Source organism: Brachycentrus maculatus, unplaced genomic scaffold, assembly GCF_059751285.1.
Source record: "Brachycentrus maculatus isolate JH-2025_06_01 unplaced genomic scaffold, ASM5975128v1 h1tg000483l, whole genome shotgun sequence".
Lineage (NCBI taxonomy): Eukaryota > Metazoa > Arthropoda > Insecta > Trichoptera > Brachycentridae > Brachycentrus > Brachycentrus maculatus.
The window spans coordinates 52,977-125,065 of NW_028281230.1; the positions used below are offsets into that span (position 1 = coordinate 52,977).

At 31.3% G+C, this 72,089-nt stretch overlaps 2 protein-coding genes across 4 annotated transcripts; one reads left to right on the forward strand and one right to left on the reverse strand.

The window, feature by feature from the left end:
- Nucleotides 1–11,710: 11,710 nt before the first annotated feature.
- Nucleotides 11,711–27,596, reverse strand: LOC148302055 (uncharacterized). Of its 2 annotated transcripts, XM_088272218.1 has the most exons (3): nucleotides 27,551–27,596; nucleotides 25,634–26,594; nucleotides 11,711–15,566 (listed from the first exon to the last, which is right to left on the reverse strand). In XM_088272218.1, the coding sequence occupies exons 2-3, from the start codon at nucleotides 26,328–26,330 to the stop codon at nucleotides 15,412–15,414; spliced, it is 852 nt and encodes a 283-aa protein (XP_088128344.1). In that variant the 5' UTR covers nucleotides 26,331–26,594; nucleotides 27,551–27,596; the 3' UTR covers nucleotides 11,711–15,411. The 2 variants fall into 2 exon arrangements, with proteins under 2 accessions (XP_088128344.1, XP_088128343.1); XM_088272217.1 differs by lacking the exon at nucleotides 27,551–27,596 and having other exon boundaries at nucleotides 25,634–26,608.
- Nucleotides 27,597–31,944: 4,348 nt separating this feature from the next.
- On the forward strand, nucleotides 31,945–42,242 carry LOC148302056 (uncharacterized). Of its 2 annotated transcripts, none has more exons than XM_088272206.1 (5): nucleotides 31,945–32,690; nucleotides 36,755–36,905; nucleotides 37,840–38,274; nucleotides 38,747–38,866; nucleotides 40,412–42,242. In XM_088272206.1, the coding sequence occupies exons 1-5, from the start codon at nucleotides 32,261–32,263 to the stop codon at nucleotides 40,500–40,502; spliced, it is 1,227 nt and encodes a 408-aa protein (XP_088128332.1). In that variant the 5' UTR covers nucleotides 31,945–32,260; the 3' UTR covers nucleotides 40,503–42,242. The 2 variants fall into 2 exon arrangements, with proteins under 2 accessions (XP_088128332.1, XP_088128333.1); XM_088272207.1 differs by having other exon boundaries at nucleotides 41,323–42,242.
- Nucleotides 42,243–72,089: the final 29,847 nt, after the last annotated feature.

Here is a 72,089-nt window from a genome sequence, read left to right on the forward strand (position 1 = left end):
TATTCTCCCAAGATCTCAATAAAAAAATAAGGGTGCATCTTGTGGGGTCCTGTCTCGCAACATGTCCCGCCCATTGCCACTTGAGTCTTGCAACGCAATCCATTATATCCGCTATTTCGGTTCTGTTCCTGATTTTATCTCTCATGCTTAAACCAAGCATGGATCTTTCCATGGATCACTGTGTGCATTTGAGCTTCTCTGCGTGTCAAAGTTATAGTAACCGCTATATTCTTGGATATGTATATATTTTATGGGATACAGTTACCGCAATCGAAGGAGCTCAGGATGGAGGATACTGCAAATGAGAGAGAAGAAATGTAAGAGGATTAGTATGTAGGTAAATGAGAATAACAGCAATGGATAGGATACTTGGGAGTTACATACTTGTACTCTTAAAAGTTTGTGTAATTTGAACAGTGATATATTTTTTTTAGAGTTGAGAGTACCTTAGACAAAGAATAAGCATAAACATAAAAAAATCTATTTGGAAGTTTAAAAAAGGTAACTTTTTAGATCAAAAATAAATTCTTAGGAAAACGTATGTTTTGCTTGGTCTAACTTTGTCAGTCAGTTTGTATAAATTATATAGAAACATCATTTCATGTAAACATCGTTCTCCTGACATTTCTGTCCAATTTTCAGAAATTATTTTATTTTACGTCTCACCGTCTTTTGCCATTTAACAGGTATTAAGTTTTTGTATTTTGTATTTTTTTGTTGTATGTTAAATTGTACATTTTCAATAATAAGAATGAATTTAAGAAAAAAAAAATCACTTCCAGAACATTAGACCGCTCCCGAATGCAAAGATTACATTTCAAATGACATTAATAGTAACTACGGTAAGCATAAAGAATGCTCTCTTATAAAATTTGTGCAAACTTAGATACAATTGCTAGCCAAGGAGCGAGGATATTATATAATTATTCTTTTGTAATATGTTTATAGGAAAAATTATGAACACCATGTATGAAATCTATAAATTTACATATTATACTTGCAATAATTAACAACGCTAGTTATAAATGCCAATTGGCCAGCAGCAATATTCTTGATACACTTTTAGCTTAGTACATATGTATTTTGTGAAGAAATTGTTGTTATATAGATGTCTATATGAAAAACTACAACGACACAAACAAAACCTTGTTTGACTCGACAATCAATTGTAACTCGTTCACTTTTACGGCATTCCCGCCTTGTTCATATTCAATTGGTAATATATTGCCATTGCCATGCATAGACTTAGTTGCATGAATTTACTTTCTAAAGATCGCTTAATAAGCTATTGTTTATGATCTGAGACGGAAAAGTGGGTTGACATTTTTTTTTCATAGATACTTAATATCACCCTCTACCGGCGCGCATACCTAATACGGGAAAAAGCTTAGTTCCATATATGTATCAACAAACATTTAACTTCTGTGTTAAAAATATAATCTCAAGTCATTTCACTGATGTTACATTTTACTGCAGCTTGTACTGAACACAAAACTCACCGTCTCTTTTTACATCTTTTATAACTGTAATGTCAATCAAGAACTTAATTACTTATTTTCTAAGAATAATTGTCAAAAACTTAGTTACCCTTAGAAACATGTGAGAATCCAACAATTCCTACCTTTTGTACCAATGCATATAGCCACTAGAATTAATAACAATAGCCGAAGTTTAGTTGCAGTAAAATAATCATTTGATATAATTTTGTAACCACTGTTTTGTGTCAGTTTATTATAACAATTTATTGTAACGGTGAAGATGACATTATCCTCAATCACAATATGTGTTTTCCACTATAGTAAAAATTCAAAACAAAAAATAGCATGTCTTATAATCAAATCAAATGTGATTTGTGAAGAATTCAAATTGAAATCATAAGTTATGATAGTTTGTAAAATAATTTAAATAATTATTTGCCATATTGAAATTAAAATGTCATTATCTCGGAAGCATAGTGAAAGGAGTTGGAACCTTGTCATTCTAGGAGTATGGTGTAACACACACTGCGCCTGTAACCGTTAATAATTTTTCTTCAAATAAATATAACAACAGATTCCTCTTAATCCTTTATCCGCACCAAATGGTGCAAAGAACGTTGCATTAGAATAGAAATCTTAATTAGATGAATTTTGCTAGTTATGTGATCAATCTTACCATTATAGAGTAAGATATTTTAAATGTTACAATGAAAAACATGTGATATTGTGTTGATCCCACCAGAAATGGAACGGGGACCTTGTGCAAAGTATTCAATGAGCAATAACTATAATCATGAGTCGGGTCATTATCGGGCCGGTTAACTCAAAAGTGGTTTTAAACAAAGTATATTGAACTTAGGCAAAAAATTTTATCTTGTAGATAAATATAATCATGGAATACACCAATCTTTTACTTGTATGAAGAAAAAAAACCTTTTTTTTCATTTAGCTGCTATATTAATTGCATAATCTTTATCGTATATTACACAAAGACTAAGTCTTATGATTTATTTATCACCTCAGTTTAACATGTTAATTCTCTCAACTTTGGCCCCATTCGGGATCAAATCCAGGACATTATATGTAGTACCCAAACGTGTTAAACATTGACCTACAGACATACGCTGCCACAATTTTGCAATAAAAATATTGTAATATTTCAATATGCAAAATTTTCATTTGGAAACAAAAACGCTTTTCATGTTTTATTCACATTCCAATTATTTAATTAAATTTGTACTTACTCTATTATTTATATTATATGTGAAGGTCCTTACCAAAACGTTACATTTCCATTATAAATGATTTTCAGTAATCAGCAATTCTAGCTTGTAAAATTGTTACGTTTTGGTACGATTTAATGATTCCATATTGGTTTAACATAGGATTGGTCATGTTTTGTCGCAACTTTAATTATGATTTCGATAGAATACAGTAAACAGAAGATTTTTTGTGCAATATTGGAAATGTAACTTTTTGGTGTCCTCTGCATATAGAATTATCACTATTTACTATCATCGTCTCGTCTCACCAAGGGAAATCGCAGTATAGTATTTTCAAAGATATTTATATTACCGCAAACTCTATATTTATGAATTTATTTTTAAATTTAGATCCAATTTTTTTTAACCCTTATCTGCACACAGATAGAGCACCGCAATATTACAAAAAGTTGTTCAGTCCAGTGCTTCAGGTACTAGTCCAAGCTATTAGAGCAAAAAAATCATGTTCATTTTGATCCCTCTGGGAATCAAATGCAGGACCTCCGGCATGGTATCCAAATGCAATGTGTCAAAATAAATGTGAGTGATTTTCCTCTAATATTTATTTAATATTATCCTGGACTGGTACATGAAGCGAAGGGCTGATCACATTTATTTCATGTATTTAACAATCGAGATAAGACTACTTCTATACAATCCAGTGCCCTATTCACCATTGGTGTGGATAAGGGTAAGAAGTAGAAAGTTAATACTGTCAAAATATTGAGATTTTTTTATTTTATCTTATTTTATTAATATGTAATTTGCATACACAGAGTTTATCGTAAAATAAATAAGTAACTATGCTAAAATGCCTCTAAAAAATATATATGTATATAAAATTAATTATGGCGTTGATATCATTTCTGGGTCGTTTTGATGCGTTTCATTAGCACTTCTTGACTTATGTTTCAGATTGCATTGTAGGATCCATCATCTGAGCGTGAAATCCTAATGACAATGGTCATAATAACCCAGAAAAACTATCAGTATCTGATTGGTCGTAAAAATCCTAGAAATTCATAATTAACAATTCATTGTAACTTATACACCAAAGTGTGCAATTTTTTTTTGTGTTGTAAGAAAAATTATCAAGATATTTATTTACATTAATTTTATACCCTGTCAAATAATGTTTGCCTCATCGAATATTAATCATTATTTTTAAAAGACTTGCTAAATACTGATAACCATTATCGTGTTTGCCATTTAAAAAAAAATATTAAACCCCCTTTTTTTAAGTGTTTTTTAACGAAAGCAGTACCTTTCAGTCTGCAATATTTGAGTATGTCAAATCTATCTCAACATATACTAATAAATTTGATAAAAAATATATATTCATATATAAATATTAAAAAACTTCATCTGTGTTGAAATTAATTAGAAAATTAAGTATTTAGCAGGGATTAAATTATTTTAAAAATGTTTTTTTTTCTGTATCAAAGTGAGAGAATTATGTGTTCATTTTTTACTTCAGAAGAAAATTCAGTACAGCAATTCAAGAAATGCCTGAGACGTTACTATCTATCCTACCTTTCTTACCTTAACAACACCTTCCTTGGTTCCTCTACCTCCCGCCTCAACTCCTTACTTAATCCTACTCCCTTTGTCTTCCTTATTTTCATCAATTTACAGTTTAATAAATATATAATATTGTCATTATATCATTACACTATAACCCATTTTTATTTTTTTTTATTTTACTTATGTGCAAGCAGTATCTGCCCATTCATTTCAAACAGCCGTATAAGATACAAACCTTGACCAGTATCACTAGTCTGTTTTCAATTGGTTAGAAGATATTGCCTCTCAGTAACAATCCCACCAACGTATGTTCATTCTATATGAGAAGTTTCATAAATATGTTCATTATATTAGCAATGGAAACGCCAATACCATCATCCTGATAGCTCCCAAATTTAAAATGTAAAATCCTTCAATCCTCTTACTGATTGCATGAATATTTTGTCTTTATCTAATATATATGCGTATTATTGAAAAACAGTAATATATAAAACTTAAATTATATAAAACAAATTTTAATTTATAAATTCAGTCACATTACTCCACTAGTTCACCGAGGTCGCTGGTTACGCTTTCCCAAAAGGGTGAGAAAAAGCTCTTAACCTTTTGGGAAATGGGAATGTTCATTCTTCCACTTTAACTAAAAAAAACTATCAGCCAAAAACCAAGTATGCCATTCCAAACCAAGTATGAATTTTAAAAGAATAATTTTGAATTTTGCAAACCTATACAACCTATAAAAGCGGTGGGCAATTTTTTCGGTCCGATAATCTCGATTTTACACCAACTATTCCATCATATGCCTTTGTAGATCGTAAATATTGAAAATGGCACCCCTGATGTGTGTGTCGTATTTTGACTTCTTCCATTGACGCGATTGATCACCCAAGTGCCTGCGATCGACTATTGCCCATCCATCTGTGATTTACTTTAATTTTTTTGGCTATCAATTGATATCCCTTTCAATTGGTCAGCCGTCACGATGACAGTTTTGGTGTTGATTCCAGTAAAATATCAAAACAGTGTTTACTTCTCAGAGTATGGCCGGACATTATACACAATAGCTAATGTCAAAACTAAACTATTCCTAAAGAAGTATGTCAAATTTATTTATCGATATTCAGATTACTTCCCGAGAATTCACTTATAAAGAAGTTTAAGCGTTTTCTAAAGAATAAAATTCATGGATAAGTGTAGATTAAATGAGGCAGTCTTAGCTAAGTGATATAGTATATAATTGTAGTATTTCGCAAAGTGTAAATAAAGTATATTTGACCTTAAAATTCGAACTAGAGTAATGCTTCCAGTACTCGTCTACTTCTACTTGCAATAACTAGGATTAAGTATTCTACTGTGTAAATTTGCCAAAAAAATAATCGCGTTGCACCGTTACAAATGTGTTTTTTATTAGCGTAAAGAACAAGATCTTACGAACAAATACACCGCTCACTCATTAATAAGATTGTTGACGAATTCATATTTTACGAAATTAGTGAATGATATTCCTATGCTATTTAAACTTTGGGATTAATATGTATATAATATGTACTGATTTTCTTGTCTTTTTTATGTTTAAACTATCAAACAATGATTTTGTTTCTGTAAAAAATCTCAGCTTTTAAAATCATTTAAAATAGTCAGTGCTGTTCTCTATCTGTTCCGTTATATTAAAAGTGTATGTATTAGATGATTGCCACGCTTTTCACTTTTAAAAAAAGAAATATTTTCGTTTTTATCAAACTTATTCACAACTTGACACTTCTATTTGATGACTATTTTAATTATGTACAATAATGAATTATTGTTTAAATATTTTTTATTCCTGACTGATATTTTATTTTATTTTTTTATAATTATCATTTATTTGTACTGATACCAACTGTTTCCAAATTGATCATGTTCAAAATTCGACAGTATGCGACAAGAAACTTTTTTTTTTAAATAACAGATTTTTTTTTAAAATAACAGTAAATTGTCGACAGTAAGTGACAAGAAACTTTTTTTTAAAAATAATTTAATATTATCCTCGTTACATTTGTACAGTTGACAGTTTATTTTATTTTTTTATATAAAGATTTTCATATTTTTTGTCAATTGGAACTAAAAAGTGATGGAATATATGCATTTCGAAATTGACAAGTTATGGGTACGTAAGAGAGGCTAGTATAAGTGTGGCAAGTTTTGTAGAGAAAACCTTTTTAGGTGTTTTATTTATACTTTTATACTAACGGAAGTTTTATTGAATAGCCCAATATAATTTATGATTAGCTTAACGCACAATATTCAATGTATTTACTTATCGGCTTATATGTTATTCTACCTCAGCAAAGTAATAAATATCAATGACTTCAATGAATGAGTGCAAAACTTCAAACTCTCCGTGGCTGTGTTTTACTGGGATCAAAACGGGATGTATGGGAATTTCATACAACTATGGTCCTGAGCCTGTGTTCCCAACAGCGCCATGCCTACAAAAAGACCTCATATATTTTAATTTAGAATATCTTTTAATTAACCAATATCTAGTAAATTGATTACTCGTTAAATGTAAGAGCAGATTCAACATTATTGTTATAGTATTGAATTACACTTTTTCCGCTTACTAATGGTAATGTTCAGCGGACCATAGTTGTATGCCTTATAGCATAACTGTGGTCCAAAGATTATAAAGAAAAATGAAACATACAAACTACACATAGATGAATGTCTTTAATTTTAATTTCTGCGTGTAACATTATCAAGAATGAATCTTTGGAAAAGCTTTGTTTTTGACGCGGTAACAAACATAAAAAAATGGAGTGCTTTTGGACCATTATTTTTCTTGTAACCCTTATCCTCACCCAAATGTACATAGGGCACTGCATCTCATCGATGCAGTGTTATCTTGGTGGTTAATTAAATAAATGCATGGTGATCAGTCCCGCGCTTTAAATACCAGTCCGGGGTGATATCAAAAAAATATTATTGAAAAAATCACTTAAATTTATTTTGAACTCTTTGGTAACTGAACCCGGGACTTCCAGAATTTTCTAACCACTACACTACAGAGGCAGATATAATTTAGATTATAGTTGTGTTAAATTATGATATATATATATATATATATATATATATATATATATATATATATATATATATATATATATATATATATATATATATATATATATAAGACGTGGTTTTTGGATTTGTCCCGTTTGTGTCATATTCGACCTCATATGCTTCTGCTCCCAGTGTGAACACAGCCTAGGAAACCCACCAATTGAGAAGTTCTGCACTTAAATAGCATTGATATGTGTAATCACATGACTTTAAATTACGGTGTTATTATATTTTCTTTTGATGTATTAATTTTCGCCAACATTATGTGGAATGTAATGTAACATTAGCCAACTAAAAGTTGTATTACTGCCCGTTGTTGATTACTTGAATAAATAATTAGCTTAGGGAGATATTGGAAATATTTGCAACTTGTCGGAGAAAGGTGTGTCCAGTTGGCGGCTATAATGCCAGTGCGTTTTAGATTGATCTCTCGAAAGAAAAGGTTTAATATGTTAAGGATCCTTGTCTAGTTATACAGAAGCGAATAGCAGATAAGAAAATTGACAATTGAAAAATAAATGTAACTAAATAAGTAGCCCTCTTGTAACTATATGATTTGTCTCTATCGGATGAGATTAATATTTTACTATGCATTATTATTGTAAACGAAGTGATGTCGCGAGAAAAGATGCAAATGAAAGGCGTTATATGGAAATGTTATAAAATAATTTTATTGTAACAAAAGTGAGATACTTAATGATTTTATCATAATGATTATTCAATCAGTATTTTTTTACATACATTTTTCAGTTTCTATATGTATATATTTGTGAATATATATTTTTTTTTACACATTGGACCATTCGATGTCGAAATATTTTTACAATAAAAAATCGAAAATCTTTACCTATTCTTTGTTGTTTATTTGTACCTTTCTTCCCTCCGGCTCAGCGACAACAATTGTGAGAGCCGTATTCAACATTCCTGACAACAGCACTTTGACCTTTTTGATGAAAACTCCAAAGGAGGTAACAGATACAAATCCTCATCCCTCTATAGTCCCATATTTTTAAAATGATAAATAAAACCTGATTTGTTGTTTAAAAACATTCCAACTACAGTAAATTAAAAATATATATATTATTTCTCCACATTTTATATATTTTTGCTTGTTCAAGAAAGGTCACGCTGACAGTGAAATTATTGCTTTTTTTAAATCCTCGCCAATGCAAGACAAAAAACATAACTTAACTTTGAAAATGTCTACTTATCGTTATTGGAAATTTCATTAAACAAAATTGATTTGGTTAAGTATACAGTGAAACCTCTATCTGTTGTTTTTAAAAGGACCCATTGAAATAAACTACTATGAACTGTATGCATGCGGGATTATGAAGTCAATACACAAGGGGATACAATAAATTAAAGTTACCGTCCTCTCGATCTGCATTCCCATTGGTAGGTTAAAATTTTAAGAAGAATACAAATTTTAGATGTAAATAAATATATTTATTAAAGAATACAAAACTGAACAGAACCCAAAAATCTTCAGACCTCTGCTGTATTCATCAACATAGTTAATTATGATTTTAAATCAATGATCTTTTTTATGACAATGGTATGTGAGGAGAATGGAACCATCTAGACCCCTCGCTCCAAGGTAGATGACTTCCGGGCAGACCACCAAAGAGATGGATTGACAGCTGGAAACCAAGATCGCAGGAGGCTAATCCCTCTTAAAAACAGGCCACAAGCCCTACACCGTGCAGAAGAAGAAGATATTATTTATGAAATTTTCATTTTCAAGGTCAAATTTTTGCGCTAACGCTGAATAGGACCATATGGTCTGAACAAAATCAAAATAGTTGAAAACAAATTAGCAATATGTTTTGAATTACCCCCTGATGGGAAAAATAAATACAAAATTTAGATTTTTTAGATGTGTTTATATTTTCAAACATTACATTACAGCAATTAAAATTAACATGTTAAATGCACAACATTTATAGTGGAATATGACAAAATGAGGTAAACACTATAAAATTCAACAGCGAAGTGGCAGAAATAACTTTTTCTTTTATAATTTATCGTCATTACATAGCAAATATTATTAATTGGATAAACTAGCAAGTTAGGTATCCCCTTAGGTTTTTCACAACCATGAATATAAATCATGAATCAGTTGCCGCATTTAATTTCAATTTTACTGGCTTGAACTGGAATTTTTTTTTTTTTTTTAACAAATTAACGCAGCACAAGAATTTTAATTCTAATTTCACGTATTTGTGATAATACCTTATCTAAACAATCAATTGGCGAAAAAAAGGATGACAGCTCAAAATTGAACTATTACCAGCTTATTTGATGAATTCTTAAAATATTACTTTTATGGCAATTTGAATAATATTATCAGTTATGTATAGTATCAGTCAGTTGCTGTATTAGAATATATTATGCATTTCATCATAAAGACGTCAGCACCCTCATTGGCAAAATATTAATTAAAATGGCCTTATGCGTTATCACTAATTGATAATTCAATAAAAGCTCGGTAGCATACAATATCTGCAATTCAATTATCCTCAAAACTCCGAATTGCTGAATTATTTCCTAAATAATTGAAATACAGACTAAATGACTGGTAATCTTCCATTTGCATTGACACTGAAATTACAGTAGTCCATTCTGCTCAATGGCCGTTGGGTAGTTGGGAACAGCTGCTTATTTGGACCAAATCTTAAGAAACGGAAATAAAACAAGGAATGAATGGTAATCAACGTTGTTTAATTAAGACGACATTCTGGTAAATTTAAGATACAAATGGTTCAATGTTTACCTTCCCCATTTCAGCACTGTATATTTTAGCTGATTAGGTAACAAGGAAAAACTTATAAAAAATCGAGTACACTTGATGCGTTTCTGCAGAAACAAATTGCATGACTTCTGTACTTTAAAAAAAATTATTATTGTACTGTCTTTTGAATTAGTGCATAAAATATACACACTTCATTTTTTTTTAAATGGTTTATTAGTTGCAGCCAGTTAATTGGACCAAATATCCCAACTAAGCAAAATCGACTGTACACAAATTTGTTAGACACAAGTATTAACCCATTGCACCACTTATAAAGGTGACATAATTTGTTCATATAACACACTATTTAATTTTGACACATTTTTTTATAACAATAACATTAAGACTAAAAATTACACACAAAATAAAAATGGTAAAACATAAAAGCATAATTTTGTTTGTTTGTTGGTAAGATCGTTATGGCTCATCCCCAGGTAGTTTTGGAAAAGTGTTTTCAGTTCAAAGTTATAAATGTTATTGCCATTCAGTTGTAATGTAAAAAAAATTACTTCAAAGACAAACTGGCCAATCGCCGGCTTTGTGAGTCAGTAACAAATTGACCTTGGCTGGCGATTCGCGGGCTTTGTGTTGCAATGGGTTAATTTAAAAACTTAAGTCACTTTGACTTATGAATGATTCTAGTGATTTAAAAAAAATCTTAATTTACGCTAGGCCAAAAGAAAATAATTTAAATACATCAAACATTATGTGTTAAGGTTACGTAAATAAATACATGAGATCAGTATAGTAACATTTAGTGCAGTCTTCGAGTGATAGCCGATCATAGCCTAAATAATACTTAAATTAACCTAATAAATAAATATTCATCAAGTGATATCGCTCACTCCTTTCAACAACGTCATATATTAAAATTTTCAGTTGTGCATGTTTTCGAATTGCCCAGAAAATGTACTATATATGCAAAAAAACTGTACTATATATGCAGAAAATGTACTATATATGCAAATAGCGGCATATTTTTAACTTAGTATTTACCCGCAACAGAGCAGAAAGTGTTGTTTTTGCATTTTGAAGAAAAGGTATTGTTTAATTATTTTTATAAATATACTAAATATTTTTCAAATGGAGAAAAAACATTAAGATTTTACTTAAAAAGATCTTTTCCACAGTAAAAAGTTCAAAAAGTGGCATGATATTTATTTTTAATGCATTGTATTATATTTTTAACCTTTAAAAACGATCACCTGAAAAACCAAGTTTTTTGATATTTGACGTTGTTGAAAGGAGTGAGCGATATATAGAAATACCTCTTATAGTCCTGTTTCTATATGTCCAGATTTTAATCTGTATTCTACATTCACATTATTCATTGAAATAAATTAATTAGAGAAATATGTATTTACAGAGTTCAAAAAAATTAAACACATTGGTGCAATTTATTACTAGAATTAAATATAAAGAGATTACCTTAATCTTGTGATATTGTTCAAAGGTGTGTATATTATAAGTAAATTATTATAATAACACGTTACGCAAGTAATGCGTAACGTGTTATTATAATAATTTACGTGTTATTATAATAATAGAAGTTGATTTTGTTCTATAAATCGCTCATTTGGTGCAACAATATGTAATTACACTTTTTTTTAAAACAAGTTAAAAATGTCAAAAACTCTAAGAGTGGAGGCAAACCTGAAATTTATGAACAAATACTTGTATTAACAAATAAGTTCATACGAGGCCAAAATATAAGTTAAACGAAAAAAATGATGTTTTCAAGCATCTCCTAGAATGTAAAAACACATTGAGAAAAATTTTACATTCATTTCATACTTTGCAAGAACAAATACTGAATTAACATACCCTATAATATAATTCCCTAAGAAGACACAATGTATTTAGTTTTAATCAAATTTAGGGATTTAAATACATACATATTTTACAAAAAAGAACATCCAATATAAAAAGTAGGAATGAAGACTCGTTAAAGATTTTTGAATGTCATTCTTATGTCTATGATTTCTTAGCCGTAGGAAGTCTTACATATTCCATCAAGTCTCATACAATTCCTTGTGAAGGTAAAACCATCTTTCGTTAACAAAAATACAGTTACAACACATTTAATACATGATGTAACATGGTAATTGTGATCTTTGGTACATAAAAAATAATACACTTGTATACGACAAGTATAATAAAAATATATTTTTGTTTATCCATATAAACACAATTAGTTTAAGAACATCTGTAGTTCTCGAAACTAGTCATGTTTACATGAATAAACTGAAAAATGTGGTCATATTTTAATATTTAAATCATCATGTTATTCCACAAAGTTAATTCCGAATCAATAAATAATCTTTGGTATATGTCAGTTTTAATAAATAAATTCTGTGCTGATAACATTAAGCACGTGACAAAATATTTGTTTTTTTTTTTTAACATAACTTAATTTTAAATGTTCTTTAAATACTATTTTTTTAACAGTAAAATATATTGATTGTTGTATACTTATAATTTGAGTTTGATAACTGATATAATCTCTATATTCTCGATACATATTTTTTAATGAGAAATATTAGTGTATTTATTATTTACACAAATATTTCAATGTCATACTATTTCTGTGAACCTAAGCGTCTCATTATTAGAAATAGTTATCAAATTGTGGTAGAGTGGTTCGAACCGAGAAACTCTGACTTAAGAGTCCCCGACACTAACCACAGGACCACAACCCGACACTCAAAATTAAGAACCCTGTATTAAACACCATGGCGAAGATTTAGAAAGAAATCAATAATATATACACTGATTACTTAATAATAACCGATTAATACATTATTTATCATATAAAATTAATATGATATACTGAACACTGGACCTATAACACAAAACACTCACAGTTCCTTGATACAGTTCATTTAACGGTAATTTCAACCAAGAAGTTGAACTGGAACCAATTTTATTAGAATAATTGTCAGACACCTAATATAGGTTTGAATGATTGCCATACTGCGGGAATGTTCTAACAACTCCCAATTTTTGTGTGAATGCATAGCCGATAACAAATGCCAAAATTTCATTACAATGGACTGACAATTTAAAAATAATTTTCTACGCAAGATAACATTATTTGCAATCACAATAAGAGGATTCTACTGTACCTCATAGATTGTTTGGTTTAAAAAAATAGCAAAAATAATGACTTCAATTTAAAACAGTCAATGTATAGAAATTATGTAGTCCTATGCTGATATTTTACAATTTTGACGGACCTCAGGTCATCTTATTTTGTATATTTTTTTTTACAAAAAAAATTGTGTATCTAGTTTCTTTTTAATCTGCACAATTTATTAGATTGTTCGACATGTGATTAGAAAATTATTTACATTCTGATGTTTTAATAAAGACTTCCAAATAAGATCTAACGGAGATGTCAGAATAGAGCAGTAGATGACTATATTACACTAAGTTTAATATTAACTTTCATACTTTAACAGTAGAAAGTGAGTTTGATTCATTTACATAGATGGCAAATAGTTTTTCTTAACCGTATCTTAAAAAATATGTGGTTAAAAATATTCAAATAAATTATGTTTTAAATATTGAGATAAATTCTATGTTTTTTTTAAAGTGAATATATTAATTATATTTTGAAAATACTTCTTTTACATGGTATTTTAGATCCTTTACGCATTAAGATATACTAAATTGCAAATAGGCATTCATGCGAGATGCGTGACAGTCACCTTTCATGAATACGGGAGATTATTTCTAACAATAAAATAAATAATAAAAGTAGAATATTTCTCATTAAGAGTATAAAATATTACATTTGAATAATGAAATAGATGTATTATTTTAAGGAATTAAGTTTATAAATATTTAGACATTTTTCAGGCCATTAGTTAGGAAAAAATCTTCAGCACATTTTTTATTGTTATAATAAAACATTATATAAGCATTTGATAAAGAGTAAACATAAAAAAATGGAGGTAATATAGGATGTATACACCTCCATTTTTATACATACTATAAATTTATGATTCTTAAGGCAAGAGAAGCATATTGTAATGCCATCTTTGGTTCGTATAATTAATTAGTTAGCTTAATAATGTTTCAGGCAGTCGATACTGCAAAACTTTATAAATAGAACCATTGTTTTTCATTAGTTAGTACCTACTGAAAAATTACAACAAAGAGGTTGTGTTTTACAGATTAAATTAAATAATAATCTCATTTAGTCCTAGTCTATTTTGCTGCTTGAAGGAGAAGTTAAAATAGATCAACACTGACTTGATATTTAATCAACACAGACTTGATTATTTAGTAAAAGACAGCAAAAAAAATAGAATTTTTGATCCTCTTCAAAATCTGTTAACATTTCAAAATCGGATACATTTTAATTTCTTGCTTACTTAACACATTCTAGTCGGGTGGTTTTTTCATTAACCCTGACAATAATTAGTATACTAATTACAGTCGTATACTAGTAACCGCAAACGTTTTTTGATATCTCTCGCGCTCTACCAAAAGTAAGCAAATAGAACGCTTATAAGCGTCTCTCGCTCTCTACCAACAGTATGAAAAAGACAGTTTTAAGCATTTCCGGCAAACAATATGTGATCAATGAAACAAAAATGTTATCGATTTTGATTTACTTTCCCTCACATATCGATATAATTTTTTTTTGGTTATTGTTAAATGTTTTTAACCTTTTAACTGCCATAGCCGTGATGACATGCCTCATTTTCCACGCTTCAATTTACATAATAACAAATACGACACTCACACTTATTTTACCACGCCACCATAGAGTAGTAGTCAGAGTGTTAGTACTGTGCTGGAAGATATGGGTTAGATTCCCAATGGATTCAAAAAAATTAAATCCCAATATTTATTTGATATCGCTGATAACCTGGAATGCAAATTTCTTGCCTAAAAAAAATAAAGCTGCTTCAATATACGCAGTTCCCAATGCACATTGGGTCTGAATAAGGGTAAGAAGAAGACCTATTTTACTTACGTGCAGAGATCACATAGGATAATTATGACCTACCAAGACATGATTTATTTTATTGTAGTTTGAAAAATGCAGTGTCAGGCAACACCACGTTCCCCACCAGCAGTTAGAGATAAATAATTTAAATACTTTAACTTTAACTTTGTTCGATGACGTTTTTGACATTACCGCCGATAGAAAAGGGTCACAATACCTTTACCATGATGTGTGGCTAAGCACGCAATGTCGATCAATGGCAGACAATGTCAATAATCATATTTGTCAGATTCAATGTCTGCGGATAAGTCTGCACCTGCGCCGAGAGGTGTCCGGTGAAGAGTCGTCTTCGCTGTCCACGGATCCTCGACGGCTCTGGTTAGCCGCTTCTATGAGAGCTAGCGCCGGAAAGGACGAACGCCGAGAAAGGGTTGGTGGTCGCGCCCCTGGAAATATTTTTAAATATATATTTACGGCTAATGCCTTCAACAATATTAACAAAAATTTGTACAGTAACAGTTAAGAATACACTAATAAAAATCTTCACTTTCATACAATAGATTTAATACAATACAATATATTATCAAAACAATATGACGAATGTTGTTTATGTGATGACATAAACGATTATTCACCGTATTATTGAAGTGGATATGAAGAAGTATTATGGAAGTCTGGGCATCTACGGGGCTGACGACCGTCATAGGCTGGTTTAAGTGATATGTTAAATAAAATAGGCTGGTTTAAATGATTCAATATATATATATAGAACTTCCAAGAATTTGAATAGTGTGGTTGTCAATAATGGGTAGAATTGGTGAATGTTACATGTGTGTAAAGTGATTACTTAAACCAGCCTATGACGGTTATCAGCCCCGTAAATGCTCAGAATTCCATATTCTCCTTATCTTTGATGAGATGTCAAAAAATAATATGAAAATAACTCCTGTAATTGGAGATAATCCAGATTTTGTGAACAAGTATTTGGAGACACTGAAAATGTTGTAAATAGATTATTTACCGATTAAATGTTCAATTTTAAAATGGATAGATAGTATCACAATGTGACTGTCCAATCAATTAATCATATATTAATTATTTAAAAAAACTGTCAATCAAATGGCTCTTTACTTAATTATTATTTTTTTTAAATGTTACTTGAGCAATAATGAGTGTATTTATTTATTTATTTTTATTTCATCATATATATGCTTACAACTTACAAATTACAGAAATGTTCCCTCACTGAGTTTCCCATGCCCATTTTACAATATTTATTTATAAAATTACAAAATTGTTTATGGCAACCAATAAAAATACGACATGGCCGAATGATGCGATATATTTATGATCTACCGTCAGATCTCACTTCCATTATCAATTTGTGAATAGCTCTTTTACATTTAGTTTCTATTTTTTAATGACATTATGGATAATGAAAGTAGATATTACTTTATTGCATAGTAATCAAAATTCTTTCGACCAAAAGAGGTATGTGTTGGCATGTTTTGTTTGATCTGCTTGTGGTTTGGATCTTATAGTACTTTGACATTTTATAAAGTGTGTTAATTGTGACTTGAGTGCTTTGCTGGGAGGTTTTTTCTTCTGTTATGTGAGAGTAATTCTTAAATGCATATCGCTCACTCCTTTCAAGAACGTCATAAATCAAAAATCGTCAATTTTCAGTTGAGCATGTTTTCTGAATGCCCAAAAAATGTGCTATATCCCAGCAAAAGAGGCATATTTTTAACTTAATATTTACCCGCTACAGGACAGAAAGTGTTATTTTTACATTTTGAAGAAAAGGTATTGTTTAATTATTTTTTTAAATATACTAAATATTTTTCAAATGGAGAAAAAACCTTCAGGTTTTAACTAAAAAGATCTGTTGCACAGTAAAAAGTTCAATGAGTGGCTTGATATTTATTTTTAATAAATTGTATTATATTTTTAAACTTTAAAAACGTTCTCCTGAAAAATCAAGTATTTTGATTTATGACGTTCTTGAAAGGAGTGAGCGATATGTAAAGATTGTTTTACCATATAGTTTGATTGATTGTCATAAAATGTAATTTGTTGAATATTTCATCTGAGGAAGTCCATCTCGGAACTTTTTAAATTATTGATTTTTATCTATCAATTAGATACAATGTTTCTCATTGCGGTAATTCCTAAAGAAAAAAGATTTCAATTTGGCTCTTCCTGCAAACATAAACTGACCATTTATTTTTGTCCTCAAAATGGGACATCTACCAATTCTTACGTAAAAGTATGTATATTCAAGAAAAAACTTATTTTTTCATAATTTTTATGTATTAATAAAAGAAAAGGTATGTTGATAAAGAAAATAAGGAGAATAAATAATATGAATATGAAAAAATTATGTTGTTTTACATTGGGACAGGCTATCTAAAAACGGGACGGTCCCGTTCAAAATGGGATGTATGGTCACTTTATGCATACAGCATGCATGGAGGTGGAAAAAATTGCAATAACGATCAGGTTTCCACAAATACATTATACAAGAATGCATATCATACTTCGTAATAATGTTTAGATAGTTACAAAGCAAATAAGATACGCTCTTAATAATTATATTGCATGATAATAATAATCCCTCATCCACAGTAATAAAGACAAATCCAATATTGAATAGATAAATTGAAATAATAATATATAACTTTTACATAATAAAATAAATAGACATTTTGCCATGTCTATCTTATGGTGCTAAAGTATTCATTAAAAAAATAATGTTAAAAAAGAAAATGTGTTCAGAATAAATGTATTATTACAAACGTATATCCAATATATGGAGTCACCCATGAACCAACCGTCTTTATATAATAATATTGTACGCTCCACTTCATAGAGGAACGGGATATATCGTGAGTGAAATATTGTTATGACATATTACATAACTAGTTCTCGTATATTTTTCTCTGGTGAGTCAGTCGTCAATCCAGAATTAATTTCCCCATTATCCAATCATCCTCCCGCTTTGTGTACCGAGTCTGCTAGGACGATCATTCATTTATTTTGTATCCAATATTCCATTTTTATTACAAGCTTTCATATACGTGTTATTACGTAGTAAAAGCTTGTTGTCATAAAGTCCATTATAAAAAATAAAAACACACATATATATAAATATATAAATATATATATTGTCCGCCTCCGTAGTGTAATGGTCAGCACGCTCGGCAACCGTTCTGGAGGTCCCGGGTTCGATTCCCAGGGGGGTCAAATAAATATTAGTGATTTTTTCACTGTAATATTTATTCAATATTACCCTGGACTGGTACCTGAAGTGGAGGGCTGATCACCTTTCCTTCATGTGTAAACGATCAAGATAACACTGCGTTTATATGACGCAGTGCCTTATGCTCCATTGGGGTGCGGATAAGGGTTTTATTACTATATATATATATATATATATATATATATATATATATATATATATATATATATATATATATGTATATGTATATATATATATTTATATATATATATCCGCCTCCGTAGTATAATGGCCAGCACGCTTGGCTACCATTCTAGAGGTTCAGGGTTCGATTCCTAGGGGGGTCAAATAAATGTAGGTGTTTTTTTCACCTGGTACCTAAGGGGGAGGGCTGATCACCTTTCCTTCGTGTGTTAACGATCAAGATAACACTGCGTTTGAATGAGGAAGAGGGTTTGAAGAATTCTTATTCGCCTATGTTGAGATGGCAAAATGTTAAAACCTTATCTTTAAATTTAAACATATATGTATTTTTACATTGCAGTCGTAAATTTCATAGTTGCTTACATATAGCTGACATACGCTTTTCAATACTTTCATTCAGATATTGTACAGAGGTGTAAAGTTATTTTAAAAATGGCTACATGAATCTGGCAATTAAATTAATGGTTCAAAATTTTACTGCGGGAAATGATCACACCAATATGAATAATTATACTCGACATTAATATCGTGGTGTGTCCCTACTTTCATACAATTTTCTGTTTTAAAAAAAAAAACTTCTTTCATCTCACCATAGATGTCCCTAGTGAAATTCTAGTGATTCAAGCACTATGTTTTGAATTTGAATAATATATATAGAACTTCCAAGAGTTTAAGTAGTGGGGTTGTCAATCATGGGTAGAATTCACCCAATATTTACTGTAACATTTAATGCGATCGAATTTTATGTTTAAAACGCTGTTTTTAACTGAAAAAAAATTTTTTTTCGTAAAACATTTATGGTTTTGAAAAGAAAAGAGTTATGGATATATAAGGAGTCAAAAAAGGATCGAGTATTTTTCAATACTTATGTACATATATTCAACAAAAAAATCAAATTACAATATTCTTAAAAATATATAATAATAATAATAAAACCCTCATTCGCACCCCAATGGTGCATAGGGCACTGCGTCATATAAACGCAGTGTTATCTTGATCGTTTACACATGAAGGAAAGGTGATCAACCCTCTGCTTCAGGTACCAGTCCAGGGTAATATTGAATAAATATTACAGTGAAAAAATCACTCATATTTATTTTACTCCCCCTGGGAATCGAACCCGGGTCCTCCAGAACGGTAGCCGAGCGTGCTAACCATTACACTACGGAGGCGGACAAAATAATACGTAGCATAAAATAATATAGTGTTTTCCTCATAAATTTTATTCGACCAGTGACCGGGTTTCGCCGTAACCGACATCATCAGTCTGGTGATGTCGGTTACAATGTAAATTGTAAATTTGAGTAGAGTGATTGTGAATCATGGGCAGAATGGTGAATATTACACGTGTATAAAGTGATCAATTGAACCAGGCTATGACGGGTCGTAAGCCCTGTAAATATCCAGACTTCCATATTCGTCTTTATCTATTATGAGACGCTAAAATGTAAAAATAATATGAGAAACCCAGATTTGTGAACAAGTATTTTGACACACATAAAATGTTGTGAATCATATTGATATTACAATTCTAATCGTAATAAGAATTTGTTTTATCTGGCCCCTAAGTTTAAAAAAAATCCATCGCACCTTTTTGTCAAAAAAGTTGGTGACCACTGATTTAGACTCGCTGCACACGCGTATAGAGGTTAGTTCAATGTGTGAATGTATGTCGTTACTGATAATTCTATTCTCGCTAGTGTCAGAATCTGATATAATCAATAACACATTATACGCATGTGTGTTTTGTGTGCCTGGGTCATACACACATATCGCTCACTCCTTTCAACAACGTCATATATATCAAAAATCGTCAATTTTCACTTGTGCATGTTTTCGGAGTGCCCAGAAAATGTACTATATCCCAGCAAAAGCGGCATATTTTAAACTTAATATTTACCCGCTACAGGGCAGAAAATGTTGTGTTTGCATTTTGAAGAAAAGGTATTGTTTTTTTTTTTAAATATATCTACGTACTAAATATTTTTCAAATGGAGAAAAAACATTCAGGTTTTACCTAACAAGATCTGTTGCACAGTAAAAAGCTCAATAAGTGGCTTGATATTTATTTTTAATACATTTTATTATATTTTTAAACTTTAAAAACGATCTCTTGAAAAATCATGTTTTTTGATATATGTATGACGTTGTTGAAAGGAGTGATCGATATGTAAATGTATACAGGTATAAAAAATAGAGTAAACCCCCCTATAACTTTAAGATAGGTTCCTATAACGATAATATATTTTTAATATATTTTTTTTTACATTGTAACTAACTGGAATGACTTGACCGAATAAACCAGGAATGGCGGATCTTTTTTAACCCGAGTGCCAAATGATTTCTTTCTTCAATATAATAATACGTCGCGTGCCACATTTCATGGAAATAAAAATGCATAAAATGTTTGTGATGCAAATGCTGTGATGAAAATGCAAAAATGCATCAAATGAACTTCAGATTTTTAATATAAACAAAGCTTTATACACCGAAAACAAAATTAATTACTTATTAAGGGCAAAATAAATTTAATTATAATAAAATTAGAATTTTTTTATACTATTTTTAAAACATTTTGGACTTTTTTTGTATAATCACCTTAATTTTTTTCTCTTCATTCACGTGCCATGCAAAATCGTCTCGCATGCCATAGGTTCGCAATCCCTAGAATATACGGACCTACTACGGGGGACCACCATTATGGTAAAAAAAACTGCTGCATACGTTATAGGGGAAAACCTTATACAAACGTACGTTATAGGGGGGGTTCCTGTACTGTACACTGTACAGTGATGCATACAACTTGAATTCATAATGACAAATCATCACGCTGTTTGTCTGCAGGGGTAGGCAGAGACCATGGAACGCCACATTCTTCTGCCCTGACATACACTCCTAGCTTCCTTCACAACCATACATTTAGTCATATGCATCATACCATGCCCCCCGATTTCGTGAATGTGGAAGAGGCGAATAATGCTTGCAAAGACAGGGTGGTATGGCGTTCTATTCCCTCTGCTTACCCCTTCAGGAAAGCGTCGTGGTGATAGTTCGTTATTATTTAAATAAATAAATAATGTGTTAGGTTGTGGTCCCGTGGTTAGTGTCGCGGACTCTTAAGTCAGAGTTTCTTGGTTCGAACCTACTCTACCACAATTTGATACCTATTTCTAATAATGAGCCGCTTAGGCTCACAGATATAGTATGAAATTGAAATATTTGTGTAAATAAAAAAAAATCACAAATATATCTCTTTAAAAAAACGCGGGCTGCATGCGGCCCGCGGGTCGCGCTTTGGACAGCCCTGGCCTAAAGTATAAAGCAGGTACCTACTTAGTAAGGTCAAAGTTCGACAATGATCCAATAAACGGTCGGGGGATTTCAACACTAACTGCAGCCCGCACACCAGAGAAACGGTACAAGTTATACTTATTTGTTTTGAATATTGAAAGCATTAACTTTGTGGATCATATTGATATATTATTTCGAGAAATAAAAATACTTTGTGTTTTGATCCACTCACATTTTTATCAACCAACTAGTTTCGGCAACAACCTGTTGCCCTCTTCAGGGTTTAATTTAATGTTTAGTCATAAATTTAGTCATAAACGACAGTGATCTGCAGGTTACCATTTCTTCATCGTCTTCAGATTGAAGCAATTTTTAAAAAATGATGTATGTATACATACACATATTTTATGTAACATGAAGTAGTTTCATTTTTGTTTGTGGATTATTATTGGTTTTTGGAGTATGTTTTTATTTTATGTACTAATGTATGTACTTGTTAAGTTTGTATGTATTTTTTATTTAAATTAAATAAAAATATAAAATGCATTTTGAATGATAAACCATGTTACATATTTAACAAATTTGGAACCGATCCCATTGAATTTGTGTGAATTAGAATAATTGATTCCTTATACGGCTTTTCGCTTTGCGGCAGTTTCGTGGAACGTATCTAGGCCGTAAAGCGAGGTATGGGTGTAGTGTTCTTCAAAACATAATTTTTTTCTTCGTAATTATTTACCAATCTAATAAATGCCGACACAATGTTTCAGTTGAAATATTTACATAAGATTTTATTTTATCTTGATATGCTTATTTTTTCCCCGTCATTTCAAGTACAAGTAAATGTTTTCGTCTGGGCGTTTTCATAGTATGAGTTCAGACAGTAATACTGTGTGTATCAAATTATAAGCTAAATAAAAAATTAAAATGATATTATGTGAATATAATCCAGGATTCGGACCTCATGAATATTTTTTTAATTAAAAAGAATCACCCGCGAAGCGTCTATTTTGGATGCTTGTCTGCAGGTAGGATAGTAAGGATAGGGAAGGTAAATGTGAAAAATACGTCACAAACACCCAAACCAATTGAAAATAAATATTTCTTGAATTCATTTTGCAATACTGCAGCTGTCTAGTTCACAAATCGCGCACTCCTTTCAAGAACGTCATAAATCAAAAATCGTCAATTTTCAGTTGTGCATGTTTTCGTGATGCCCAGAAAATGTACTTTATACCAGGAAAAGAGGAATATTTTTAACTTAATATTTACCCGCTACAGGGCAGAAAGTGTTGTTTTTGCATTTTGAAAAAAAGGTATTGTTGAATTATTTTTTTAAATAATCTGAATATTTTTCAAATGGAGAAAAAACCTTTAGGTTTTACCTAAAAAGATCTGTTGCACAGTAAAAAGTTCAATAAGTGGCTTGATATTTATTTTAAATACATTGTGTTATATTTTTAAACTTTAAAAACGTTCTCCTGAAAATTCAAGTTTTTTGATTTATGACGTTCTTGAAAGGAGTGAGCGAAATGTCAAGTATGATTGACGTACGACGCCGTTTCCAAAAATTATAACATCTCTCGATAGGGTTATTAATTTTGCGCCACACTGTACACAGACTGATCGTCACGCATTGGAGGCCTAAAAGTTTTATCGATTTGAGACCATTAAATTCACAAGGGACTCACAAAATTTAACAACGTAGTTCTCAATATTTACTTTTGGCAAATTAGATTTTTCTTTATACTTACAGAATGTATGGTACATACAAGGCATTTTTAAAAATTACAACTGCGTTTAGACGGATGTGTGGAAAATCATTGTATGAGAAAATTAAAAATGAATATTAATTTCTAATGAAAGGAATGTAAGGCTGAACCAGGGATACTTGAAAAGTTCTTAAAGGTGGTAGGTGCATGGACATGCGGAGCGAATGGATGTCGAGAGAATGAAGTATATTTTGAAAAGAAGGATGAAAGTAGACTGAATGCAGTCGAAATGCGATCTCTCAGAAGAATATGCGACAAAACGATGTATGATAGATGTGCGAATAGTGAAATAAGGAAGGAATGCAAAGCTGAGATAAGCATTATCGATAAAATTAAGAAAGGTGTGTTGAGATGGTTTGGACATGTAGAACGAATGAGTGAGGAAAGAACGGTAAAACAAATTTATGAGGTGAATGTAAGTGGAAAAAAGAGCAGAGGAAGACCGAGAAAAACATGGCACGATCAGGTATGCCAAATACTTGAAAGTGGTCAGGTTAGGAGTCGTAACAATCGGCGGGTATGTATGAGGAGATGCATGAACGTGGAAGAGGCGAAGAATGTTTGCAAAGGCAGAGTGGTGTGGCGTTCTATTCTCTCTGCCTACCCCTGCGGGGAAGCGGCGAGATGGTTAGTTAGTTAGTTAGTTAGTATATTTAACAAATGCGAACGGGAGAACAGAACGATGGCGGCAATTTTATTATTAGAGGTCAAGGGATGTTGCATCCCTTGTGTCACTGCGACCATATTAGGTCTATTGTGACCTCCCTCTGTGTCATAGCTCACTCACTCACAAGACCTACGTGAGTCATGTAGCTCACGACCTGTCTTGGTGGTAGGAACTTCACCTTCTCGGACTCCAGTAGTAAATACTTTTTCCAAAACTAAACACAAAAACAAAATTAGTTGTGAAATGGAGTTTTTTACTAAATAAAAAATTAACATCTCAATAAAGATGAAGAAGAATATGGAAGTTTGGACATTTACGGGGCTTACGACCGTCATAAGTTTAAGTTTAAGTGATCACTTTACACACGTGCAACATTCACCAATTCTACCCATGATTGACAAACACACTACTCAAATTCTTCAGAGTTCTATAAGTATATATATGATCCAATTTCGAAACATTTTTATTGAATCACTAGAATTTCACTGGAGACATCTATTGGTGAGATGAAAAGAAGCTTTTTATTGAGCAGAAACTCTTTCATTTGTATGTGAGGTCCGAATCCTGGATTATAATCACATACACGAGAAACTCCAGAAAACATTTCATTTTTATAATTTTAGCTTACAATTTGACCAGTTAATTTATTTGCAACGCAGAGTTTTAAAGTTGTATGGCACAAAGTAAACGATGAATGATAAGGAGCGTGCTATATTACCCTACCACAAAGTTAACAACACTTTTGAAATTATATATTTTATTTGGAAATTTTACAGAACAGTTACCTACATAAATACATTTACATTAATGAGTAACATAAAACGGGTATTTGTTACATTCCAGTTACAAAATTTCACATATTTAATTTTACCTCTTCCAGGTATTTAATATAAATACCGGAAGAGAGACAAAAAAAAACAAAGCTCAAATCCAAGACAAATTATGTGAAAATTGGGACACACCACGATATGAATATCGACTTACTATGTACGCGATCTCAGTGCTGACAATGTCGTATATAAGCAGAAAATGATAATGAATTGTGACTTATTAATTTTTTTACAAAAATGTTAATAATATTAGTATATAACCACTCACTGAGATTTTTATGTCTACCGGTTTCAAGACGTACCCGTCTCTTCGTCAGGACAATCACTACCACAGCATGCAAACAATACCACCCTTCACCACCATAGCACCATTTACATTTGAGTGTCCTGACGAAGAGACGGGTATTATTAACATTTTTTTTTTAAATAAGTAAAAATGACTAACCACAAAGTACATGCCTTAAATATTAATAATATTGAGAATAATAAATTGTTAATATATTTTTACCTAGTAATTTCAATGGAGCCCTCGAAACGGATGTTGGTGGGGAGCTAGGACTCTCATTACCGGTGACCAGGTTCTGCACTCCTGTGCACAGCGACTCCCTCCTCAGCCTCGTGTAGGCTGATCCCAAGGACTCGTACTTGATCTTCCCCAGCCTAGGTCTCGGCGAGGAGAGGTCGGTAACGGAGGAATTCTTCCTGGAATGTTTCATGTTGGCGTACTCTGCTAAGGAGCAACGCCTGGACAACCGCGACTCGGCCTCCTCCTTGGTTTCTTTCTGACCGACTTTGCAGACGTCCAGTAACGCCGCAGCCCCCAGATATAGAAGAAACACCAACATCAAGTCAATCACCAACGACTTGAGCAAATTTACTTCGGACATCCGACCTTTGCTTCTTTCTTTAGCATCTTTGAGACACTCGCAGCCCGCATCTTCCTTGGCGACTTTGGGAGCAGTCAAAAACACGTGCAGGGCATCGCAGACTCCTTCGCGTTCCAACAATCTGTCATGAAAAGAAATAGAACCGCCGTGACCCTTTTCAGAAACATCCTTATCCTTCAAACCCTCACTTACGACACTACTGGAATAATTATACGCGTTAAAAATTGTTATCGACACGCAAATGTACGCGACGATCTTCAACGTGATATCAACTTCGACTCTGCCCAAATTCAATCTGAAAATTCTATACAGTAGCATTTTATTTTGATAAATAATTAGGTTTACGCCAGAAAATGATTACTGGCGATTGCGAAACGCGCGGTATCTGCGTTAGACGTACGCCAATCTTTATCACGCTGTTATCAAAACAATCAAACACGATTGTTCTCATATATCACACGGCTAAAACGCCAGTAAATGTTTGCGTGACAATCACCGGAACGAGAAGTGAATAATTCATTGTGACTTCTCCGAAAAGTTGTTTGTTTTGAGAAACGTTTTGTTATGACGTTTCGATTCGCACTTAAACACAGACTAACTATTTTATATAAAGACCGCCAACTACCTCGATTTTTTATGGCTGGAAGTGATATTCGCCAGCGGCCGGAAGTGACGTAAACGGCTAGAAGTACTAAGCTCCCGGCTGGGCGTGACTTCGCCGCGGCTGAATGTCAAATCCACCCGCCGAAATATTTATCATTCATTTTTCAGGTTAAATGGTATGTATATTGAAATTTGTTGTAAATCATATTTTCAAAATTATAATATTAATATTACAAAGAAGATATTTCACTATCTAAATTTATTTATTTCAGTGTAAACAAAAATAGAAAGGTCACGGCTAAAACGCGACATTTATAAAAAGAGTTCAGGCGATTAATAATGGTTACTCAACTCAGCCTTACAATGGTAAATGGTAATGGTAATAGTGGTTTTGAAATTATTATCTCAAACTATGTATAAATATAAGGCTTTTCAACAAAAACAAAAACGATAGAATTTTCAAATTACTATATTATATTTAAAATTCTAGAAAATACAATATTTTAAAAGGGCGGAAGGAGTGCCCACCACTTTCTGAAGTTATGTTTCTTAACGGGGGTGCCAGCGCCCCTTTGTGGGCGTTTTGGAAGTCTGGCTAGGCGTTTTTAAATTTTTTGCATTTGGGGGGTGCTGCAGAAGTTCAAGGGAGCGTTGTGTTAAGTAAGAAAAACTACACTTTCATACGCAAAATTTAACTTTAACTTTGGCATAATACTCAATATTATGAAGTTCTTCATAGACGGATTTCTATTTTTCTATCGATAATTGTCTATAACCATAGTCTGTCCATATTTATTTGAAATATTTGAACAACTTGTTGGTATCTCGTATTTTTTGTTCCCGTTTTGGTGTTTTTGTTAGTGTATTAGTGTGTCTCGTCATTTTCTGGTCGTTTTTTGAACAATCTGACGTTTACGAGTCGACCCCCCCTGCACTTAAACAGCTGCAGACGACCTCTCGCGACGGCGAGCTAAACTAAACGAAACGGAAACGCGTCTATCGCGAGCAAGAGTGGGTGGCAGGATTAGGTAGGACAGGGGTCTGCAACATGTGGCTCTTTAAAGAATTTCTGTGGCTCTGACAAATTAAAAATAACAATTTTAAAAAAAAAGTTTTATTTTTCATTTTTAGTTCGGTTGAGTAAAGGGGGATGGTTCCGTTTAAGCACACATGAGCCCTCATAAAACTTTTCTCTTTTAAAAATAAAAACATTAAAAACCACCTTTACCCTTATCCACAACCCAATGGTGCATAGGGCACTGAATCATATAAACGCAGTGTTATCTTGATCGTTAATACATGAAGCAAAGGTGATCAAGTGTAATGTTGAAAAAATATTTGAGTGAAAAAATCACAAATTAATTCAAATCTCTTTGACCCCCTCACCTCTGGGAATCGAACCCGGGACCTCCAGAACGGTAGCCGAGCGTGCTGACCATTACACTACGGAGGCGGAAAAACCACACCAGTTTAAAACCACTCTCATGTTCAATATGCGAATAATATGCTCGTTTGATGATGCGAAAATACCTTTTTTATACTATGGACAACCAATCTTATGCTCGGTAATTTGATATACCACCTCTCATGACAATTCCTTATGAACTATGAATGGATCTTTGTCAGACGGGAGGAATATCTAATTTATTATACTCAACCTATAAAGGAATGTATAAGACTCGTTTTGTGTTTATAACAGCCGATACAACATTCATAATTTTCTTTTGGAAAATTTACCTTCGAAAAAACGTTATTTTCGTAAGTTGGCAATGAATGACGTCACAGAAACGATGGAGTTTTTTTAATGTTGGTGTCATACCATACCGATTTTTAACAAAGAAATTCATAATCATAATACACGAGGACATAACAAAATACATGTGGAGCCCATAAACACTACTAAATTTGTAGTAAGGTCCTTAAAATATATTGCCTATACCCAAAATAACCAGCTGCCTGACATATATAAAATAGAACCCATTCCGGGATCCAAAATAAATTATCTGAAAAAATACTTTATGGAAAGATATATATGTAGTGTTTAGTCATATTTTCTTATTTTGTTTTTTCCTTATGTTTTTTATATTTTCTCATTTGTTTATTTTAAATTTGCTTCTTTCCTTATTTTTTTCTCATTTATTTCTTTTAAATATGCTTCTTATGCCTATTTATTATACCTGTTTATTGTTTTTATATTTTGCCATGTATAAGTTTTGCTTATATAAAAAAAAACTTGTTTGTAACTTTATTATTTGTGTTCCAGTCTTGTTAACCAAAATGTCCCAAAATGAGAAATAGATATTACTCATCGGGAGTGTTAAATATATATGACTTATGTAAGTAATATGTTTAGAAAAATAAATAAATAAATAATCTATCACGGATCCTGGTCCCGGAGGTTGCTAACCCCTGAGGTAGGATGTTCTGTCTGCGCACGAGCTTGCGCAGAGCGACACTACCTGGATGACATTTGAACTAAGTGGAGCAGGGCTGCACACACTTCGCAATAATGCGAAATAGCCCCTATTGACCATTGCATATTTCACCCGATGTATTTGAAAATAATAATGGTCAAGGTGAGTATCGATTACTGGTTATATTTATTTTACGATAAGCATAAAAACATTCGATCGATAAATGAGAATAGAAGCTTCGATATACTACTACATTAATAATAATTTGGATAATTTGTATAGCGCCATTTTCGCAAAATACTACCAAGACAGCAAACCCCCCTACAACGTTGAGATAGGTACCGCGTTATCTGAGAGAACTTTATAAGGGGTTAATGTTTACATTTTAACCAGCGGAAATAGCTGAAATGAGTCATTATTTTTTTAATACAATTTAAACCATTTACCCTCTATAACGATCTTTCCTATTACGCGGTACTTATCTTAATGTTAAAGGGGGGGTTACTGTACTACTACTACTATTACTACTACTACTACTACGACCATCACGCCGTTTCCCCGCAGGTATAGGCAGAGAGGATGGAACGCCACACCTCTTCAGTCTTTTCTCCTGACATAAACTCCTTGTTTCTTCACCATCCATACGTCTAGTCATACATGCCTTCCGATTACGCAGACTTTTAACACTACCAGATTTTAGCTTGTGATTGGTCTGATCTTACCAAGTCAAGATCGGCCGTCCTCGTTCTGTTCTCCCGATCACATTCGAAGTTGATAATAGAAGTAGAGGAGGAACGAGAAAAACTTTTTAAAATTCAATTTTTTTTAATTACTTGGGCGTTGTCGATACGTATGAGGAAATGCATGAATGTGTATGGGCGAAGATTGTTTTCAACGACTTTGCTGTGGCGTTCTATTTTCTCTGCCTACCCCTGCGTCATGGTGAAGCGGCATGGTGGTTAGTTAGTTGGTGGTTTATATTTTCGACAGATTTTACATGATAGCAAAGAATTAATCCATATTTGAGGAATATTGAAAGGATGCTGTAGGTACTTTCCCCCACTTTATATATATATATATATATATATATATATATATATATATATATATATATATATATATATATATATATATATATATATATATATATATATATATATATATATATATATATATATTTAATGATTAAATCTTCTAGTAATACTGAAACCTTGGGACATTGCAAAGCTTCAGAATTTTTTGTGATGAATACACCCCATGGGTTTAAAATAAGAAAAATAAAATGAAATCAGCATATTTACAATCGCGAAATAAGTGAATAATCACTTGTCCAAACTTTATCTAGATGAAGACCAAGGAATTCATGGGGGAAGCAGAAAGATAACATGATTCGAAGGCATGGCCTAAGTGACGTTATCCAGGACAGAAGGACATATAACCTGAGGACGAGGAGAGCTGACCCCAGCAGTCTACAAAGACAACAAGCTGGGATGTAGCCAGGATGAAGAAGAGACTTGTCCAAACTTTACCAAGCATTTTTATACATGATACATGCGGAATATGTTTTCTTATGTGAAGTCGTAAGTCTGTCTAGCAGTTTTAGATGGCTTATCTTGGGTTAGTACTTTTCATTGGCGACCAGATCGAGCTAATTAAATTGAAAATGTAATTTGGCATTTTTCCAACATTGTAAAATCCTGCTACTATGTTTGCATTATATAAATGTGTAAATACATAACTTATTCACATTTTTCATCGCACCATTCAATGTCAACGATATCAATTTATGATTTCACGAGTCATGGTATAAATGGGTAAGTACCTAGTACTAATAAATTCAGGGAAGTTCTATTTACAAAGAAAGTTGAATCAAAATATAATTTATATTTGAAGTAATAACTTTGTGATTTTCCATTTTTAAAATTAAAATATAACTTTGTTTTAAAAAATTATAGTGGATTTAAAACAAAGTTATATTTAAATTATAAAGTTGATTCAATTCACGACCACACGTTCATCCGCCTCTATTTATGTCTAGTATTGAGGCCTCTCTTTTGGACTACCAGTTTTCTGATGGATGCCACTATTTTCCAGTGCATACAATCCGAAGCAATGGATGCATATAATACCTTTCGTTTTAAATTAAATTCATGAAAATACGAAACAAAACTTCATACCCTGATACTTTTTCAAGTATAAAAATTTCAAATTGTAGCTTCGTCTTTGAATTTCTGTAAAATTTTGTTTGTCCTGTTGAATTTAACACTTTTGTAGTCCAACGTATATTGCTATACCTTTTTATAGTACCTATTAAAATTTCTGCAGGGCAATAAAAATGCAGATTACTTCGTTTTAATATATTCGTGTAAATTATTACGCTGCCTAACAATGACGGATGGCGCCCTCATCATTGGTATCGATACAAAAACATGGAGGATGTATCTATGATCCTAAATGTTTGTCCGCATTCGTAGTTTAGTTAGTGGTTAGAGCGTGTGACTAAGGTGCTGGAAACCTCTAGTTCTATTACTGATCGCCTTGGTTTAACATAATTAACGATCAAGAAATCACAGTCTCTGAAATCAGTGCCCTATGTACCTATGTACCTATTGGTTACAAATAGTGGTTAAAATAGAGGAACATTCGTATAATGTAAAATTCTGGCAGGAACGTTTAAAATTCATTGAATATGGTAAAATATATTTTAAAAATAGTATGATATTATTAAATTCCCGATGGTTTTATTGAAAAATTTTATAAATACCAACGATTAATGTTATTCAAATACGCATGGAACGTTAAATACACACATTGTTAAATAATCAACTCTCCGTACACTATTCTAAATTTAAATTTCGCATTACGGAAAAAATCAATTGTTTGATATTCGCTTTTTTCGCGATGTGTTAGAAAATTAAACACGCGCTTGTTATTTGAATTCGGCTGTCATGAATGATTTCTTTTTGTTATCGTATACTCGTAGTGATCGTGAAAACTCGCTTAACAATAAATATCGCACCAATCATAAAAGCTTCGAGTAAAAATAACCCTATGGAAAGTGGGACTTGGGCAAGATATTGGGGATATGCCAACAGTTTCAACATGTTTTTCAACGACGAATACAAGATAGTACGAGATAATTTAGTCAGTAGAAACGTTCGCATCAGAATCTGCCGTTTAATATGACAGAAAATTTAAAAAAATAAACACGATGAGATAGTGGTGAAAATAATGGATTATTGCGGTGATAAGAATTGCTCGTGGCATTCCAGAGTGCCTGTCGACATGATGGCCGTGCTGCATTGGAATTATAGGGGCTTCAAAGAGTTCCCGGAAGAGATTATGAAGAATCGAAGTGATGTTATTACCGATGTGTATTTGAAAGAAAATTCTATAACGGAGTTTCCTCGGGATATTTGGCAGTTTAAAATTTTGAAGAATTTGTATCTTAGCGGGAACGACATAAAAGTTTTGCCGAAGGAGATCGGAATGTTGGTGTCGCTGAAGTCGTTAGATTTGAGCGGGAACTTGTTGACGTTTGTGCCGGAAGAAATTTCGCAACTCGAAAATCTAAAATGTTTAATTTTGGACGATAATGTGATTGTTCATCTTCCTTTGAGTATTAACAAGTTGAAGAAATTGAGATACCTTTCTGTTTGTGGTAATTATTTTTGTTTTGTTTTGTCATGAATTTGCTATTATAACTTTGACAGTGATGTTTGTAAATGTAAACAAAAAGTAGATCGCAGTGATTACATTCCTTATTTTTATTTATTTTGATTTTTATAAGACATACTTTTTATTTATTTGCAGTCTGTTTTTTTTTTTACAATCATTACGATTCTTTTGAAATATTATACTCTTTGTTTTTGGTGTATATTTACATTAAAAACCATAAAAAATGTACATGTGGCCTTCTCAGGTGCAACAAGTTTTGTCATCTTTCAGTATTTCATTTCATTAATTAGCTGCTAACGTTTTTCAGTATGTGATTAATACTAAAAATACTTTATTAACGTCTTATCATTCAAAGCCTGTAAAAATCAAAAATATAAACTTATTTTCAATAGAAAGTAATTGAATTATTTGAAGAACTAATTATTCCTATTCAGAATTACCAATAAAACTGTTTTTGTATATTAATACTTCATTCAACGATATGAAGATTTAAATTTAAATTTTTTTTAAAGTTTTTTTTTTTCTCAATTCATGTGTTTACATAAACTATTGTTTTGATGAGATAGTGAGAGAAAGAAAGAAAGAAAAGGCACTGACCCCCCCTCTCCGCCTTTGCTGTCTATAGGATGTGATCAAGGACTAAGTAGTAACTTAGATTTCTTCTTTGTTAGTTACGTGTTTGTTGCGTTTGGGATTATTTCCACGTTTTCATTGAAAAAGACTAAAAAAAATATATTAACCCAAAAAGTCTTTACTTTTAAAGAAAACTATTATTACATATTCTTTGAAACTATTAGTACATATCATATCGTAGTCATATAGGAGAAAGTGACCAAGTGCATTTTTTACAAAAACATGATCATTGACTATTTGATATCTTACTAGCTTAATATTGCTCTAAAGTAATCCTAGAGGATTTTTGGAAGCATAATATATTGACTTGTTAAAAATGACTAACTGCATTGATGTTTATTTTCTAGCCAGGCAAAAGTGACATAAATGGCCCCCATGAACATTTTACGTTTTGTTAGTTTTAGTTAGCTTGGTCACTTTCTCCTGTATGACTACGATATATTAAAATATCACAAATATTTTTTTTGACTCACATGATTTTTTTCAACTTACGCGAAAACCTTTAGAATGAATTAATCACCTAAGTAGAGGACTTACTGTATTGTTATTGAAGTCTGTCAAAAAAGTAAGAGAGATAAAATGGAATAATCTTTTTACATGAATTACCCGGAATACAGAAAAATCATCACAATTGACATTGTTACTTGTTAAAAATAATAATTTATCCAATTTCTATATTAAACCTTGAGTTCTGTAAAGCAGCGGTACAAATGATTGGCTGGTGCATACGGTGGGAACAAAAAGGTTCAATATTATTGCTAATGTACTACCAACATGAAGTTATGCACAAGGGATAATATTCTTTCGGAGTTGAAATTATTCATTAATTGACTCGCCAGTCACTTTGTGGTAAAATGTATCCATTCTTAATTTACGTTTTACTTAGTATATACCACTATTAAAGTCTACGGTGACGCATCGCTCATTCCTTTCAAGAACATCATAAATAAAAAAAACTTGATTTTTCAGGAGAACGTTTTCAAAGTTTAAAAATATAATGCAATGCATTAAAAATAAATATCAAGCCACTTATTAATCTTTTTACTGTGCAACAGATCTTTTGAGATGAAACCTGAAGGTTTTTTCTCCATTTGAAAAATATTTATTTTATTTAAAAAAATAATTAAACAATACCTCTTCTTCAAAATGCAAAAACAACACTTTCTGCCCTGTAGCAAGTAAATATTAAGTTTAAAATATGCCGCTTTGGCTGGGATATAGTACATTTTCTAGGCATTCCGATAACATGCACAACTGAAAATTGACGAATTTTAATTTATGACGTTCCTAAAAGGAGTGAGCGACATGTTTCGATGCATTCCGTATCGTTTTCAAACACCGTATGCGGTTGCATTTTCATACGGTGTTTCAAAATGATGCGGAATGCACTGAAACGCAGATTTCAAGAAATAGTGGTATTTACTAAGTAAAACTTAAATTAATAATTAAAATTATTCATTACAACCATTGTCTAACCATTACGTTACGGATATTTAAACGTTGTGTTTCACTCTTTCTCGCTGCTCGCTGATAGTGTTTGAAGTAGACGTGTATTTACCAGTGCTTACTATTTGTTATTTTATTATTATTTTATATTTCAGACTTTTTGTTTCTCTATTAGTGTATTTTTATATTAGATACTGTATATATGTATTATGTTAAAGGCGTTAGCTGTTCTATATAAAAATAAATAAATATTACGAGGCATCGTTCACACAATACATTGCAGTATTTTTTTCCCCCCAATATATAAAAATACAAATGTATTATTATGTATGTGTTAGATTGAATTTTTCATTTGTCATAATATGGCATAATTCCAAGTACATAGTTATCTTAGCATTGACCTCAACATTGGCAGTGAGCGTATGAGGGCTTGAAAACTGAACTTGGATTGAATGTTACATCTATTTGTGTCATATTATCAATAGGAAATGGAAACGGTTACCTGCATACAATGTTCATTGCAATATCCAGTTTATTTCTTCCTGTTTATGATAGACCATTATAACGGCATTCTGATGTCTTGATCTATATTTTCTAATACTACCACCAGCTACTGGGAATATTTCACATAAGAAATCATTTTTTAAAATGTAATGGAAACCTCTATCTATCGTTCCTCGAATAATCGTTTTCCCGGATGTGTCGTTTATTTCTTCTACCCCGAATTCATTTCATACAAAAATAGATCGCATCAATCATTTCTCTATCACCATTTTACCACATTCATCGTTTGAATTACGCTGCATATTTGATATATTTTGCCTGTTTTTCACATTCTTCTCAATTTTGTTACATTCGATGACAATATTTCAACATGTGGGGTAGAACCTTACAAAAGCTTGTGTGATACAAGGTTGACAGATACAGTAGGAGAGGTCAATATTAATGAAGAAGAGCCTGTGCCTGTACCTTCATTTTCAGAAGCATGCACACTCTTTCATTGAAAACTTTCTTCTACGCACATTCAATAACTGATGCTGAAAAAAATATTATTTGCAAAGCTGAAAATAAACTGTTGACTTACGAAAATAAAACAGTAAAAACAAATGTCGATCGCAGGTTATTTAAAATGCAATAAACTTTAATATTATCTTGGTTCTGTTCAGCTTTGTATTTTTTAAAAAAGAAATACATTTATTTACATCTTAAACTTGTATTCTTCTTAGAATTTTAACCTACCAATGGTTATGCAAATTGGGAGGACGGTATCTTTACTCGATAGTATCTCCTTGTGTATTAACTTCTTAATCCCGCATTCCTAGTTTATTTCAATAGGTGCCTTTAAAAATGATGGGTAGAGGTTTCACTGTACCGTATTACAGCGAGGCATATTTGACAGATTTATCCTTGTCCACCCCCGTGATGTATGAATATATCTTAAAAATGATAGTGGATGTGTATAGTAAATAATAAATAAATAAGGTTAATTCTTAAAAACAATACAAAAGATACAACAATACAATAGACACAATGGAATTGTATAAAATCTGATAGATCTTTATGTCGTATTGCCTGATCAATTTTTATCATACCTTCTTTTGCACATTCTGTTTCCAATTACCTTTCTTTAAAAAAAAATGGACATACCCACACTAAATGAGGGACATCTCGTGATGACGTCTCATCACATTCACAAGTTGAGTTTTGTCTAATTTTAAAATGGGAAAGGTATTCTCGAAATGCTCCATGACCTGTAAAAATTGAGTAAATGCATAGTTTAATTTTTTTTTTTTAATGAAAATTCAAACAGTTTTGTATAGTTTTCTTGTATTATAACATCCTCATGTCAGCTTTTCTTCAACTCTATGCTAAACCCAAAGTAGGAAAAACCCCTTTTTCTTTCTCTCGTGGAGAGTCCTTAGATTGGCTGTTATACATGAATATAAAGAGTTTTTGTTCCTATTCCAGATAACCAGCTAACTTGGCTTCCACAAAGGCCAGTGTCCAATTATTATGCTGCAGAATTTAGATTCTGGAGAAACAAGCCACTACAGCACATTCCCTTCTCTCTCTGGCTTCATATGCTGAGAGATCAGCAGGTTAGAGCACAGAATATCGGGTACGTTAACATATTTTTTTAAAAATAAAATGTGCAGTCTGCTAATTCTATTTTGTTTTGTCAATTTCTTAGTCACTCTTACTTTGCTTCTAGTACCAACCACATTCGCCTCATTAATTTGCCTCATTTGATTAACATACCCAAATCATCTCAACACATCTTTCATAATTTTATCGATAATGTTTATCTCAACCTTGCATTCTTTCCTTATGTGGATCACCATTCGAACATTTATCATACATGGTTTTGCTGCACTGAGATTGCATTTCAACTGCATTAGGTTAACTTTTATCTTTCTTTTGCCAACTTAATGCTTCACTTCCATACAATACATTGTAAATCTTGAAATTTTATCACTGAATCCATGAAAATATCATCTTAACACACTTCGGATGGGAAAGGTATTTCTACCCGTTCGGTCGATTGATGCTTAAGGACGGGAAGGGTATTTTTACCTTCTGCGCCGGCCTCATTTCAAAGTAGAAAAGAAGGAATTAGGTACATATTTAATGTTTTTATATGAATATTATGTACCAATCTCTTTGCGCCTTTACTATATATGCATAATTATCAAATCCCATTGCCAGCGGTCCGCAGGCGTAAAAACACCCGTCCTAAACGAATGAACGTCGAACAAAAGTTTATAGAACGTCGTAATCAACAGCTGCAGTCGACTTGCGGTCGAGCAAGATTTTCATATTCAATCTACAGGTTGACAAACTGCGGCAGCTTGGAGGAGTTGATCCCGTCAACTTTTTTGCAGCTAGTTTCTACTATACACTTAACTAACTAACCGTCACGCTGCTTTTCCGCAGGAGTTAGCAGAAAGAATAGGACGCCACACCACTTTGTGAACATTATTTGCCATTTCTTCATTCATGCATCTCCTCATACATACCCGCATATGTTAACGCATTTGTATGATTTTTTCCAGATGTTTTGGGTATCCTTACGAGTACAAACAAGAAATGCGGAATAAGATTCTAGTGACCAATAACTTTGTGATACCCGATACGGAGATAGTGTTGCCGGAACAGTACTGCGACGTCCAGAAGTACCCCGTCCTGTCGCCGCCCACCCTATACGAGCTGGGCCTGCGCAGGTGCCACACGCTCGTGCACAATGTGGCCGCCGACATACTGAACAACAACCTCGGCCCCATAGAGCCGCACCGCCTGGAGAAGATGGCCGCCGAGGCGCTCAGCCTGCGGGACATGGACGACAACAACAACAGGATAAAGAGCGTGTTCGGGGAAGTGCTGCCCGCCTGCATCAGAGACGAGCTGGCCAACGGACCGACTTCGGTCTGCGAGTTCTACACCTGCAAGTCTCCGCTGTTTCAAAGCACCATACTGGATGTAACCAGCAGGTAAGGAATTATCGACGATATCTCAAATGTTTTTTGCAGATACAGTAAGTACTCTACTTACGCGATTTTGATCTATGTGAATTCATATTTACACAATTTAAAAATTAAAAAGAAAATATTTGTCACGTCATTTACTTACATAACTTCATATTGTGTTGATAGGAAAGTAAGATAGAAACGGCATTGGCTCATGCCGTTTCCATCATTGCCATTTCCTTGTTGCAGTACAACATTTTGATTGTGTCCAAATACTCACAAATCGGGATTATCTCAAAGTATGGGAGTTATTTTTTAAATAATTTTATTCTATAATGAGAAGTTAAAAATTATATGAAAAATAACTCCCATAATTGGAGAAAATCCAGATTTGTGAACAAGTATTTAGACATACTCAAAATGTTGTCAATAAAACTATTTCAACAAGGTTGTTTTATAGAACTTGAGATGTATTATTATGTTATGATATTTTTAGATCAGCTACAACTTCAGAAGGGCCTGTGGACATATTGGTGACTGCTACATTCTGCTCCGGAAAGTGTTGTGAGAAGTGGAGGAAAGCCAATAGAATATCACCATTCAAGTGGACGCAAATGTAAAATGTTTATCTTGTGTACTTTCTAGCTATAATGGTTGAAATTTAATGTTGAAAGTTAATGCGATGATGGAAGTGTGATTTAATATATTATTTAAGATGTTATGCGTATACTTACAGGTTGTTATTACGCACACAATGTCATTTGTATTCCGAAAGGACATATCTTAATTTTGCCTACTTTACATTAATTTGTGTTAAAACCCACTTAATATTTAAAAAACTAATTTCATATCTAAAAATTTTTAGGAAATAGTATGTCTGCCTCCGTAGGTAGTGGTTAGCGCATTTGGCTAAAGTGCTGGTGGTCCCGAATGTGATTCTTAGGGGAGTTTAAATAAATATCGGTGATTTTTCATTGAAATATTTATTTATAACCCTAGTACTGGCCCTGAAGCACATGGTTGATCACTTAACTAACCTTCATGTAATTAGCGATCAAAAAAACACTGTCCATATGAAAGTGTCTTATGCTCCACCTGTGCCTTATGTGCCTTATGCCATTGGGTGTGAATAAGGCTAGAAGAAAAAGTATGTTATGTAGAGCATATAACATACTCCTATAGAATAATCTATTTTGTTTTGTGTTAAACCGTGTTTTATGGGATACAGAACAATTGCAGAATGATGGCTAGGAATATTATTTCAGAAACTTCTAATAGCTTTACCACGTTTTAGATATTTATGGAAAATCTCGTACAATACTTTTTTGCTCCGACACAATAGGAAATTTAGTAAATCAGGTAGATTCTGAGGGATGCAGCATTGATAAATATTTAAAAGTTATGAAATTATCATAAGAAAACATGTGGGAAGGCCTCAGCTTATCTGAAGATCTGGCATTGTTTTTCTCAAATGTAGATCCATTTGCTGAAAGAGACCAGAAAAAAGGAGCTCCAAAATTGCCTGTTTATATAACCTACAAATAGCAAACGTAGAACAAACATTAGGACCAACAGATAAAGCAATACAATAAGGCATATTAATAAGTTTTAAAATATTATTTTATCACTAGTTTAGATAAACATAGGTTGTGTATATCTAAACTAGTGATTAAAGTGGTTTTATGTAGAAAATAGCAGTGAATTCTGAAATGTTGATTGACTGATTTTAGTCTTCGGGGTTCTTAAAAGTTGTACATTTATCACACCAAGACTGAATCAGAAACGCCTTAACTTGTTCAGATCTCTTTATTGGAGTTTTATACAGTAACATATTGTGGGAATACTGTAAAATATTGTTAACTCGAAAATTTGCAATTTCGACTTAATGATGCATATTAATGTTTTTAACGTTCTATAAACTGGCAAAATACAGTAAATGGTTTGAAATGTCATAAATGTGTTTTTAAAAGTAAATTCAACTTAAAGTTTAATATCGGGTATTTTATTCAGGGATTATTCAAACGGGGATTTTAACGTTTTTTGCCAGTATACCCACGATATACTTGTCAGTACTGTATCGTCAATGGCCCGCCTCTCAACAAACTAGTGAGATGTGTACAGTACGTGGGCGATTTGCAGTTACTGAGCTTACATCTTGTAGGTGTTCCGCTTTCCCAAAATCTTCTTTTTCTCTGGTCACCTATGATTATCTTCACAATCAACCACTGACTAAAATTCATCAAATGCATTGAGACAAGGTGATAGCAAGTCATCAATGAGCTGATGGAACTATGTCAGCAGGACAGTTGTGTCGAGCAGTTATGATGCCATCTTGGTGACTATACAGCAACCATTAACCTTTCCCTTACATGTATTTTGTACACCATATGAAAATGTTATTTGAATACGGAGATCGGTGGAAACAGGATCAAACCGCGTGCGCGTGTACACAAAACACGTCACGCACGCACACACTGAGAAACATTTGTGTATTGATGATTCTATCCCTGTTTTTTTCAAATTAATTATTTCCTTCGCTGCCAATAAATAACTTTATTTTAAAATACTTTTATGTAACACGTAATTGTATTATGGAAGAATACAAAAATCCTATGCCCGTATTAATTATATTTTATATCTTTATTATCGTTATTAGAGTCGAAGTGTACTAAATACATATCACTCGTAAGGAAAGGTTTATTTAATAAAAGAAACCTAATTTTTATTCCCCTAATAAAAAGTATTCTTTTTCTTTATTTGGATATGAGTGAAATATATTTCTTAGACTTACAAAATCTGTGTAAATGCTGGGATGCTCTCTAATGGTGGGGGCTGACCAGAGTCATTTCGTCGTAACGTAACACGTTACGATGCGAGCATTCGTATGGTCAGTATAGCGAGCCGAGCGCTCCATCCATTGTCGGAGCGCTCGCTGCGAGCGATGTTACAATGTTACTTTACGACAAAATGCTCTGGTCAGTCCCTACCATAATAACTCTACTTTCTAACGATTTTTTTTATAAGTTTTGAGATATGTAAGTGAATTTGTATTCCGTCTATCTGTTCCAGCAGTTATGTACATGTATAAGAAGCATAGAAGTTATTAATTGGTTTTCTTGGAAGAGCGTGTCAGCAAAATTTGCATGAAGAAATTATAATACCGAATGTTTCACACGGAGTTCATTGTTGAATTGTGATTGTTTTATTAAAAGACTGTACTGCCAAATGTTATATTAAATTTTATAAACAGTTTACTTTGTTAATAATGATATTTTTGCTACTCACACAGAGTGAATTTTGGAGTCTGAATTGATAAGTACTTGATTTATGTCAAATGTAACGGGGCCCAAATCCTGGAGTGGGCCATTATTTGTTCTAGTGGTTTAATTTATTAATATTGTTAATTTTTCTCGATAAGTTTGTTAAATATTATGTATGTTTTGAGGATATGGATACCTTAGGGTTATTATTAAAAAAGTATGCAAAAATCATCGGCTTTTTTTGTTCATAATAATCAAAGACAATACTTACATATTTACAATACACTGGATTATTTTTTTTAAACTAAAGACCCATTTATGACCCTTTTCATATCCTTTGCGAGTCATAGGTTCTCAACATGTCTGTAATATTGTATTGAATATTTTCACAAATATATTTAGTATCAAATGTGATATATCAATCAACATCATCTCATATTCCGCAAATGAGGTAACCAGAGATTGTTGGTGTTGAAAGACTTAATGCTCTGTATGGCATATTTGTATCATATGGCGAGTAGGAACAGTTTGACATATGACGTACGGGATATGGCTTGTTGTTTTCAGGCGATAATATAACGGACACATCACGTACGTTCGTATCAGTAGGGTGGTTAAAAAAACTACATTTGAAATTTAACTTTTTAGAGTTGCTTACAGATATGATATTCAATGATATTTTTTAAATTTATATGGTATAACTATTTTTACAACATATCATCTTAAAATTAATTAAACATGTGATTTATCATTATAATTGATGTATGTATAAATTAATTGAATAAAATATATTTTCAATATTTAAGAAACTGTTTTATTTTTATTTATCTACACTGTATCCTTTCATAACTAATATATATTCAATATTACCCTGGACTGATACCTGAAGCGCAACGGTGATCACTTTGCCTTCATGTAAGTAACAATCAAAATAACACTCCGTTTATATGATGCAGTGCCCTATGCGAATTTCTAAACATCCCAGGTATCTCGGGAAAAATATTGAATTGTGTTAAATGTTGCCAACATAATTATTTAGTGTTTCATATATATTTTTTAGTAAATTAAAAATGTAAATGAAATCACTGATTGTTTGGAATTTTGTAAATTTTTGTAAAAGTAGAGAATGTTTCAACCATTTACATACATATAATTCAATCCTAACATTATTGGCATATTTATGGTTTTATTAATCATGTGTTTTTTTAAACTTTTTTAAAAATTATTTAATGTTCTCAAATAAGAAAATACAATATAATAATTTTTGAAGTTTTAAAAATATATAAAATATATATAAGTTTTATTCTTACATAAAAATTTAAAACTGAGTTTAAAGTAAATTTCAAATGTTTTACAAAAAAATTACAATAAAAATAAACTTTTATTTTTTTTACAAAGATGTAAACAACCTTACATTTACATTTTGACAGTCAAAATAAACTCCAATAAAAAAAATTTTCACGAATTAAATTCATAACTCTGAATCGACCAATATAAAGCAAATACACTAGAGACAATTTAAAGTATTGCGCAGATACGCACGGACATAAACTACCATTGGCGATCTCGTCATGTTTAACGAGGCCAGCTGCGTTTACATTGAGGGTTGCTCTAGAGGGCCCGTAATTTATTAGAGAATATGATTATTCCAGCTGGATGAGTGTTGGATAAAGGGGGTGAGAATGAGCCATGGTGATCGATATAAAACACGACTTAACCACCCTCGCGGGTTATTTTCAGATTTTTTTATAAACAGGCAAAAAAATCACAACGTTTGTTGTCACAAGATATTGTCAGGTATAAAACCTGACAAAACTTCGTCAGTGTATCCGGTACGCATTAAATATTTTTGCAACAGATATCTTTTCTCGTGCGCGTAGGTCATACGGGTTAGCGTGGAATGGTGAAGAAAAACCGCGCGTATCACGTACGTTCGTATGTGTAGGGCGGTTAAAAAGAAATCATTAGTTAATTCGGTTTTCGGATTCAATATATATGTATATATATATATATATATATATATATATATATATATATATATATATATATATATATATATATATATATATATATATATATATATATATATATATATATATATATATATATATATATATATATATATATATATATATATATATATATATATATATATATATATATATATATATATATATATATATATATATATATATATATATATATATATATATATATATATATATTAGAGTGTAAAATCACTAATAATGATAAAATCGTACCTATTTTGAATATAAAACAAAAATATTGGTAAAAATAGTTTACAAATATGTCTAAAATAACGTATTTCTGACCTATTTTTACCAATTTTGACGCACCGGATTTGATCCCTAGGATACTTACATAGATTCCGCTGGATATATGGACTAACAAGACAACAAATTAAAGATAATTAAAATCAAAGGTTATATGTCCGAATACGAAGGCTTCGCAGTTCAGTAGCTAGAGATAGGGGCGTGGATAGAGCGCACGTTGGGAACTGTACCGGAAGCGGGGTCTTGTCGCTCGATCACCGCTTATCGGCTGAAAGAAGACTTCCTTCCGGCCACGGCGGAAAAATGCGCGAGTTTGTTAGTCTGTCGGGAGATATATTTCAGCGGATTAAAAAGGCAAACGAACACGTAAATAATAGACTAAGGCTCAATTATTCGGTTTGCTGTTTGCTAATCAATGGGTTGGTAGCTAACACAAAACGTAACTACAAAACGAGTTTAGAAGAAAAGTAACGTATCTACCAAAGAATAAAATAACAACATTTTGAGTGTGTCCAAATACTTGTTCACAAATCTGAATCATCTCCAATTATAGGAGTTATTTTTCATAAGTATTTGAACACACTAAAAATGTTGTAAATAAATTAACTGATCAAATTATATGTAAGCTGAAGTAATAAAAATGAAAATGACATTTTCTGGTGTTTCTCATGTATGTGATTATAATCCAGGATTCGGAACTCATACTAATAAAAGAGTTTCTGCTTAGTAAATAGCTTATTTTCATCTCACCAATAGATGTCTCTAGTGAAGTTCTAATGATTCAAGAACAGCGTTTCGGAATTGGTTCATATATATAGAACTTCCAAGAACTTGAGTAGTGTGTTTTCAATAATGGGTAGAATTGGTGAATGTTACACGTGTGTAAAGTGGTCACTTAAACCAGCCTATGACGATCGTCAGCCCCGTAAATGCCCAGACTTCCATGTTCTTCTTCATCTTTGATGAGATGTCAAAAAGTAATATGAATAAAATAACAGACCAGTGATGATGTCGGTTACGACGAAACTCAGTTGCTGGTCAAATAAAATTCTTGTGGAAAAAATTACAAAGTTGCTATTTTATTCTTTACAATGCAGTTTCATCAAGAAATGTCAGTGTAAAACTTAAATTGCTAATAGAATTTATAGATTTTTACTTAAATCTAGTATCTACTACTGTCGGTGTTACTGTCTCTTAAGAAATAAATAGCCCTTAACTAAAATTTTCTTTGAACCCAGGTAACATTTGACGTAGTGTACTGTCTGCCTTCGTAGTGTAATGGTCAACACGCTCGGCTACCGTACTAGAGGTCCCAGGTTCGGTTCCCAGGAAAAGGGAGGGTCAAATAAATAAAAGTAATTTTTCACTCTAATATTATTCTGGACTGGTACCTGAAGCGGTGGGCTGATCACCTTTCCTTCATGTGTCAACGATCAAGATAACACTGCGTTTATATGATTCAGTGCCCTATGCACTTTGCGGATAAGGGTTTGAAGAAGAAGAAGATTTGACGCAATTGAATCATTTTCTTAAAACACCATTTTTGTATTACAATTTTTTTTCTTCGAAATAAATGTATGGATTGAAAAAAAAGGGTTACTGAAAGGTAAGGAGTTAAAGAAAATGGTAAAAATATATGTTCTAAAAAATTGACCGTAGAGACACGTCTGATCGCTTTCTGAAATAGAGTACCCCCCTTAATATTGGTGACTGCATTCTGCTAGCTACATTCTACTTTGGAAGTGTTGTGAAAAGTGCAGGAAAGCCAAAAGAAAATGTTTTTATGCCGTACTTTATGTATCTTTTAGTTATTATCCATTTTCGCTATTATCGGGTTTATATTGTATTAGGTTTATATAGAAAAGGCGGCCGGGTCAGGAGTCGAAATAATTGGCGAGTATGTATTAGGAGATGAATGAATGTGGAAGAAGCGAAGAATGTTTGCAATGTCAGAAAGACATGGCGTTCTATTCTCTCTGCCTATGATTAGTTAGTGATAATGATGCCAGTTTTCCCTTGGAGACACGACGTTTTCAAAGCACAGATACGCACACAAAATACTATAACCATTATGATGTCATTGTATTGATTTAGGAATACGCTATGTACAAACAATATGGCGGTTTATCCGACTTTATCAATATTTGTAGAATATAAATATGTTATTGGTGAACCAAATCGGTGAACAAAGTATTGGAATTATTATTATTTAAGTGTTTATCGAGGTTCGGCCAATGGTCGTATTTCCTATTGAATTGGAAATAATATGTTTGAATAGACCAGCGGTCGGGGAACCGGGGTAAATTACCCCAAATGGGATAAAAAAGATTTTTTGGGGTAGTAAGGAAATTTTTATTAACTTTATAAAATAAAACAACTTTGTTTTAACCACTTTTTATTGGTAAACTTTATCCAACCGGTTGTCATCCGGAGTTGACGTATTCGCTGCGCAATGCACAATAAAGCAACATTTAGGAGTATTTTCCCGTTTTTAAAATCATATTTTCATATAGTGTACGGAGTGCGTGGAAGTTTTTGGTATCGTAAGGGAAAGGTAATTAACTATAACCTAACTATGAGTATTTCAGTGTTTTAGAATCTAGTATATAAACCCTTGTGATGATAAGGTTCTTGTCGAAACCGGTTGGATAAAGTGTACCAATAAAAAGTGGTCAAAACAAAGTTGTTTTATTTTATAAAGTTTATAAAATGTGCCACAATGTATCTGCGAAAAACATTCAAGAAAATTTTTATTTGTAAGAAAAGCAAATCTGTCGTCTTTTTGGTAGTCAAAAGATGCGAAGGCTTTAAAAAATTCTCATGAGGAGGCGGCAAAAATGTTGCTGCCATTTGCAACATCCTACCTTTGTAACACTTTTTGGATTTTCTACCCTATGAACATAACAAAGAACAGAAATCGATTAAATGCCGAAGACTGTATTCAAATTGCTCTTATGTATAAAAAAAACATAATTTCGAAGTAATTGTATCATCATCATTTCTCCAAAAACTGAAAAGGAAACCTGAAAACCTGAATTTTAGTTTTATCCAATTTGAGAATTTTTTGTTTGCCTATTACATACTTACTATTTTCATGTAGGTACCTTTTTTATTTTCCGTGTAAATTAATTAAACAAATAATTTTTATTTAAAATATGCATTGATTGTCTTCTTTTCAAAATGAGGGGGGGGGGGGGTAATATCGACTAATACAAAAATATGAAAATATTTTATGGTAATGGTTAAAAAAGTTCCCCGACCGCCGAAATAGACCAAATAATGCTGTTCAGTTCTTTTGACCCCATCGATTACACACAGATGTTAACATTTTAACTACGTACTGAAAGTAATAAATTTTTTTAAATGTAATTTTTACTTAGTAAATGCCACTATTTCATAAAATCTATTGTGACGCATGTTTCGATGCATTTTACGTAAAGTTATGTGAAGCTAAGTCAAAATTTTAGAATAGATCATTCTCATGGTGTGTTATTATTAATATGAAAAAATCACAAGACTATCGGTAACATTCTAATTGAAATCTGTAGAGAAGTAAGGGAGATATTAAGGTTTTAACTTTAGATATTTTAATTAAACGAAAAACGGACACCGCTATACGTCATCGAATTTTACGACATCGAGTGTGTTATGGGGCGTATCCCTTTATGTATCGGCTTTATAGAGCTGTAATAGTGGTAGAGTGGATTCGTTTATGTGACGTCACTCGTTACCAACTTACGAAAACAACGTTTTTACAAAGGCGAATTTTGCAAAAGAAAATGATAGATGATAATGTTGATTACATCGACAGTTATTAACACAAAACGAGTCTTACACAATCCTTTACGGGTTGATTATAGATATTCCTCCCGAGTGATCCTATTGTGCCCTTGGGACGTTGAAGGATGAAGAGGGAGGGGGATCGAAAAATCAATAAAAAATCAACATGCAGCATCGTACACGTGTTAGAAGCGAAACCTACGACATTTTAAGTGTGTCCACATACTTGTTCACAAATCTGGATTATCTCTAATAAGAAGTTATTTTTTACATTATTTTTGACACGTGTGTAAACTGATCACTTAAACCAGCCTATAACGGTCGTAAGCCTTGTAAATGCCCAGATTTCCATATTATTCTTCACCTATGATGAGATGTTAAAAATAATGAAATGAAACTTCATATTTTATAATGTTATCATAATTGTATAAAATAATTTAGCGACCGTCCGATTTTTTTTTGGAAGGATATGGAAGAGCCCTATATCCAGGAGTGGAAGACAGAAAGCTACAGAAGAAGAAGAAGAAGAAGAAGAAGAAGAAGGAAAAGAAGAAGATCTTACCGTTCAGTTGTGTTTGGAAGGATTGTCTTTATCGGAGTTTGTAAGGGTCTTTAAATTCTATGAAAAAACAACATTTATATAAAAATATACCTCGAGTTCTAGCCTTTAAATATTGATCAAAACCCTTTGCAATTTTTTTTAATGAAAATATTAATCTTTCGTCCTAACAACAAAATTTTAATTGCTTTGCAAAATATTTATTTTAATTAAGCCATTCCTGAGTTTCGTAAAAGAAAACATCAAACGAAATTCTTCCAAGGACTCGAATAATATTCTTTATCAAAATGAAATTTCGTTAAATTAACGAGAAATTCCATTTTAACTCTGTAAAGTTTAGAGAGATACCTTGCTCTTAATAAAGTGGCCTGACAGTTTATTGATTTTTTATTAACTGCTAGCAGTATTTGGGCACGCTTTGCTATGACTCAGTCTGGTTAAACGGAAAAGAAAGAAAGGGCATACAAAAACATGCGCTTATTAAAATACAACCATTTGACAAAATTTCATGGTAATCGGTGAATAACTTTAGGGGATTTAAGATCTATATATATATATATATATATATATACACATATATATATATATATATGTATATATATATATATATATATATATATATATATATATATATATATATATATATATATATATATATATATATATATATATATATATATATATATATATATATATATATATATATATTCTTCGAACCCTCATCCACACCCGATGGTGCATAGGCCACTGCATCATATAAACGCAGTGTTATCTTGATCGTCAACATATAAAGGAATGGTGATCAGCCCTCTGCTTCAGGTACCAGTCCAGGGTAATATTGAATAAATATCAGACTGAAAAAAAAAAAATTGTACCTTAACACTTATTAGGGAAAATATTGTTTTTTTTTTATATAACCAAAGGGAGAATTTAATATTGTCGGGTTAATATTTTTTTATAATCTTTTCGTTATGACGTTTGATTTTTAGCAATTTTGTGAATTCGAGCATATTTAGTTTAATATAACATCTACATATAACCTGTTTTATACTTATGTATATCATGTCTAGTCTGTTGAGTACACAGTGTATTCATAAATCACTCTGACTAGAAATAGTCTATAAAACCTGGGATTATTAGCTTTTCTTCTGTGCTACCAGCTATATGAGCAGGGGTAGAAAAACGGTAAATCTCGTACCATAAATGGTACGAATAGTAAAAATCATCAAGTCTGCCCACGTAATTTAGTTAGTGTACCTGATACCGATTGTAAGTCTTTTTCTTTAAATTGATGCGAAAAAATCCGAAAAAGCCTATTTTTCTATATTTTAAAATCTCTCAACTTCAGATGAAATATCTGTCATTTTTTTGTATGATAGAAGTCTGAGTATCCCAGGAGACGGGTACGTCGCGAAACCGGTAGACATAAAAATCTCAGTAAGTGGTTAAATACTAATATTATTACCATTTTTGTAAAACAATAAATAAGTAATATTATTTATTATATCGGAAACTGGGTTATTCACCCTACGAATGAGATGTCAATTTAAATGTATCATTCTTCAAACATTGTATCATTCTTTCCTTTTTTATGAAAGATAATGGAAGTCCGAGCATCCCAGGGATTACGACCTGGCATTAGGCTAGCTTAAGAGATCACTTTATACACTTGCGTTACGTTCACCATTCTGCTCATTATTAAACATTCATATCGTATTAATTTTTGTAACTTGTATATATAGTATAGTGGTCTTGGATCCTTTACATTTGCGGGAAGTATTTTTATTGTTTTTTTGGGAGTATGTCTGATTTTGTACTGATTGTGGCTTGTGTGATCAGTTAGTAGTACTCATGTAGTATCGAAAATCGTGTCTAAATACTTGAGATCGCGTGCACAGACTATGAGAGCGCGCCGCGCAGGCTCGCCAACTTAACTAACGCACTTGCTAGTCTTAAGAATAAAATATTAGGGCAGGTATTCATACTGTCGGTATATGTAGTACTAATATGAATATATTTTTAAAAATAGTTATTTGTAAACATATTACTGTATTTTATAATTTTTTCTAATAAAATACAAGAAACGTTCAATTTGTTTTGTAAAACGTCCAATTTTATTTGTAAGGCGTTAAATTTGGTATGTAGAACCTCCAATTTGAATTGAAAAAGCTGTTTAATAAGATTTATTAATGTGAACAAAATATGTAATAAAGTGTTGTGACTTTTCAACCTTTCAGCACATCCTTACGGAAAAAGATGTTGTAAGTTAAGAAGACTAATTTTGGACATTTTCATAATTATTTTTTTTATCTTCAAAAAAAAAACATTTTAATTTTTGGCAAGACTTTGTTTGTTACCCCTGATTCAGCCACATCCCATAGCCCGTCCAGTCCATACATCACGCGGGAGAAAATTAATAATTTATGGCAGACTTTCAGACTCGCCGTGGAAGAGATTATTACAAGAAACTTTAAGCAGATCCCTAACAAAAGAACGTTATAATAACAACTTGATTTATTTTTAGTTGGTTAATAAGATACTGAAGGAGATATGAAAATGTCTGTGTGGTATGGAAAGTTCCTAAAAATACTTACGTCACAGTTTCAGCGTGAATTAAGTCAATTCCCTATTTTTCAGTGAAAATTAGTTTAAAAATGTTTTTTGGAAACAGTTTTAATTTAGGACCGGTTGGCTTTTCATTATTTGAAAAATTCTTTATATCTTGTTTTAATTTATATATTTTATTTGAAAATCACTGATTCTTAAAGTCTACTTAATTGTATTTTATTATTAAAAACATAAAAATAAATTATGTGTCAATTTTTGCAACATTACTTTGAAATACCATAATGAGGCGAAACAAGTGTCACAAATCTTAATATCTTATTATTAAATATCTTATTTTATATAGCACAATACAAAATTGATCATAAATTAATTCTCACACCAGAAAAATCCAATTCATGATTTTTTTCGCTGCCTGAAATTATTATTAGTGAACCACTTAGCTTACAGATATATAATACTAAGATGATTTGTATTGGATCATGAGTGAACATTATGTCACAACTATTGGATGTTATATGCACATAATTTATTTTCGATAGTGAGATAAATCACTTAAAAATAATAATTAAAATGATTTTTCGTCTTTCTCTAATTATACAAGGATATGTTATACAAGGGTTGTCCACGAGGACGTTATAAAAAATATACTTTGTGTGGAAGTTACATGTCAGGGTCCCCTTTAAAGAACTCACCTCCCCGAGAGACGTGCATTCTTTATAGGCAGAAAAGCAGTGCCTACCTTGGATTGCTCTAAAACTCTGTATACTCTAAACATCACTGCCAGCCCGACACACGTATCTCAAACGTGTGTCCATTTTTAGATATAGTCCTGGAACGCTTCATTTGTGATGTTCTCAGCTCCTTCATTGCATTTGCCTCAATCTTAATAATCTCAAATCTTCCTCATTTCAAAGGTCTTTTGAGTTTGGGGAACAAGAACAAGTCAGAAGGAATCATCAATAGATCAAGTGTGTAGGGTGGGTGGGGAAGAACAATGATTGAGTGTTTGACCAAAAACTTGTGAGTTCAGTAACTGGAATGGGCTGAAGCTGATGAAACAACTCATCCATTTCAGATTAGAATCAAATGAAAAATTCTGGCAGGTGCCAACAAGCAAAAAAGATTGAGAATCTGTGGTTCGATCCCCCTTTCTTACAACGAGTAAGTGAGCACATAAAAGTAAAATAATTTTCATTCATAACCGATACAATTTAAGCGAAACAACACAAAAGTTGGAAAAAGATATAGATTTAGCATTTTTACAGGGGATGATTGATGGCCACCCCCAATCTGTATGATTAATGCAAGAAAAACTCACAAAGTATGTTCTGTTTTATTTTTCAATAAAAATGTCGATGGGCTTCAGTACTTAGCGGTGTAATTAATCATAACGGATTATTACCGTTCAATTTCCGCGCGAGAGAAAACTTTTGTCACTGTAACCATAAACCGCTTTAAGTATTTTTAACCTTTTTTAAAAAATTTTTTTTAACTTGGTAGGGGCCTTGTATAACACGGTTATATGGTTCCACAAAAACCCATGTTATACAAGGTTTAAAGTTTATACAAAATTAGGGTTTGCGTTCAAGAAAAAAAATGAAACATAGGTTATATGAATATGTAATTTATTTTTAATAAAACAAACATATTTTTCTGAAACAGTGTTATAAATGCGTGTACAATACATGTGTATACAAAAAATATGCCACAATTTATACATCCGTGTTATACAAAACCGTGTTATACGAGGCCCAAGTGTACTAATATTTTTAAAAATCTATTGTGACACGTGTTTCGATGCACTCCGCATAATTTTCAAACACTGTGTTTGTAACTAAGTAAAACTTAAATTTAAAATGAATAGTTTTTTATCACAAATTGACTGCCGAATCAACGAAGTTATTTTAACCTTATTATAGGTTTCATTTACGACATCTCATCAAAGACGAAGAAAAATCTGGAATCTGAGTATTTACAGACTTTATGACCTGTCATAGGCTGGTTAAGTGATCACTTTACACACGTGCAAAATTAACATGCCCATGATTGACAATCACTTCACTTAAATTTTGAATCTCTAACATATAACATTAATCTCATGACAAGTTGTTTCACTATTTTGCGAACTCGGATGTGATTTTTTTTCTGAAAATAATAATTCACATGCGACTTCGAAGCGCCACCCTGAGAAGTAAACTAACTAACTAACTAACTAACTAACCATCATGCCGCTTCCCCGCAGGGATAGGCAGAGAGAATAGAGCGCCACACCACTCTGTCCTTGCAAACATTCTTCGCCTCTTCCACGTTCATGCATCTCCTCATACATACCCGCCGATTGTTACGACTCCTAACCTGACCACTTTAAAGTATTTGGCATACCTGATCGTGCCATGTTTTTCTCGGTCTTCCTCTGCTTCTTTTCCCGCTAACATTCGCCTCATAAATTTGTTTTACCGTTCTTTCCTCACTCATTCGTTCTACATGTCCAAACCTTAATTTCTCAAATATGTTTAAATGTATGAAAATATGAAAAAATCTATGAAATACAATGCAATTAAAAACATCAACAATAATAATTGACAAAAATGATCTGTATTGCGTGTTTTGGAGTAAAAATCAATAGACGGCGCTGCCATTGTGGTGAAAAGTTGCGTTTAAAAAAATTGCTTTGTCATCTATTACATTTTTATTTAAATAGATATAAGATTTAAGTTTTGTACTGACATTTCTTGGTCGAACTGCATTTTATAGAATAAAATAACTTTATAGTTTTTCCCACATAAAGATTTATATGGATAAATAAAAACGCTTGTATTCGAATTTGACGTTATACCAGCATTTAAAAAAAAATCAGTGAATACCTTTTAAGAGATTTAAGATTTTGATCAAAAGAGTACCTTTTTATTTCTAAATATACGTTTGATCGTTTTATAAATATTTGTACTAAATACCATATACGAATTTTATATGTAAATAAAAAAAAATCGAAAAATCCCTAGAAAAGTTTGAAAGGAATTTGAACCTTACATAATACTAGTCATAGAAAATTTCATACGAGTATAATCATTCCTCACAAAATACAGAGAGTAGGAGATTCCAATATTTTTTGCAGGCTACCCATCATACAGGACTGATCATATAATGATGAAGGGTATATAAAAGTAGAGCCTTTGCTCTTACGGGATAAAACCAGTTCTGTCATTAACCTTATCTACCCTCATGGTGGTAAATTCGGATAATGTCTATCGGGAATCCACAAAACTGCCACGGACATGCAGGGGTTGGTTCAGGGACACTAAACGTGAAAAAGTATTCACTTTAAATTAATTTACTAACCATTAAAATTAATGCAAAATGAATTTCATTCATTTTTTCATTGATTGATTCGGAAGTCACTTCTTTCTATTTTTATTTTTACTTTCACAAGAACTCTGTTTTCGTTATAAATAAACATAAATTATAATTAAAGATTATAAACATAAATTATATTATAAATAAACATTAATTATAATTAGGTTACATTTTAATTATAAAATGGAAATTCCCAAAGTGAGTGCTTCAAATATAAGTAAATTTGTTTGAAAATCACTATAAATATTTTATTACAACTTAATTTTAATGTCTACCGGTTTTGAAGCTAACCGCTTCTTTATCAAGACTGATTAATAAGTTACATTTTAATTATTAAGTGGAAAATAACAAAGTTAGTGCTTCAAATATAAATTATATCATAAACATGAATTATGTTAGAAGAACTGATAATATTCAGAGTTCGCTAACCATTTAATACAATATTTCTCAAAGTGGGCGATAATGCCCCCTTGCGGGCGTTCTAGAAGACTTTTACACGGCATAATAAGCCCAAAAAGACTGATAGAAGAGCTTAAAAGTAAGATACATAGTTATGTTTATTCCTTTCCTCTTTCTTTGATGGGACATTCTGGCGATTTAAAAAAAGTTTAAAATTTTTTGGCCAGACTAAAATAGTTCGGGAACCTGTGATTTAACAAATGGCAATCATTTGTACATATTACAATCATAACGTTGAAATCCTACAAAATGTTTACACAAAAAGTCATAAACTGCAACATTTTGAAAAAAAACAATTCTATTTAACAATATGAGTATGACTAAATCCTTCATCCTTCAAAGTCCGAAGGACATAACCCCGTTAAAACCAAAAGTCCGTTATATAAAAATAGGATAAATAAACAAAGAAAACTTTAAAAAAAATATGAGCCATGTATTTAGATATAAATAAACAATACAAAACACAAACTAAATTCTATTTGTGATTATAATGGCTGGTAAAAAGTATTTACATGCCGACACTTGAGTTTAATAATGTATACCTAATATTAACATGACATTTTGATTTTTTTGAAACATGCAACCGGATTTTTGTCCGTTATATCCAAAGTTTGTTAAATAAAGGTCCATTTTATTGAAGTCAATATCTGTTTTTTCAAGCTCAAATAAAAATATTCAGAATTTGATTAATTCATTCAGTACCCAAATAAAAATGTAAAATAAAGAACATTTTCACTAACCGAAATTTCCTTTTTTCTCTCATCTTTTTCAAAACATTCATTAATCCGTACTAATTATATTTGCTCACTGTACTAATTATATTTGCATTAGTAAAATAAATAAATTTTTGAAAAAGTCTTTCAGTTTGGTCATCCCTTGAGAAGGGTTGATAAAATATCGATAAAACCAAGTCCGAACCAGTGCAGTGGAAATGGTGAGCCTGTCGCGGGGACTACCTCCCGCCCTCCCCCCTAGCTGTGTAGCCTAACCGGAAACAGTCTGTACCGAATACGACACAGGAAGAGGAAGGAGATAGGATACTTCCGGTTGGCGTAAGACGATGGTTTTATTAAGGCTTTTTACCCCAGATAATAAAAAGCGCTTTAAGTGTTTGTAAAAATGTTTTTATCACGCGCGCCTTAGTAAATACGATCCTTATTTATAAATCTGAGAATTGTGCCGTGTTTGGAATTGAATTATATAAGTTTATATCAACAAACATTTGAAAAGAATTACTTTTACAATATTTTGAGTGTGTCCAAATAATTGTTTACAAATCTGAATTATTTCCGCTTGGGAGATATTTTTTGCATTTTGACAACTCAACAATGATTAAAAAGAATATGGAATTCATGGTATTTACAGGGCTTACAACCGTCATATCAAGTATTTGGACAAACTCAAAATGCTGTAAATAAAATAACTGGTCAAATTATAAGCTACATAAAAAAAAATTAATCATGTTTTCAGACGGGTCTCAAGTATTTGAATTTAATCCAGGATTCGGAACATAGATACAAATAAAAATAATTTCTACACAATAAAAGCTTTCCTTATTCCTACATAGATGGCTGTTGTGAACTCACACGTACTGTGTCGCGAATTCGATAAATATACCTAGGGGTTCCAAAAAATTTGAGTAGTGTGGTTGTTAATCATGGGTAGAATTGGTGAATGTTACACGTGTGTAAAGTGGTCACTTAACTAACTCGGGGGTAGTCGTAAGCCCTGTAAATCCCCAGACTTCCATATTCATCTTCATCTGTTTTAAGATATAAAATATATAGAATTACTTTTATTATTTGATTTCTTAAACAACAATATAATTACGTTTTAAAATCACGATATATACATAAAGTATATTAAAATAACGTGAATTGGATTCAAAGCAAATGGTTTTTCCCATAAGACTTGTTATTCCTTAAAAGAAAAGTATTAATTGTCAATCAATAACTAGATTGGTGGTCCTGAGATCGACTCCCAATTTCAATTTTTTCCCTATCGTTAATAATATTTTCGATTTACATTTAAGCTGCCATTATCTTTTTAATATTTGTAAATCCTTATTCTCGACTAGTATTTTAAACTCACTCACTAACTATCATGCAACTTCTCGACAGGAATAGGCAGAGAGGTTATCATTAAAACCATTTTCAATATTAAAAATACTTATTTTATTATTTTAAGCTTTGGATACACATACTGGACATATCCGATGAGGGGCTGTGGAAATAACATTTATTTATTTTAGTGGATATTTCAAATCGCTAAACAATGTTTTGTCGATTCTTTTAGCTTAACGTTTTCATTTCACACTGTATTCCGGAACGTTTGTTTATAAGTGAATTACATATGAAGGTACACATTAACAGGGGTTTTCGACGTAATTCTGGAGTATAAAACCAGTAAACTAAAGATAAGGGCTTTATTTCGTGATAAAGTTTTTGTTGATATTTTACGATTTTTATAGCTGATCTTATCATTATACAGTCACTTAAGCTAGTTTTTGCCGAAGAAACTTAGAAAGTATAAGTTTATTTAGGTATTTTAATATTAAACTAAGTGTAGATAATAATTAATTTTTGCATGTGAAATTTCCTGCAATGCAGTACAGTTATATAATTGCAGTGGGTTGGAAAATGTTGTACACAAATTTCTGGGTTCAATTTTATATATATATATATATATATATATATATATATATATATATATATATATATATATATATATATATATATATATATATATATATATATATACATATATATATATAAATATATATATATATATATATATATATATATAAATATATATATATATATATATATATATATATATATATATATATATATATATATAAATATATATATGTATATATATATACATATATATATATATACATATATATATATATATATATATATATATATATATATATATATATATATATATATATATATATATATATATATACATATATATATATACATATATATATATATATATATATATATATATATATATATATATATATATATATATATATATATATATATATACATAGATGTTTTAACATATTATTAGATTAAAACTAATATTTTTAGCTTTTCCACTTTATTTTTATTTGACCAGCGACCGGGTTTCGTCGTTACCGACATCAGCAGTCTGATGATGTCGGTAACGACGAAACCCGGTCGCTGGTCAAATAAAAATAAAGTGGAAAAGCTAAAAATATTGGTTTTAATCTAATAATATATTAAAATGCAATTCCATCACGAAGCGTCAGTGGATAATATAAATCTATTAAAAAGATGTTTTAATGGTGATATAAAGAAAAAATGCAACGCTGAGATAAGCATTAACAATAAAATAAAATAAAAGGTGTGTTGAGATGGTTTGGGCATGTGAATCGATTGAGTGAAGAAAGAATAGTAAAACAAATTTATGAGGTGGGTGTGGTTGGTAACAAAAGTAGAAAAAGACCGAGAAAAAAATGGTATGAGCACAAATTTCAAGTACTTGGACGTGGTCAGGTCTGGAGTCAAAATAATTGAGGATGTATAATGAAGACAATGAATGAACTTTTTCACTATACTTACTCGTGTTTTAAAAACTTATAAATATAATAATTATTGTATTAACGATACTGGGCAACGTTTATATTGATTTCAAGCATATGGGTCACAGTGCAAGGGTAATTTACCAGATAAATCATAGACTTAACGGGGTGAGGGTAGAATATAGGAGGTGATGATTGGCCATTATTTTTAATTAGGATTTTATTAAGGTCAAATGAAACGGGATTTCTGTTTATGAATATTTTTTGATGATAACTATTTTTATATTATTTTTTGACAGCTCAATAAAGATGAAGAAGAATGTGCAAGTCTGGGCATTTACGGGGCTTGCGACCGTCATAGGCTGGTTGAAGTGATCACTTTATACAAGTGTAACATTTACCAATTCTACCCATGATTGACAACCACACTACTCAATTTCTAAATACTCTTACGTTGTTCAAATTCATAACATAGTGCTTTAATTCACTAGAATTTCACTAAAGACATCTATGGTAAGGTAAGAGAAGCTTTTTATTAAGTAGAAACTGAACAATATATACAACAACTTCCAAGAATTCGAGTTGTGTGGTGGTTGGTTGGGTAAATTTGGAGAATGTTACTCGTGTGTAAAGTGATCACATAAACCAGCCAATGACGATCTTAAGTCTCGTAAATACCCAGACTTCCATATTCTTCTTCAAATTGACGAACATTAGTTGAGACGTCAAAAAATAACATACAAAAATAACTTCTAATCGGAGATAATCCAGATTTGTGAACAAGTATTTGGACACACTCAAAATTTAGAAAATAACCATTTTGACCATTTAAGCAGTGGGTTTTCGGACAGTTGGGTATTCAGCAGATAGACATTTGGGCAGTCGGTCTTTGGGAATATTTTAGGAATTCCTTAAATCTTTAAGTGTGTTCGGTGAAACCTATCTTTAGAGTTTTTATGTCCCAATGTGGTGCTTGGTCGCTTTTTATTACTCTCATAAATTTAAGTAAAAATATATGCGAATCTACCATGTGAGATAACATGTTACGTTCTATATGTATGTTATATACAGTAAACCCCCCATAACGTTGAGATATGAACTGCGTTAACTGAATGAACGTTGTACGGGGTTAGTGTTTTTAAATTGTATTTTAATTTTATATCACTCAACACAGTCATTTTTGCTGGTTAAAATGTAGAAATTCAATTTGAAACAGTTACCCTTTGTAACGTTCCCTCCGATTACGCAGTACCTATCTCAGTGTTATAGGGGGGTTTACTGTACTTGAGTTAAATCGTTGTATGCACATATATTTGCACGTGTTTAGTAGGTATTTATAAGTGGATATCAGAATTAAGTATTTATTTTCTTGAATGTTTTTTTTTGCTAATACTTTGTGGCAAATTTCACACGAATATCCGGCTTCTATATTCTTCTTCGTTTATATTAAGACTTCAATATAAAAAAAAACATAACCCCTAAGTGGAAAAGCCGAAATTTGTGCATAGATTTATATAAAATCAAAATATTGTAAAATATTTACATAATCTTTTAGCTTAGATTTTATGTATTTACATATTAGCGAAGTTATAACGAATTAAGGCAGGATATACGATAAATCGCGGTTTGATTTTGTTTAAATTCAGGTAACGTTTGATGTTATTGATTTTTTGCTAAAAATACTGTTTTTATATAGATTAATTTAGTTTTTCTTTGAAATATGTTTTTTAATTTTTAGTACAAAATTATTATTGAAAGGTTAGGAGTAAAGAAAATCACCATTTCACACAAAAAATATTTATAAAAAAAAAAAAATTCCAAAAATGTTTATTCTTTATAAAAATGCACTAAAGCACGAACCACCCACCTACCCCTAACGGGGCCATTCGGTTGAGATCTCAGACTTAATGAGTATTGACCAAAAATTGAAATATATTTTTTGGTTAATAAAAATTTTGATTAAAAGCATTTAAAAATATATGGTTTTACATCTTAGTAATAAATTATGTAAGGTAAAAAGTTGATTATTATTTTAGTTCACCGATAATAATCGTCGGGTGGGGAAAAAAATAAAACCCTTTGAAGAAGCCCAAATTCCATTACTGTTCAGGAAATTGGAGATGCAACGTCCCCTGTTTTCTCGTAGAAATATAGGTAGGAATGCTAAAATTGAATTTCACCGGCGACTCACATCTGACTATGTTTTTGAGCAAAAATTTATTTATATGGAATTAAATTAGTGGAACTCTATAATTTATATTTTAAACATCACAAGGATTGATAACTTTGTGTCTTCTTTCTCTCTTTCAAAATTTTATTTTCGTTTAAATTTCATACCGTAACAATTTCATTTTAAAATGACCGGATGATGGAATGATTATTCCGAAACCGGTAGTCTCGAATTAGTGTTTATTAAAGTGGTATTACACAAAGTGAACGATGAATGACAAGGAGAGTGTTATTAAAATCAAACTCTCATCTTTAGGGTCAACTAAATTGTATATTTTTATTTGAAGAAAAAAACACATTAAAATATAATTCGTTACAATCTTTTCGCCTTGTTAGGGCTTTATAAAACTCTGTAGTTTGATAATACCCCAACAATTAATTAATTATTTTGTTTTCATTTGTTTGAAAGGAAAACATAATTTATCTAAAATTTACAGAAAAATTTATTGTTTTTTTATCAGCTAGTATAGTCTTAAATCATTATATTTAAAGTAGGTACCATGAAACGTCCCATTTGGTTTGTTGAGTTTAATTTTCCACCGATGAGGAATTCATTTAAAGTTCCAAGTCTCATTTTTCAGACATAAAGAACTTTCCACCGGATGCATGAGGATATTTTATCACAAGAATATGTAAATTAATTTGTCACCGGATACGAATTATTATGGCGCTTTTTGTAAAAGTCGTTCCCATTCATTTCGTTTCAACTTAAAAGTTTAATGGTGATAATAACTTCTAAGGTTACATACGAAATGACATCCGTATAAACGTAAAAGATAATGTTTTCTCTATTTTTACGGCCCTAATTTTAAGGTTCCATCGCTAATGTGACGCCATCAGACTAACAACGTTATTAAGAAACGAAACATTTTTCTGCGATATAAAAAGCAAAAAGAATGTGAGTTAAGAAAAAAATTAACTAAAATTTACAGCAAAAAAAATAACTAGAGTTATATGCGAATTTCTTTTATCTAATTTTTAAAGTAGTAGCTTCAAGCAAGCACTTTTATTTTGTATCAAATTCCCTTTATATATTTTTGATAATATCTTAGACGTATGTAGATGATGAATTTGTTGAGGTGATTAATATCTATAAGTATTAATATCTGGGAATTTTTAGTAACTTAAGCCTTAATACTGATTTAACACACTTTGAAATTGTATGATTAATTAGTTTTTTTGTATTTATTTTATGTATACACTATGTTCAAGTTGATAAAAAAATGAAAAAAAGAAACAAACAAAAAAAAGCTTTAAGACACACAAATGTTTGTATGTGTGTAATTTGTCCGCCTCCGTAGTGTAATGGTCTGCAAGCTCGGCTACCGTTCTGGAGGTCCTGAGTTTGATTCCCCGGGGGGGTTAAAATAAATAAAAGTAATTTTTTCACTGTAATATTAATCAATATTACCCTGGACTGGTACCTGAAGCGGAGAGCTGATCACCGTTTCCTTCATATGTAAACGATCAAGATAACACTGCATTTATATGAAGCAGTGCCCTATTCACCATTGGGGTGCGAATAAGGGTTTTATTATTATTATATGTGTGCAATTATTTATACATGCATGTATGCAGGGGCGTGCCTTCCAAATAGGCAGAAAAGCAGTGCCTATCCTAACTTACCCGCGTTACATATAAAAACGTAACCAGTACCTACTCTACCTTACTAAGTAGTACCAGCTTACCTTACTACCTACCTGTACCGCCTATCCTAGTACGTAATACCTAGCTTACCTTCTACCTACCTCTACTGCTTACCCTAACTAATACTCTGTGCACGCAACTGTATGGATGTATGTATGTGGAAGTATATATTTTAAACAAATGTGGAGGTCCTAACCATAAAATTAACATTTCCAATATTGCACAAAAATCCTTTAAATGAAAATCTGTTATCTTTACTGTATTGTATCAAAATCTTAATTAAAGTTGCGACAGAATGTGACCAATCATGTGTTAAACCAATATGAAATCATTAAATCGCACCAAAACGTAACAATTTTACAAGATAGAATTCCTGAAAACTTAAAATTATTTATAATGGAAATGTAACGTTTTGGTGAGGACCTCCACAAATAAACGTAGAAAAAAAAAACAACAGTAGAACGGTAAATAGTGAATATTTTTCATTTTCAGTGTAAAATAAAATTGATTATTTATATTTATTTTTTAAGAATATAATTTAAGATCCCTGAAATGTTTTTAGCACTAAGTAATTTACCCTTATTCAAATTAAAAGTGTCAGTATTGTCCAAAATCCAAGGCACATTATTTTAAATATATAAGGTAAAGATATCAATATTTTCCAAAATAAATAATTCCATAAAATTTCATGTTTTGAGTTAACTCGTATGAGCAAGGTGTAATCACCTATTTACCTAGGTACATTCACCGGCTTCCAGAATCCAAACACCTGAAGTTCTACCCACCGGCGCAGCCTCAATGCACTAATCTCATGTAATTAAGGCTCTATACAACATCCCCGCGTCCTTATTGAAATCATAAAGATACCCTTCAAACCCCTTTGGACGGTCAAAATTATCTACTAAGGGTAGTAAGCCGGAAATGGTGGAGCCTGCGTCGGATCCGGTGCTTAATGGAAAAAGTTCTCGTTACAAAGCCTGGATGTTCATTTGGATAAATAATTGCCATTTAAATTAGGTTTCAACTACCTACGTATGTTATTTTGAAACATCGTTTGCCTCTCTGAGCCATTTTTGGTACTTGGGTTAAATATGATAATATTTTAATTAAGAGAAAATGAAATCGACACGGTTTTTAGTAAATTTTGAATATTAATAGAATTTTTAACTTTATGGTATGGTAATATAACACTCTCTTAAACCTGTATTATTCTTTATTTTTACTGTGATATGTTTATCAGAATTTCATTAAGCAAAGCAGTGTTCAAGCTACATTAGCCAGTACGAGTTGGGCTATTCATCCTCGAGCTGCCTTGCCGATGGTACTAATTTGCATTTACTATTTTATTTCCTTTCCCATTTATTAGAAATATCCTTAACGCTGACCTTCACTCACATTATGTATTCCATCCAATATATTCCGCTGCAAGAATATGGAGCATTGGACTGATCAATGATACGTCCAATGATCAGTGATCATCTTGCCTTATATGATTCACCATTATGTTTACTCCGATATACTTGATCATGCTAAGTTTTCCTGTACCATAAGACTGTATAGTCATATTTGTTATATAATTTTTTTGACATCTCAACATTGATTAAGAAGAATATGGAAGTCTGGGCATTAACGGAGCTAACGACCATCATAGGTTGGTTTAAGTGATCACTTTACACACGTGTAATAGTCACCAATTCTACCCATGATTGACAACCACACTACACAAATTCTTGGATGTTCAATATATGTATATGATCCAATTTCGAAGCATTGTACTTGAACCCCTAGAATTAGAACATTTATTCGTCAGATGAAAGGAGCTTTTATGTTGAGATGTCACAAAAATAATATGAAAAATAACTCCTATGATTGGAGATAATCCAGATTTGTGAACAAGTAAAATACACTCAAAATGTAGTACCATATTCAAGAAATGAAGACCTGTGGTATTTGTATCAAACGTTTCTTAAAAGCAATGTTGGATATCGCTTTTTCACAGGGAGTGGTGCCTCATTTCAAAGTGTATATCAGTTTGAATAATAAAAGCTGCGATGACAACAAAATCCAAAATGGTATCTCTCGAGAGTTGCAAAGTGGTAGACCACGTTGTGGAGACAGATAAGCGCAATTCTCGCTAAGATCCTTTGGAGCAAAGGGAATATGGAGATTGAACGTTTATGCACAGTCTTAAGAGAAGCCATTTTAATTCCGTGCGGTTGGATAAGATGTGCCTTTCAAATTGAAGATAAAACATATTAAACATTTTGAATGAGTCCAAATTTTGTATATAAAAATGTAAAAGTAATCCGAAGTTTGGAAGGATCGCATATATCGCTCACTCCTTTCAACAACGTCTTATATAAAAAATCATCAATTTTCAATTTCCAGTTTTGCATGTTTTCCGAATGCCCATAAAATGTACTATATCTTAGCAAAAACGGCATATTTTTAACTTAATATTTACCCGCTACAGGGAAAAAAGTGTTGTTTTTGCATTTTGAAGAAAAGGTATTGTTTATATATTTTTTTAAATATACTAAAATGAAGAAAAAATATTCAGGTTTTACCTAAAAAGATCTGTTGCATAGTTAAAAATTCAAAAAGTGCCTTGATATTTATTTTTGATACATTTCATTATATTCTTAAACTTCAAAAATGATCTCCCGAAAAATCTAGTTTTTGATATATGACGTTGTTGAAAGGAGTGAGCGATATATAAAAAGGTCTCCGCTAAATAAAGCTTTCCTTATCCTACCATTGATGACCCTAGTGAACTCACATGTATGAGATTAATGATATGTGTAGGAGTTTCTCAGTTTGATAATGTCTTAATAAGACGAAACGGGTCACATATTTTCATTATTTATACGAGTATATGTAAATAAAAGTAGAATTCAATCGAATAACCTTGTTTAATTTTGGATGGCCCAAAAAAAATTTAATGGAATTCTACGAACTGTCTGCAGTTACAAAAATACGTAGGAGTTCCAAATTTTGAGTAGATGGTTTTTAATTATGGGTAGAATGGTGAATGTAATATAAATGTAATTACTTAATCTATATCAAGTCGTAAGGCTTGTTAATATCGAGAGTTCTTTATTCTTTTGCATTAATTCGGAAGTCACTTTGAGGTAGTATCTGTCTTTCTTTAATTTCTTGATAAATACCACTATTTCTTGTAATCTAACGTGATGCATGTTGATGCATTCTGTATCATTTTCACACACCATAACAACAATAATGTAAAAACCCTTATAAAATAATACTAAATGTCGTTGCTGCAACTTTTTATCTAATTTTTAGTTGTTTTTAAACAATCCATAAAAATCAAAATAACAATATACCAATAATTAACAAAGCCTTTCGACAAAAACAAATTGAAGCACCTGCTGCCTCCTATCCATCCTTCAACGTACCAAGGACAGTTGTCTAAATTTTAGATTTAGTTTCACATACGACGTTTAAAAATGACAAAATGATATGTCAAAATGCGGAATGCATCGAAACACGTAACATAATTAATTTAAAGAAAAAGTAGTATTTATAACATTTAGAGTGTGTGTAAAATATTTGTTTAAAAATCTGGATTATCTCCGATTATAGGAGTTATTTTCATATTATTTTTTGACATCTCATCAAAGATGATGAAGAACAGAAGTCAAGTTTCGGACCTCACATACTCATATAAGAGTTTCTGCTCAATAAAAAGCTTAATTTCGTCTCACCAATAGATGTCTCTAGTGAAATTCTAGTGATTCAAGAACAAGGTTTCTTGATTGGTTCATACATATAGAACTTCCAAGAATTTGAGTGGTGTGGTTGTCAATAATGGGTAGAATTGGTGAATGTTACACATGTGTAAAGTGATCACTTAAATCAGCCTGTGATGGTCGTCAGCCCCGTAAATGCCCAGACTTCAATTCCTTCACCATCTTTGATGAGATGTCAAAAAATAATATGAAAAGTTGTATTAATTAAGTAAAACACAAAATAAAAATTATGTTGAGATGTCAATATACTCATAATAATCCAGTTCACGAAGTGTTGTAAAATATTTGAACGATGCTTGCTCCATAATAATTCCATGCATGTAGATAGTCGGGTTAAACTTGGGGGAAATCCTACACAACCCAAACTATTGGTAGACGAACTCGCAAAGTTACACTTTAGCAAAACCACCCTTGTGTCAGCTGGATGCAAACTTTACCCTAATTACTGAAGTACAAAGCAAGGCCAGGTAGGGGTAGGTGGGGTACTTATTAGACTAGAGCCCGGAGTAGTCTGGGATGCATTCAATTAGCAAGCAAAGTGCAGTTACTCGTCAATTATCCCTTAAGTAATAGTCCGAAGTTTGAATAGCCGGGCTGATAGAGGGTTAAAGGCTCTCTCCATTAAATCAATATTGATATTTTGCAAGTAACTTTATACGGGATAGATACACCTATGTAAATAAACCACCCCTCTTTAGTGCAGTGTCTGTTGGTGAACAAATATGGTGCGATTTCAGACACTCCTGTTAAAGTTTCAGGAATCCGTATTCAGGAATTTCGTGAATAAAAAGGATGATAAGTTTATAAAGTATATAATGATGAAAAGTATATAAAGTAGTGTCATCATCTGTTAGTTCTAACTGAACGAATGCGATTGTTACAATACTGCATGCTTTTTTGAAGTTTTGAGGTGTTAAATATCTTGGTAGAACTAGATATATGTATTTTATAGAATTAAACTAAAATACTACATAGTTTTTTCCACATAAATCAATGATCATTAATTTATAAATTTTACTCATAAATTAATAAACAAATTTAATTTTTATGGAAAAAACAAAAAAGTTGTGATTTTATTGTAATACTGCATGTGATCGTTACAATACTATATGCGATTGTAACAGTACCATATTCAAATGTTACAATACTTTATGCGATTGTTACAATACTATATGCAATTGTTACAATCCTATATGCGATAGTTACAGTACTATATGCGTTTGTTGGAATACTATATGCGATCGATGCAATATTATAAATGTAATTTTTATAATACAACGCAAGTGGAAGGTTCAAATTGAGGTCATTTGGATGTTTAATAAAGCGCAGAATGGTGAACGTTATACAGTGTATAAAGTGCTCACTTGAGTCAGTTATGCGTGGTCGTAAGTCCTTGACGCCTACATTAAAAAAAGAAGTTTCATTTCTGTAGGGATACCTATTATATTTTGATATATCTAGTACTTCGTGCAATCAAAATACAAAAATTGTTTTGGTCAAATTGAAAGTATATGAATTCAAATTATATTGCAGTCATCTCCTATTCGTTGAAAACAAAATATGAAAGAATTAGAAATGAACAAAATAGGGAAAGCTACTTACTTCCCAAAGTTCTCAAGAGATGGTACATCTATCGGTGAATTTTATCTGAAATACGAACGAGATTAGATGGTAAGGTGACCATTTTAGTCATTTAATGCAAATCAGTGTAAATCGCTGCAGCGAGATTGAATTTTGGAATTTATAATGTCAGTCACTGTGCTAGTTACGCTTTCTCGAAAGGGTGGAGTATAAAATCTGTCTATTCATGTATAAATCAATACAAAATATAGTCTCAGAGTATCTAAAGGAGTTGTGTATTCTAGACGAATTTGTTGATAGACGTCACATGATTCGATCGGCTACAATAACTGCTGTGAAATAATAGATCTTACCAGCATGCAACAAGCGTACGAAATATGGTGAGCGTGCCTTTGCTGTTTCGGAACCGATGACACGGTATGCTCTTTCGCCAGTAATAATTCAACATAGAGAAAATGAGATGAGCTTCAGAAAATAAGAACCAAAAACGCATTTGCTTGAAAACGTAAATTTAATAAAAAAAATAAAATATTATCGGATGTTAAATAAATAAATATAAAATAAAAACGTAAATTTTATTTAAAAAATCAATAAATATCAAATATTATCGGATGATAAGTAGGCTCTAAAAAATTGGAGTGAGCTTGGGTCTGATAAACAGAACCTTTCCCTAAACTGTAGTAGTAAAAACCTTATATCTACGGTTTAACCTTTGCTTTCCTGCAGACTACCCTTATTCATATTACCCCCTGTTATACGGTTAAACTCTACCTTTATCGGACTTATATATCTTACAAAATGAGGGGGTATTTGTATTATAGCATACACCCTTAGGGTACATTTAACCCTGTCATCTGAATATCTTTTACCAACTTAGATATTTGCAATATTGAGCATAAATATCAAAATTATTCCATGTTTTTGGATGAAATTATTTATTATTAAAGTAATTTTTTATATTTTTTATTAATTCGGCATTAATATTAAAGAACGATATATTCATTATTAAAAAAAAAGAATAAACACTTAAATATTACCATTTTATGAGTAACAGTTTTCGAAACTAGTCATGTGTAATGAAATAAAACTCATGAAGTGGTATTATACAAGTGTAAATATATTTTTTAATATCACATTTTGTTGCTTACCGCCAACCACGAGAAAGATTTTTAGAGGTTTCAAACAGTAATTGCTATTCATGTTTATGAAATTACTAATTGGTTTATTGATAATTTAATTTAATTTAAAAAAATGCAAATATGAAAATATAAAGTTTTTTTATCAACGCCACATATTTTGCATATTTTCTCGATTGAGAATGCGTCAGAAAATAACCAAGTTGTAAAGGAGCTTTAAGTAGTCGTAAATTAATAATGACAAAACCAATTAGGGTCTGTCTCCTTTCCAGTTATATCTGAGGACGTTCTCACCTAAAGCTCGCTTGGGAAACTTGGAGCTCGGCACTCATCCGAAAGCTGATTTGAACTTATAACTTTCAGCCACTTGCAAGAGTCGTCAAGAACCTTCCTTTCTCCCCCTCTCTCTCCGCACATCCGGTCTGACCGTTCAGATGCTCGACTCACAATTAATGTGGCAAAAAGTTGGAAAGTTTTTCTAAAAATGCATGCTGAATACTGAAAGCTCCCTCGAAACTTTTGCTTCTGGCATATCTTTATGCTCTCGTGTTTCCTTAACTACGAACACCATCTGAAGTGCGCACCGAGGTGAATGATACAATAATTTACCTAGCTAAATATATAAGCATATATATATATATATATATAGGAAAATATAATTTATCACTTTAATCCAACAAGTTTACTTTTATATAATGGATTGTTTTTAAATTCTATTAAGTTCTTCTTAGACTCACTCTTTTATTATTACTTTAATAAACCAAAGGATTTATTTCATTTAAGTCTAAAAGTTACTATTAATAAATTATGTGCACAATAAATTTATAAATAAATATAAAAATACACCTTAATTGTGTATTTTGTAAAAATTGTCACAAAATTGATTTTTATGAGTTTTTTTTAAACGCATAAAATTTCTTTTTTTTCTCCTTCGTAACTGAGATATATTTTTGATCATATTGTAAGAACCCGATGTTAAAAACATATAAAAAAAACAGTTTATTGGGACTAATTACATGCCTTGTAATTTGATAAATTTTTTTTAAGTAATAAAAAAAATTAGAAACTGAAATTAATAACTTCCTTTCCATATAAAATATTGACATTTGCGAGAAATATAGATTTTGGCTTACAAAATTGCCACTTGTATCAACTAAGCTAACGGGAATCCCTTATAAATGTAGTGAATTGCATGAATGTATACATATAAAACCAAGTACATATAGGAAAAGAATTGAACATAAATTTTATTAAAGAAATATATTGAACGCAAATAGATTCTAGAGCAAATATATTCAAGTTCTTCGAAAGCATCTGCTCTAAATTTAAGTAAATAGATTAGTTGAAGAAACTTCCAAATTATTTTCAATTGCAAGACTACTTATTCCTAACCCTTATTGCGGAAGTTATCCAATAAGTTCCGGAGAATGAGGAACTTCCCGCTCTGTATTTCCGGTAAATGGCTCCGTTCCCCAGAATTCGTGTCCCATTCACCTCATTACTCCTGTTCCGAGTTGGAATAGTTAAAATTTAATAATTTCATTAGTGCATAAAGGCGGCGTGTTCTGTAAGACGAAATCTCCAATTCTTGTCCAATAAAGCAACATGCTTTGTTTCTTCACAATACTTTGAGTTTGTCAAAATATTTATCCACAAATCATAAATTAAAAAAGACCCGATAAAAATAAATGCTACGTCAAAAAAAAATACATCCATTTTTAACTAATATTTTACTTGGTATATACCACAATTTTTTTAATGACTATTTTTCAATAATTTTTCTAATTTTCAATTACTGTATGCGAAAATTATTCAGAAAGTATGCGAAAATGATGATAGATTTCAAATAAATAGTGTTTTTTGACAAGTAAAATATCGATTTAAAATTAATGTATATATTACCACAAAGTGGCTGCCGAATCAATTAATTAAAAAACGTATCTCCTACTTTACGAAATAATTCGGGATAAATCTTACGTACATTTCGTAAAGGTTTCTACTAGTAAAAAACTTAGTGATTTCAACTATAGATGTCGCTGTAGAATCTCAATTGCAAGATGTTTTCAGTTGAACATAAATATTACCTCCGAAATTTAAAAAAAAATGTGCTTGTCAATCACGGGTAGAATGGTGAATATTACACGTGTACAATGTGAACACTCAAACCAGTCATTGGCAGAACGTTAGCCCTGTAAATACCCAGACATCTATTTTATTATTCAACTTTTTTGAGATATCAATAGTTGTAATGATTTTCGCTTCTCTTTCATTGAATTGTTTTTTGCATTTTTTATTTGGTATAATAAACAGTGCTATTGTAAAAAATATACCCACCAGTTACTGTGTAGTTTGCACGCATTGAAATGGGAAACAGCGGAAACTTTTTTGAATGTAAAATGTTCATATCCCGAGGCTAGGTACTTTAAAATATTATAGTAAATGGAATGAGCATACACAACAATAGAGTAGATATGACAATAGGAAACGTATCATTGTATTTTTATAAAGTTTTTTTTCCCTGGAAATATCGTTGCAATAGAGTATTTCTATTATTGCAAAACTTTAAATGCATATTAACTTTAGCATTTGAATAATATTTTAATTAATTTATGGATACATTAGAGGTACACAATCCACAGTGCATTAGAGTTGGAACAAGGAATCCGGGTTTCAACTCTTGTACCAAGAAGATATCAAAATAATGAAAGTAGACTGAATGCAGTCAAAATGCGATTCCTCAGACGTTCGAGATAGATGTTCGAATGGGAATAAGGAAAGAGAACAAGGATAAGTATATTTTTTTGAACGATACGTGTTTCATATCAAGTTAAGACATCTTAAATCCTGGATAACTAAACTATCCTTCGATTAACTAAAAATTCGTAAAAAAATACGACATAGAAATAAATACGATAATCAAAAACTTTTATTATTTAAGAAGTAATATATATAAATATAAAGAAATATATATATATATATATATATATATATATATATATATATATATATATATATATATATATATATATATATATATATTATATATATATATATATATATATATATATATATATATATATATATATATATATATATATATATATATATATATATATATATATATATATATATATATATATATATATATATATATATATATATATATATATATTTATATATATGTATATATATATATATATATATATATATATATATATATATATATATATATATATATATATATATATATGTATATATATATATATATATATATATATATATATATATATATATATATATATATATATATATATATATATATACATATATATATTAATAACATTTTTTGCGTTTATAAGATAACGTTATAATGAAATAAAATAAAGGTACATTAGGAAGACATTGTGAACCAGGGGACGCAGGAACGATGCAAACATTGTTTTTTTCCAGGGATCTTCATTTTGCAGTTGTAATTTTTACGATAGTATTCTAGTGTCAAATTACATTTTGTCAACTAAAAAAAAGGATAACTAAAAGGTCGTAATATTTTCAAAGATTTTCGTTTTATTTCCTTCTTGGTGCTTTAAAGGTCGAAGAAAATAACAATGAACTTTTAATATTTATGATATAGGACCTGTCGTAT

Excerpts from the sequence above, each read along its gene's own strand:
- LOC148302055 (XM_088272218.1), bottom strand. The coding sequence starts at position 26,330 with ATGCTACTGTATAGAATTTTCAGATTGAATTTGGGCAGAGTCGAAGTT. Across the intron at positions 15,567-25,633 it reads GGCTCCATTGAAATTACTAG|GGGCGCGACCACCAACCCTT; the intron begins GTAAAAATATAT and ends AAATATTTCCAG.
- LOC148302056 (XM_088272206.1), top strand. The coding sequence starts at position 32,261 with ATGGATTATTGCGGTGATAAGAATTGCTCGTGGCATTCCAGAGTGCCT. Across the intron at positions 32,691-36,754 it reads GAGATACCTTTCTGTTTGTG|ATAACCAGCTAACTTGGCTT; the intron begins GTAATTATTTTT and ends TTCCTATTCCAG. Across the intron at positions 38,867-40,411 it reads CCATTCAAGTGGACGCAAAT|GTGTTCCGCTTTCCCAAAAT; the intron begins GTAAAATGTTTA and ends TACATCTTGTAG.